Below are 72,089 nucleotides of genomic sequence, written 5' to 3' on the forward strand. Positions count from 1 at the left end.
ACACTTCACTACAGTAACATTCACCTGGAGCTGAACCACAACTTTCCAGCTTCTACCAACACGTACCACAGTAACACACCAGAGGGAGTGTTATACTGTGAGAGACGAGTACTGTCACTCGTAGAGTAACTCTCAGACAATCACATTACGGGGCAGAAATAACATGTAATACACCACACAGTGACTTTACTCTCAGATACAGTACTGTTTATTCTTTCATTTTTCAGACAATGGAGTCAGTAACAGAGTCATTTACAGAGTCAGTAATGGAGTCAGGAAAAGAGTCAGTAACCCCACTCTAAACGGTCCTGAGGGAGTCCAGCTGCTGCCCCCTGGTGAAGGTAAAGTGTGTGTCCTACATTTGAGAAAAGGTCAGTGACACTCAGACGTGCAGTTTGTGAGTTTGTTTGTTCCAGTGGTGGTTTAATCAGGAAGAAAACTCTCGTCTCTGAGACACTCTTCTATCAGGACAATGCTGTAACATTGGGAACAGTCTTTAGGGAGCAGTGAGGCCCTGGACAAGTTTATGACCAACTTCAGAAACGTTCAGACCCAGAGTTCTGTGTTTTTACCCAATTCCTGCAGTTCCTCATTGATCTGGAAATCAGTGTGTGTTTGTTCTGCTGTTTTCCAGGTGATGGAGACGTTAAAGGAGCAGAAGGTGACACTGATGAGGGCGCTGACTCTTTACCTACCCTCTGATGAAGACTGTTACTCTAACACACGGTGTTCCGGATTTAAGTTGGTCCATTACTGAGATCCACTCTCTCACTCAGACTTATCTCAGAGTGGTGTGTCCTTCTGTCTTCATGGTGTAATTGTGGTCAGGAACACTGATTACCCAGGGACTGGACCCCCCCAGACTCAGGGGTCTTTACACTACAGTCCCCTGAGACACAGTCACTGCTCCGAGACTAGCACCGACCGCCTGGAGCTCTGCTGAGTGAGGCCTCTCACATTAAAGGAGGAGAAGATTTACTCAGTCATTTACTTTACATTTTACATTTTTAATTCATTCACATCTTGGGTTGTGTCACGTGTTGCGCTCGTGCACTTTAGCCCTGTGTGAGTGGTTCTGTGGTGCACCTTGGTCCTGGAGGAACGTTTTATTTCACTGTGTTCTGTACACACTGTTTATAGATGAAACTACAGAAAAATACACTTCACACTCGTTTATAGAAACTGATTTTTAAACTGTTTTAAAAATGAAACTGAATTTATTTTCTAAAGTACTACATTATATTGATAATAATTCCATTTATAAAATCAATAAAAGGGAAATATCCAAGAAATTAAACACTGTTTATAGACACTGTGTCTGAACAATGTGCTGAGTTTATTTTTATTTTTCTGTGAGTTATTTCTAAATGTTTAATCTTTATTTCTTTAGTTTAAACACTGCTGTTGTTGTTGTGGCGGTGGTGGTGGTGGTGGATTCTCTCAGGCGACTCTTAAAGACATCACACACAGTTGTTCATTTCCAGTGGTTTGTGTTGGTGCTGTGGAGTCTTTAATTTATCCCTGTTTTTACTCTGTGTCTGTAAGTGTTTGACGTCCTTCTGTACTTTATTTCACGTCGTCAGACTCTCGCGCTGCTCTCTAAACCCATGCTTTGTTTCTTCTGTTGAGATCAGAGCCAGGGTTTTATGGATTAGGGCGTGGAGGACACAAGCACTGTGTTACTTTTTTAAATATACAGAAAAGTGTATAATAATAAAGTGTAGAATAATAAAGTGTAGAATAATAAAGTGTATAATAATAAAGTGTAGAATAATAAAGTGTATAATAATAAAGTGTATAATAATAAAGTGTATATAAGTGAGGAACAAGTTATTTTTTTCTGTAAATTCAGAGCCTTTTGTATTAAACTGTTCATAACGTAATGTTCAAAATGCTGTAATTCTTCACAACAGTGTGATATACTTTTACAATAAACTTTTTACTTTATTTAACCCTTTATTTAACTGTGTCCCAATGTCGTAGAAATCACATTTTAAATGTGTTGTTTTTTCTTTTTTTTAACAAATTACCATCAGTTTTTTCAGTAAAATCTTGGGAATCTTTTCTTGAACATTGTTTAAAATAAAGCTTCATGAAAATTAGAGCCTCACAGATTCCTGCTTTTATCACATTTTACACAGTGTCCATTGTTTCTGTAAATGGAGTCTGTGCATCATTTCTACACTAATGCAGTTGAAGGGGGAGAGTGTGTGGTGTTTTATACAGCGTCCAAACCACGCTCTTCTCTGACTGTGGGGTCAGTGTGAACGCTCAGTGAGCCTCTGTCTTCACTGTAGGTCACTGTAAGTCCACTGTAGTGTTATATTAGTATAATACAGTGTAGTGTACAGTGTACTGGTGTAGTACTGTTAGCACTGGGAGGTCATTTACTCTGTGTTGAGTCCGGTGTGGGTCAGAACACCACTTCAGACCAGAGTTAGATCAGGAGTTTACTGAGGGTCACAGACATGAGGGAGTGATGTACACTGTGCTCAGGGAGAAACAGATACAGATAATACTGTGAGTATTAACACGGGGGATGTGGCAGTGTGCATCATAACAGTAGAAAATACTAGTGATGTGTCGGTCTCGAACGAACCGGTTCAAAGAGCCGGCTCTTGTAAGTGAACGATGAGAGCCGGTTCCCGTCTAAGACCGAGCCATTTTTTTCTAAGGCTTGTCATTCAACCAATCAGAGAACAACAACCAAAGGCACCAATCAGCGGTGAAAAGGGAGAGCCGGAGGGAGAGAAATGACCGAAAGGAAAAGCAGTATTTTCAAAAACTGGGCCGATAATAACAGAGAGAAGAAACCGGATCAGCCCCTCCGAGCTGAGACACTTGGTTTTCCTGAATGCCAATCTGCCTTCCAAAAAATAGTTGAAGAAAATGTTAAATCAGTTAAATGTTTGTTGACAGTTGTGGTTGTTTTAATCACTACCGCTGAATGATGCTGTTTTGCACTTTGCAGAGTATTTGTTTATTTTATTTCCCAGAAATGGATGATTATTTAATTTAATAAGCTATTTTGTAATACCTACCTTTTGGGTTCCATTGGCTGTATTTCAGAGTTTACAAGTGATTTTTTATTAAGGTGTTTAAATAAAAATCCAGTTATTTATACAATTGAATGTGTGAGTGCAATCAGTGAGTTATTAAAAAGACAGCCATAAAAAAAAATCGGCCATTGCAACACTATTTATTATTTTTAATATTGAACAGTAATGTTTTGTCCATATAGTCATGTAAAATGTAGGTAATATTGTTCTGTACCATTGGAAATAAGTGGTAAAACAAAGAGCCATTTAGGATTCAAAAGAACCGGCTCTTTATGAAGAGCCGAGTCAAAAGAGCCGGCTCCCCAAAAAGAGCCGAAATTCCCATCACTAGAAAATACAGCCACCTGGCGGTCATCCTCTGTAACTGACTCCATAATGATTTACAAAGACGGCAGAAGCCGCTCGACTAACTTCACTTTAACCTCGAGTTCACTGTCCACCTATAAACACTAACATCACACAGATACTAGTGTGTACCACACGGGGGAAATGAACCTCCAAACCAGAGCGATACACAAATAACCAGGAGATAAACACACACTCCACAACCGAGTGAAAGAGAAAGTACACACAGTGGAGGCGCATGCGCAGTGAAACCGAGACCGGTCATAAACACGGACTAAGAGAGTTTCCCTCGCTCTAAAGCAGCGTTTCTCAAAGTGTGGGGCGCAAAGAATCTGAAGAAATGAGCATTTCTTTATTAACGCCTTTCTGTTTTTCCTATAAATCTTACTCTGTAAAAAGCACCCACTCACAATGGGTTCATTAATGGCCCTTAAACACAATAAAAAGTGTCTACACAGTAACAGACACAAACACAGCCTGCTGCGGCCATGGAAGTGAACAGAGATAACTTTAGATTCTACCGCACAAAACAAGCTTTGACATCCTTCTAAAACTCTCCATGAGCAGAGAGGGAGTAAAACGAGACGCTGGGGATGTGTTTGAAAGATGGAGAGAGTTTAGAGCCCAGCAGGACGACAGGACAGATCCAGTGTTGGCTCATTTTCTCCTGAACAGTTAAGAACTGAGCTCCAGTCACTAGTAGAAGGGCATTGTAAGTCATCATCAAGTGCTCACGTTCATACTCTGTGGTCTCTGTGCAGCTGGTTTATCAACACAGTGAGTATTTGAGACAGATAAAGTGATCCTGACGAGAGCAGGCTAACGCCGCCATGCTGCAACATGCTAATGCTAACTGATATCAGTCACAGCGGAGGAGCAGACGGACCACAGCTGCAGTACTGCATTTACTACATCAGCAGTAACCAGAGTGACAGAAATATATGACAGGAAGTTTGGGTTTGACTCTATGACTCACTTTAGAAATGTAATTAACAGTGTTTTGGTGAAAAAAAGCCTTTTCACAGGATACTGTCCGTTACCTGAAACAAGGACTGTCACTGAGCTTCAGCCCGCGGTGTAGAGGCTTGACCAATGGGAAAGCAGGATTTCTCTTACGTCATCCGTTGTTGGGTGGATTTCGGGAGTTTTTTTTAACGTACAGTGAGCGTTGAAAAACTCTGGACACTTTCTGTTGAAGACCATGGAGTGGGTTTCTTTAATTTTCTGATTAATTTAATTTTAAAGTGTACTTCACAGGAACTTAATTCTGGCCTTTTTCAGTTAAAATATTATACACAAGTTAATTAGATTTACTGAAAACTGGGAGGAATATGAATAAAGCCTTGAAATGTAACATTTTAAATAGGCTTTAATTTTGCACAGGCCCCATTCAGATTTATTTTCCCCCCCAATAATGTGTTACATTCATCAAATAAACTGTGTATAAAATCTCCATTTACACAAGACAGTGTATAAAACAGTGTAATAATACAATACATAATTCAAAGTGTAATTATGAGAAACGTATTAAAATAATTAGTGTTCGTAGTAAAAAGACACATCTGCTGAGGTCTTGTTGTACACTGACACCACAAGGGGGCGACACAGGAAAATAATTCACTCTCATAGACACAAAATATATGTCCAAAAGTTTACAGACACCCTTTATAATGGTTTCACTCGCTGTGGACACAGGGGTCTCACACAGGACTTTTATTATATATTTATCTAAAGTGTTCTGTGAAGAATTTATAAATCATTAGTAGAAGCTCTGAAAATTCATCGTCACCTCAAACACAACCTGTCTCTGTGTGTGTTAATACACACTGTGCTGTTCACACACTCTGTGTTCAGTCTGAAATGGGTTTTAATCAGGGTGTGTTCCTCTTTTCCACAGGAACAGTCTCTGCTCTTCTGGGGAGGACTTATACTACATGTCACTGTGAGGGTTTGATTGCAGACAGCCTCATAAATATTGATGGTGAAGTACTGGTGTTGGACCAGTTCTGGATCACAAACACCTCTCAGACTCGTTCCAGTGCAATTCAATGGAGCTCCATTCCTCCAGAGAACACAGTTCCACTGTTCCACAGCTCAGTGCTGGGGGTTTATTTTATACCCCTCTCTCCCACACTTGGCATTGGGCGTGGTGACCTTAGGCTCATGTGCAGCTGCTCCAGTGTATCCCATTTCATTTCTTCCCTGTAGAGACTGTACACTGTGTGTTAGGGCTGAAGGAGGGAGAACATCTAACTGCAGTGTTTTGGATTAAAGGAGCAGTCAGTCATTCTCTCAGTGTTCTCCTTCACATCATCAAACAGTCCTTACACTGACCCCTAGGGGCCCGGCTGTATCAGAGCCTCTGTACTACACCTCTTTCAGACACGGCCGTCCCCGTCCAGAGGACCCGCTCCATGGAGAATAAACTGCTTCATCCACTGACATAAACAATCACTGTCATAAACTCTTTACTGTTCTCTGTTGGTAAAAATGACCTGCTGCTGCTTTAAATCAGTCTGAGTGTCAGCTCTGTCTCCCCCTGGTGGCGGGGGGAGGACGAGTCGTTCAGCCCCTTACAGTAAGGATGGGTTTGTACAGATTTAGATGTTGTAAACTCTCAGCAGCTGCACTGGTCTCAGATCAGTCAGTCCTACAGTGAAGGCAGCAGCTCACTGAGCGTTCACACTGATCCCACAGTCAGAGAAGAGTGTGGTTTGGACACTGTAGAAAACACCACACACTCTCCCCCTTTAACTGTATGATCTGAGTGTGGAACCCAGATCCAGTGGAACACACACACACAGATTTAAAAAGAGGTTTATTAAAATAAAAATCTCAAACAGTACCTGGTAAATTCTACACTTGGCTTCAGTAAAAATATTCAAGCTTTAAAGGACCAGAATGAACCGGTGCGTAAAGACTGATTCAGCATCGGTGTCTAGCAGCAGGAAATACAGTACACATTATTCAGTTTCTTCAGTCTGTCAGTGCCAGTGCTGTTCATGTCTGAGCTTAAAGCCTTAGACGCAGCAGCATTAAAGCAACAATACACTCTCAGAGAACTGTCACTGTGGTGCTGCCGTCAAGAGAACACATTCAGTACCTTTAGTTAGGAACATGATTGTACCACAGTAAACACAGTGATTAAACACAGCAGTCAGGAGACACTCGTACAGTACGTGAACGCTGCTGATCCACTTCATAAAACAGTTCACACTGAACAGTTCAGTTCAACAGTGTCATCTCCTCAGTCCCTGAGAGTCACACACAGCTGAGTCTCAGAACAGCGACTGTTCACCTGTGATTCAAGATGAACAATAAATCTGTTCTAGGATCAGTTCAGTGTGTGTTCAGATGATTATAACCCAGTTCTGGTGAAGAGTGTGTGATCTCTCAGTGAACCATTAAAGTCTGGATTAAGAGTTGTTAATATAGACAAAGAAATAAACAAAGCACATTTAGAGATACATTACATGAGAAAATTATTAATTTCAGTGTAAAATCACAAAAGAAGACATATATATATTCTGAAATATGTAAAAAATAAAATAAAACTAGAAATGATCTAATGAACTGGAATCATATCCTGAACTCACTGTAGTCTGAGGGTCAGAGAACCAGACTCAGGACTGAAACAGCAGCTGTTTGATCTCCTGAACCAGAGGAAATGTGGGGGCTGGGGGAGGGAAGAACAGCACTGTCTCCTCCCTCAACATCCACGACTGAGGAGACTCTGAACAAGGCACCCAACTATTCCCCTGACCCTGAGATTACTGCTTTTCTGTGTGTGTGTGTGTGTCCAATGCCAGGTGTGAGGTAAATACAGAGGCACAGTTTGGTTGTGTTCTGTACAAAGACAGTAAAAGTTAAAGGAAAGTTAAATTCATGTCTGATTTAAATTTACAGAAGTGCAGTGGTGTGAAAGTGAACCCTATTCAGGGAACTGAATTCAAGAGGATAGTGAACGGTTTTGGACACAAACCTTTACAGGTTTTTACCAAACAACACAGTGCATTATGGGTATCTGCTATCCACTAGGATCAGCTAGTGTACATGGGTTGTACGCTAACTTTTGTGGTGCATTGTGGGATTGTTGGAGTACACTGAAATTCTGCACCAGGTTATTGGACACTCGTACAACATGGTGGAACCCAAACATAGTGCACTATATAGTGAATAGGGTGCAGTTTCAGACACACCGCTGATCTCAGTGCAGCAGACGTTTCACAGTGAGTCAGCTGTAAATATTCCCTCGTGTGTCATGTGGAGGAAACCCTCTGAAACACTGCAGTGAGGACGCTGTCAGTAAATCACTCAGCACTATGTACTTTTTGCGGGGGGGTTGGTTTCTGCTCCTTTAATGTCTCCATCACCTGGAAAACAGCAGAACAAACACACACTGATTTCCAGATCAATGAGGAACTGCAGGAATTGGGTAAAAACACAGAACTCTGGGTCTAAAGGTTTCTGAAGTTGGTCATAAACTTGTCCAGGGCCTCACTGCTCCCTAAAGACTATTCCCAATGTTACAGCATTGTCCTGATAGAAGGGTGTCTCAGAGATGAGAGTTTTCTTCCTGATTAAACCACCACTGGAACAAACAAACCCACAAACTGCACGTCTGAGTGTCACTGACCTTTTCTCAAATGTAGGACACACACTTTCCCTTCACCAGGGGGCAGCAGCTGGACTCCCTCAGGACCGTTTACAGTGGGGTTACTGTCTCCGTTACTGACTTTATTACAGACTCCATTACGGACTCTGTTACGGACTCCATTACTGACTCCATTACGGACTCCATTAAAGACACTGTTCCCGTCTCCATCGTCTGAAAAATAAAAGAATAAACAGAGTAAAGTGTCTGAGAGTAAAGTCACTGTGTGGTATTTTACATGTTATTTCTCTGTAATGTGATTGGCTGAGAGTTACTCTACGAGTGACAGTACTCGTCTCTCACAGTATAACACTCCCTCTGGTGTGTTACTGTGGTGCGTGTTGGTAGAAGCTGAAAAGGTGTGGTTCAGATCTCCAGATCTACAAAACTAACTCACCTGTAGGAACTGGAGAATATCCCTCAGGGTCATTTCTGATTGGATCTGATCCTCCATCACGTCTCCAGTCTGTTAAACACACACAAGATTAAAGTAAAACACAAGCTCACACTCTGGGTTTCTCTGTTCACTCTGTTACCACCACAACCCTGAAATAAACTAAGAGGAAGAAAGAGGAGACACACTGACCCCGAGAAGAGTTAAAGTGAGACGTCAGATGAATATTCCCCTGATAAAACAGTGCCCTACACAGAGCCAGTGTAAAGTCCTGTAGATTTACAGTGTTTCTCTCAGACCTGTGTTTACACTCATTTATTACAGAGGAGAAACCAGGTCTGACACAGTGTAAAAGAGAAATAATATCTACTGAATAATGAATATGAACTGTTAACACTGAACAGAACTCAGTAGAGTTTCCATGGTGATGAAACAGTACTGAGGTGGTTTGATTTCAGCTGAACTTCACACTGTTTAAAATGACACACTGGATAAATTAAAAACATTATCCATTCAGGCGTCTGTAACTGAGTAGATTTACATTAAAGTGCTTTAACTTGCCCTGTTCTTATTTCTAAAACCCCTCTCCTACAGCTCCTACATCATACTGTGGCAGTGCTGACTGTGGGAGGGGCTGTGGGGCTCACAGGGATCTCCCAGCATGCTCGGGGCCTCTGTGATGTTAGTCGAGGGGTGTTTAAGGGGTTGTTTTATTGAGTTATTGGTTTTATTGAGTCAGTCAACAGAGAAGGGGCTGAGTCTCTGTGGACTGAGGACTCTGAGCTCACTTTCTCTACGATTCACAGCCGTTTACGTGAAAACTGCATGTTTTAGTAGATTTTCAGTGTTTACTGTGTGTCTTTGAGCAGAGTCTGTGGATGTGGTCTGTACTCACCAGTCTTCCGTCTTCTCCTAAAGAGAATAAAGACGACTAAACCCAGTAAAACCAGTGAGATCACTCCTACAATCACTCCTCCTCTCTCTCCTGGACTCAGACTATTCCTGCAGTTGGAGCATCTTCCGTCTGTAAACAGAGCAGTGGTGAGAATCAGTCCCATCCCAGCACTAAATGTTTCCTGCACTATGAGTCTGTCTACAGGAGCTGACGACTCTTACTGAGTCACTGACTGACTGACCCCTGATCAGTGTTTAAATGAGCTTGAGTGAGAACATCATGGATCTTACAATAACGTCCTAATAAAGGCTCCAATAACTCAGTGTAGAGGAAATGGATCTGAGCTCAGACTCTAGAACTTCAGTGGTGTTCTTCTTCCTCTCACTCTATAAACAGCCTGGTTTACCTGTTTTTATTGTTCCAGGTGAGGATACAGTCGCCAAGCACAAGAACAACACTGAGACCTGCACCAGAATTAAACTGGAAAACTGCTTCAAGAGTTCATCAAGTGAACATTAACTAGATCTGAACCCATCAGCACGAGTCCTAACAGCCAGGATCAGCTGATTTTACTGCACTATTAACAGCCTTGACTTCAGAAGAGACACTGAAAGGAGTCTAAAACCTTTTGTACACAGTGGAACTGGAACTGTATCAGACAGAACACATATGTAATGTGGCGTTTTACCAATAATTATAGAAGTTAATATTGATTAAAGTGGAGAAACACAGTGAAGTTTTGATCTCGTCACCCGTTTCCTACAGGAATGAAGGTTATTGTTAGTGTGGTGTGGACACATCTGCCGTTGTGGCAGGGTTTACAGTTACAAACACAGATATATTTACCCCATGGTGTAATTACTGCTTCACTGAAGGAGACGTGAGAAACAGAACAGTCGTATCCTGCTGCATCTTCCTCCTGGACGTCCACACTCTTCCTCAGCTGGTAGGTTCCATCACCATTGGGTCTGACTCCTGAGGATGTTAGTAGATGATCAGGGAGTGAAGTGGTGAATATCCTCAGTCTCATCTTCAGGTCTTTGGGGTAGAAGCCCGTGGCCAGGCAGGTCAGGGTCAGTCTGCTGGACTCAGTCTGAGATTTCTTCACAAACACATACACATCTGGAACAGCTGCAGAGAGGAAAAGTTCAGATACACACTAACACTCAGACAGAATTCATTTTTAAATCTCATCTTCAGAAAGAAATGTGTTTCAGTGTGTATTTATTTCCTAGTGATATTTTTGTAAAGAGCTGTGTTTTCTAATTTCTAAACGATAAAGAAAGTCACAGGAAGTGGTTTGTTTGGTGGAAAACACAATCACAGACTCTGATTACGACAAGTTTCCAGATACTCACTGGGTGTGTGTTGAGGACTGTGCTGTAAATAAATCTCCATCCACTTCACACAGTCCTGACAACTCAGAACAGGATCTAGACCACTTCCAGAATTAAACTTCTCCACCGTCTCCTGGGCCTCCTTCACTGAGACTGACCACTGTCTCGAGGTCCAGTTATAAGACATTAAATCTTCTCCATCGTAGCCGTATTCATTAATGCAGTTTAAAGTTGACACTGAGCCGTCAGGAAGCTTTACCCCCTCACAGCCGTTTCTCCACTGAAGAACATGACGCTCTGAAACAGGAGAAGACCTGGAATCATCATCACACCCTCAACACTGTACAATCAGCTGCACACAGACACTGAACCCAGTCCCTGTTGAACACTGCACTCATTACCCATTCTTCACACATTAACGCACTCAGGCCTAAGGTAGACTCTGTTATGGTGAGGTTCAGGACCTTCACCATTTCTTTCTCAATTACAGCTTCTTTAAAAAGTAGGATTTACAAACTCTTCTCTTCATGAAGATTATGAAATCATAAATTTAATGATACATTAATATTCTCACCTGACGCTTTGTGTCTGAAGGCCTCCAACTGTAACTGAAGAACCTTGTTCACCCACTGTTCTTCATTCTTCAGCTTCTCAGTTCCTGTTCTCCACACACTCTCCTCTATCTCCTTCATCCAGCTCTGTTTAGGAGTCCTGATACCGTCCCGACTGCTGTAGGAGTCCGTCTGTGTGTCGTCCAGCAGAGTCACTGCACTGAACTGGTAGATGTTGTGTGAGGACTCTTCAGACTGGACGGTGAAGAGGTAAAACAGAGTGTGTTTATCTGTGGGGAACAGAGAATAAATAGATTAGATGTTAAAAGTATCTTCAGTCTGAGATTAGTTACAGCTGAACACACAGATGAGACTTTACTCCTGAGAGTTTCCCTGAACTCTCCCCGTGACTCTTTAGTTTTCTCCTACAACTATCTCTCGTCTCTTCTGCATGATCCACACTGTCCTCTCCAGATCAAACCATAACTGGTACACGTGTGCATGTCTGAAATAGTGTGGAAATTTGATCAAAATGCACATCAACATTTCAACAATTGGTACAACAATTGGACAGTAACTGGTTGCATATGTTTTTATTGTTTAAAGCGACACCTAGGGATGCAGTAACAACAAAAACCCATGAGAAATGAGCTTGTGCATTTATGTAACATATGGCAAAAGCCTTTTTTTTTTAGTTAAAGCTTTATTTGTCTGATTGGCTGCAGAGTTGTTTTTAGGGAGCCTGGAAACCACAGTGATGTAAGTTTCATTGTTTTATAGTAATTATCACACAAACACACACTGAGCTCCACACTCCTCATTGTCTCCTCGTCTACAGTGAGTATTAGAGGCCGACAGAGCACACACTCAGAAATGCTGCATATACATACATTGATCAACCATAATATTACCACCACCTCCTTGTTTCTACACTCACTGTCCATTCTCACACCTCCACTAAAATTTGACCAAGAAAATATGCCTGAATAAGTTGATTACAGCACAATCTAGAGACGCAGTTGATCCAACATCATCCCTTCAGAGTCCCATAATTAATACATACACACAGTAGCAAACTTTAGGGAAAGCATTTCTGAGTTATAGTTGTACATGTTTGATTTTTTTAATGCTGGCTGCACTTCTGCTGAGAAGAGACTGGACACCACACAGTGATGAAAGTTCCATTTTTATTTTTATATAATCTTAGAACTAATGTTTTTAAGATTCTGCTGATACCACGTATGTCCAAATCGGGTAGGAATCCAGTGACAAGTTCATGCTCAGATGTGTGTGTGCACCTGTACATTCAAACCCCAGAGTGAGCTCTGTATTGTCTCAGCGAACTCACTCCAACTTGACATTTCTGCAGAAAATCTCCCATTCAGCAGATACCCCTCCCTCTCCCATTTCACCTCTCTGCAGACCAAAAGGTGCCCCACTCAACAGATACCCCTCCCCCTCACACTCCATCTCCACAGAGCAAAAGGAAAGGTCATATGCTGATATATATATGGGTCATCTTTGAGCAAATAATATGCTTGAATCACTGCTTGTGCCTTTATGTTTTAATTATGTTTCAGACAGAAGGTGCCTCAATTGAAAAAAGGGGATTTGGCTGCTTTTAAATGCCATAGTTATTTTATAATTGCAGGTACCATTAAAGATGGGTGATGTACCATTAGAGGTGTTTCATTTCAACAGAAATGAAATCAGTTTGTAGCTGGACCCATTTGTTTCGCTCCAAACTGAAGTCTTTGATTCATGAATCTGTTCCTTTACACGACAATTTGGGGCGATACATCACTACTCCACGTCCTCTCCTTAGGGAAGACCATGGTTTGGTGACGAGGTACAGCAGCTCAGGAGTAGACCGGTCTCATTTTAAAAGAGGTTTATTCCCAATTTTGTGAAAGAACTGAATCTGACAGATGCACTACACTGACAAAAGGATTTACTCTCCTGCCTTTGCAAGCAAATGAACTTGAGTGACATCCAATTCTTAACCCATAGGGTGTAATATGACAACAGTCCACACTTTGCAGCTATAACAGCTTCAACTTTTCTGGGAAGACTTTCCACAAGGTTTAGGAGTGTGTTTATGAGAATACACAATATCTCAAATATTTACAATTGAGAAACTTTCATTGAACACAACAAAATCCATCACTATTCTATTCTGGACAAAATAGAGATAAAGAGATAATGGTTATGGATTGTAGTGATAGGGGCACCATCTCCAAGGAATATAACCTTCTAGTAGGTGAATCCTTACAGTCATCCATAAAAAGACTAGAGACAAGAGGACGTTTCCACTGAGGACTGGAGTATTCACTAGGGTGACCATATCTGAGTTTTCAAAAAAAGAGGACACATGGGGTAGGTTGGCAGCACAAATGCTTCCATGACCATGCCACTATGCTGCTGAAATTTAATACACAAACAGATATTCTTTAACAAGATAAAGAACAAAGGCCTTTGTTCTTTCCATTCAACATTTGGCCCTAAGCAAAAATTAATAAAACAATATTTTTGTCATTTCTTGACAGTTTATTATCATGGAAACCTGTTATTTTCTGTTCATACCACACTTCAAAACTGAAGTCCTGTATTAAAGCGACTGGTTTACACCAGAAAACTCATCATCATGACAGAAACTGATGATTTTACCTTTTAACTGTGTTTTTTTAAACATTACTAAAAATAAGCACCACATTTTATCAATCAGGAGTAATATAGACTTCATAAATGATCAGAGCATCACTAGGATCCAGACATTTATGTAAAAATACTTATATTTCATATTTTAAAAGGTCTGTCTGATAAAAACGTGCTGTATGTGAGAGCTGTAATTCAGTCTCCCCGCTGTCCTGACTTTAATGATCAGGAGCCTGTTTTCTTCTAAAGTATATTCATTCATTCATTATCTGTAACCCTTATCCAATTCAGGGTCGCTGTGGGTCCAGAGCCTACCTGGAATCATTGGGCACAAGGCGGAAATACACCCTGGAGGGGGCTTCTAAATTATATGTTAAAGAGAAAAACTTTGCAGATGTAACTTGATAAACTGTCAGAAAGTCAGTAACGGTCAGGTGTGTGTCCGTGTATTTGTGTTGTTATAGGGACAGAAGTGACGACTATCAGTTTTGTAAAATACAGAGCAGAAAGTGAAAGGCTCGTGTGACACAGAAACGCTTCCAAATACGAAGAAGAAGAGACTAAACTTTCTTAACAACTTTCAACACATTTCTGTTTGAGGCTCCTACAATGATGTGATGTGGAGCTTGGCTAAAAGTGATGTAAGAACAAGCAGGTGCACGTGGCGAAGTGTGTCCCATTTCTGCTTTGAGCTCTGACCCCCTGAACCCTTGATCCTGTCGCGCCCCTTTTGCTCACCTAAAACAACGTCATCATACGTCATCAAAGTGCACACTTCAAGAAAGTGATTAGGGCTAGTTGTAAGAATTGAGACAGGGGGAAGACTGTGGACGGCAAAATCAGGGACAGTTTTGGAGATTAGGAAATCCCAGCCGGACACATTTTTTAGGTCCCAAAAAGAGGACATGTCCAGCGAAAAGAGGACATCTGGTCACCCTAGTATTCACTCTCCTGCCTTTGCAAACATATGAACTTGAGTGACATCCCATTCTTAATATGACAAAGGCCCTCCCTTTGCAGATATAACAGCTTCAACTTTTCTGGGAAGACTTTCCATAAGGTTTAGGAGTGTGTTTATGGGGATTTTTGGTGCATTTGTGAGGTCAGACATTGATGTTGTACGAGGCCTGGCTCACAGTCTCTGCTGTAATTCATCCCAAAGGTGTTCTATCAGGTTCAGGTCAGGGCTCTGTGTAGGTCTGTCCAGTTCCTCCACACTAAACTCACTCATCCACATCTTTATGGACTTTGCTTTGTGCACTGGTGCCCAGTCATGCTGAAACAGGGAGGAGCCGTCTCCAAACTGTTCCCACAGGCTGGGAGCATGAAATTGTCCAAAATCATTTTGTACGCAGAAGCATTAAGAGTTCCATATGTAGTGCCATATGATGATCATATTCATAATCTTGAGATTTTCTGTCTTCTAAGCTTTTTAAAGGAACATTATGTAGTATTTCTACCTTAAAATTACAGCTTCTAAATGATTGTGATGTTCCACGAAGCTGTAAAAGAAAAAATAGAGTCTCTGTTGCAGCTACGGTGGGTCCTCTTCCGGTGTACTGCACTAAGCAACTTTTGAATCACAGGGTGGAGGACTCCTGCAAGAAACGCAACATAGCTTACAGGTGGATGGTTGCCTAGCTACAAGAAGAATCTAGCTCAGACCCTGACAGTGACCATCTGATGACATTTGTAGAAATGGATGATGAAGAATACACAATATCTCTTAGTAATTTTTCAAATATTTACAAATAAGAAACTTTAATTGAACTCAACAAAATCCATCACTTTTCTATTCTGGACAAAATAGAGATAGAGTTAATGGTTATGGATTGTAGTGATAGGGGCACCATCTCCAAGGAATATAACCTTCTAGTAGGTGAATCCTTACAGTCATCCATAAAGAGACTAAAGACAAGAGGATGTTTCCACTGGAGGAAGGCATTTACCAAAACTCAAATCACAAACAATTAATACACACCTTATACTGCATTATGATTGGTTCCTGTGTACGTTTATAACTCCAGAAACTTTTAACTCATAACAGTGCTGTATCTGATTTATGTACCAAATTCAGTAAAGACAAACCACACTTACACTCAGTAGTGGTAATAACATGGAAAGGCATCAGTACCTCATGTTCAGGTGACAGTGGCATATGCCAACGGTATCGATTTTTACTTTGGTGACAGTGGCATTTGCCGATGACACTGACATCTGGTTTTTACATTGGCGTATACTCCACTTCATTGTTGAACATCTGCCAGTAGTCTAAGTTTAGCTAGTACATGGATGTTTAGGCTATAACTAACACACATATGACACTAGCATGTAAACAGATCAAACAAGTAGTTAGCTAGCTAACATGCTAGCATCCCATAGTCACACACAGTCCACTATCACTGTGTTTATGGACAACTGAACTACATGCTTTTCCCTTTCTAACATCACGATATATGTCTGCGTCAGGCACAAAATCCAAGAACTGAAAAGTAATTTATAGGTGCCAGTATGACACGTCGTTTTAACATTAAATAACTTCTATCTTTAATTAAAAACTGAATATCTCCAACAGAGATTTGATTAGTGACAATTATATTTTGACTAGTCAGAATCACAATTTAAGATATCTGCATTTACAATCTGACTAAGAGCAGTAATTTAAGATATATATTGCATAGTCGAATATATCTAATGACATCAGTGAGTCATCTGATGAGTCATAAATCCTGAATTAGTATTAAAGATATCTCAAATTTAAATTCCACTAGTCAAAAATACATTTTCAGATATCTGAATTCAGTGTGTGTATTCATCCCCCATGTGCCGCAACAGTTGCCAGATGTGTTCATTTTAACCGAATGTGGGCTTATTTCTCTGTAAAGTCGCTTACATCGTAATAACACCAGCCGATGCCCCATCATTGAGAAATGTTTATAAGTTTATTTACATGTCAGGGACTGGGGGAAATACAGAAAAAAAATCTACAGTGCTGAAGTTGGCTTCTTATTCAGATATTCTCTTCCACCTTAAATGACGCATTCTGTTGCCAATAGATGGCATGACCATACCGTGGAAATATTACACGTTTGGCTTATTTCCGTGGGCATTATCTCCATGAAGCAAGCTCAAAAATCCAATAACATTTTAAAAACAAGCTCAAAAAAGCAACCCACGACTAAACATTTGTAAGTGACATTACTGCAAATGTAAAACCCAAGTCCACTATAATATGCAGACCTGGCAACTTTTACATGACGCTAAAATGGGCTGTGTATGTCAGCTACGTTTTGACTAGTCAGAATAATAATGTAAGATATCTACAATCACATTCTGACTAGTCAGAATTATCATTTGAGGTGTATCAGATGAGGTGTAAATTGTGTCACTGCGATGTATCACCTTACCACTAGGTGCTGGCACCTATAAATGACTTTCAGTTCTTGGATTTTTGTGCCTGATGCAGACATATATCGTGATATTAAAATGGGAAAAGCTTGTAGTTCAGTTGTCCATAAACAAAGTGACAGTGGACTGTGTGCGAACATGGGATGCTATGTTTGTAGCATGTTACTTGTTTGGTCCGTTTCCATGCTAGTAGCATACGTGTCTTAGTTATAGCCTAAACATCCATGTACTAGCTAAACTTAGGCTACTGGCAGATGTTCAACAATGAAGTGGAGTTTACGCCAATGTAAAAATGGATGTCAGTGTCATCGGCGTATGCCAATGTCACCCGTACGTAACGTGCCGAAGCCTTTTCATGTTATTACTGCCTCTCCTTACGCTGCACTGGTGGTTTTAGTGAAACTTTCAGTTCCTCTGAATATTTATGTGCATAATATGGCAACTGGAAGTTTATATTTCACAATAAAATAATCTGATGTTTAATACCTTAAGATTTTAAACATGCATATTATTATTATATAATTTAATTCATAACATGCTCTAAAGCTTTTCATAATTTTACATCAAACAAACATCACTATTCTCTCACTGTGTGAGACACATACTGAGGTGTAATTCATTCACATTGATAAATTATGTGCATTCTTTTAATAGCATTGTGATGGCCCACTAAGGTCCCCACATGTAAGAATAAGGCATGCAGTGTGTTTAGGGAGTGAAGTATGAATTTTAATTTGTTCAGCACAAGTTCAGAGTACATTGTTTATTGTTAGGTACATAGCAGTAATAGCCCTAGCTGTGATTTTAAGATTGCCCAGAATGTATACATTGGTTATATTTACTCATTTTAAAGTTAATGTTTTTCATTAAAAAATCATTTAAAGTGATTAGCTCATAAAAGGTTAAAATCCTGTTCAAATCCTATATTTCAGGTAAATGGTCAATAATTCAACATCTTTTAAACGTATCCTTTCTGAACTGGTTGTGCACGCTAATAAAGAAGAGTCAGACCATAAGATGGGACAGTTTTAACATTTTTATTGATCTCACCATAACATTTCTGCTGACTTCTTTGTTTAATTCCCAGGAGCCATGTCTGCAGCGTGGGTCAGTGGGTGTTGGTTTAGAGGGAGTGCAGGCTTACTGAGCATGTCTTTATAGAAAGCCTAGAATTCTGGGTAATCTGGACTCTAATACTTGGAACCTTTCTAGGGGGTAAACCATGTTTGTACAAAGAGCTAGTGGGTATTTTACAACATTTTTTCCATTTATATTTAATATTGAAATCTTGTGATGGTTAATGTAATGGGGAATGTACCTTGAATGTTAAATGGTTTGATCTATGGTGTTAAGAGAGGACTGATTGTGCTCTCAGTTTTTTCTGTTCTCTCAAGCTCACAGGTTAGAAGCTGAGCTTGTTGCATAAACTTTAAATTTGCAAGAGTCAATAAATGTCTAGACGTGACTCCTCAATGTGCCTCTTAGCCTTGTTTTTGGTCACACCCTGACAAGCATACTGCTAAACAATACGGTGTCAATACAAACCCATAGTGAAATTAACTTTCCAGATCCTCCTCTTTCTGTAAACATGTATAATATCTTCAAAGATACATTCATTTACTCATGTTTTATTTAATTTGGTGTATCTACTTTTAAATATACATTAAAAACATGAGAGGTTAAATCTCCTTCAAAATGGAATCTGAACCAAAAAACTGCTCTTTTCAGCAGTAAATTCTGCGGTGGTTGAAGTGAGGGGTTTATATATACGTTCAGCAATGTGTTATATTTAAATATGTATAATGTTTATACAAAATCTCATAAAGCATTGTTCAGAACATTAAACTGGATTTTTTTCCGTTATTTGGTAAGTTAAGGCTTTATGTTGTTTCAGCAATAACACCATACACCAGTAGGTGGCAGTAAAGCATCATGATTCACGAAATACAAAAACTTAACGCGTTAACATGTTCATAACTTGAGAAATTATAAGCTACGTATTAACACGGAGAATCCAACACGTTTAGAGACCAAAGGCGTTCCATAAAACTTTGTCGTGATAACGTGACCAAAAATGACACGTTTACACGCTTCTTAAGGTTTTCGCCAGTGGGAAGCCTCAAATCCGAGCGTATTTACATATTCATGATATGATTTACATCACACACTGTAACTGACACAAAACATAAATCCTTTGTGAACGTAGTCCCTACGTTTCATCTGAATTATTCATAACATAGTGAGCTGAGCGCTGACCTATGGCTAGTATATTTTAAACAGGATTAATTTAATCTGTCATAATCTGTCATATAACATCATATAACGACTCAATGAGGCTTCAAGTAATGAACCCTTTGGCTGAAAAACCCCATTGGTTCATGAAGCTTCGTTTTGTCATCACTACTAGCTGGTGCACATATGATCACTGCACTGAAATGCCGTCTGCGAACGAGTCCATCTGCTGCCAGGAGGCTAATGTGGACCACTTGCTCAGGGATCTTTCCTGCATAACCCTGACCAGCACTTATCAGATTAGATTAGATTCAACTTCATTGTCATTGTGCAGAGTTCAAGTACAGGGCCAATGAAATGTAGTTAGCATCTACAAATCTACAAAAGCATCTTAAATAAATTACTGGGGTTTAGTGACTGGACAGACGGACCCGTCACCACCACTAATTGACTTGTTCCAACAGTGGTCGCCTTGGATTACAGCCATGGCACCCTACGTCCCTCCGCCCGACCCATTCCATGTCACCCTGTTCTATGATGTAGGGGGAGATTTAACTTACTATGAAGCTTTTCAAACAGAATTAGAGGGCACACAGTGGTCGGTTGATACCACAGGGATTTATGTGGGTCCTGAAGGGGTGGCATCTCCTGTCTCACTAACACCACAACAACATTATTGGTACAAACTGTCTTCCATCCAGGACACGAGGCCAAGCAGTTGGGCCCTATGGTAAAAAGAGCAAATGAGGCCACGGATTGGTTCCGGACCCAGCTGCCTGGTGTCATGTTTTCGCAGTCTACACAGACATATCACATCACTGATAACTCATCCATCCAAGTCACATTGCACCATCGAATGCTGCCTAGACACCATGGTTGTGAGGACTCTGATTATCTACAGATGGAGGTATTATTGGCATCACTGCCTGACACATTGTGGTCCATAGGACCAGATGATGTAGGATATACTAATCAAACACCTGTCTCTTTTTGTATGAATATTACACAACCAATTTGGATTCCCCAATATAAACACAAAACCAGAGACTGTGTAAGACATGTTAGCATTTTTAGGACTGACTGGTTACAGCAGACAATAGATTCTTGACTTTGTCGAACGTACACAACCTCTTAGGGACATGGTGAAATATCTAGGGATGAGAAATTTGTCTGGTAAGCTCAATTGGACGGTGGAGTCAGAACAGGCGTTTATAGATGTTAAACAAGCCTTATCTGCTGCAGTTGACTTAGCCAGACCTGACTATTCACTACCTTTTTACATGGATGTTTCTGAAACAGACACTGTGATTAATGGTGTACTGTTTCAGAAAAAGGGGGAACGCAGAACTGCTAGCAGTAATTTCAGCATTAGAAGTGGCACATATAGGAAAACAACAAACACTGGAAAATCTAAAACAATGGTGGCACCCACACATGTCAGCATTAGTGGTTGATTACATCACTAAATGTCAGATTTGTAACACTCAGAACGTAGCAAAAGCATTTAAACTAGGTCCAGGAAGGTTTCCATTGCCAGATTCTCATGGACATGAGATTCAAATGGATTACACAGATATGATTGACCCCATTAGGAGATATAGATATCTCCTGGTCGTTGTAGATAGATTCTCGGGGTGGGTAGAGGCAGTCCCCACTCTGAGGGAAGATGTAAAATCAGTCTGTAAGTTTCTGATTAATTGTTGGATTCCGAACCATGGGTTTCCTAGGAAATTTTTTCCAGATAACGGGAGTCATTTCACGAGCAAAACACTGCAGTGGGTGGAGCAGTCGTTGGGGCTGCGCCATAGCTATGGTTGTGTGTATCATCCTGCCTCACAAGGTCAGGTGGAGAGGATGAATCAAACTTTGAAAACCATATTAGCAAAAAATCAAACTGGCCACGGGCATGAATTGGCTTGAGGTCCTTCCAATTGCTTTAATTAGTGTCTGTAGTTCAGTAAATAGAACTATAGGATTTACTCCTTTTGAATTAGTGAGAGGCATGCCATTTCCGGGCCCCAACAATGCGCTTGCGTCCCCACAGAAACCACGTCAAGCAGAGTACCGACAGCTATATGAAGAACTAAAAGCTGTTTGTAAAGATTTCTCTATACAGGTGCAGGAAAGGAGAGAAGGAGAAGAAACGGAGGAGAAGGATCCAGAAGTGACAGTCTCACCCTGGGTCCTCCTGAAGGTCATCAAGCGGAAGTGGTACGAACCTCGCTGGACAGGACCCTACCAGGTGACAGAGAGAACCAGTTGTGCAGTCCGGCTGAAGGGTAAAGGCTTATAGTGGTACCACCTCACACAGTGCAGAGCCGCACCGACACCTAACATCAAACATTCACTGAAGGAAAACAACACCTCAGAAGAGGCTGATCAAGCAGCCTCAACCAACATAGGGGCAGAATAATCCCCTGAGGCAGGGGCACGACAAGGAAAGTCTATCCTTGCCCCCAGCGCAGATCCCTACCAACGGATGAAGAATACACTTTAACACATACACATATAGGGCTCATTGTAATCTCTTAGTCCAGAGGGTGAGTGGTAGGACAGAGGTGTCCACTCCCAACAGGAGCGGTGTAATTGCCCGCTACCACCACAATCTGCCATCACGCTCTACCTAAGTCACTCACCAACCCGGGGGTAACCTAGGCAGACCAATCTAACATTAATTGCTTACCATTTATCTAAATGTATTGACCTGTCAGTTGGACAGGTCAAAAGGGGGAATTGTTGTAGAAAACAATTTTATTACTTTGTGTTAGTGGACAAATATCCTTAAATGATTAGTTAAAATTAAGCATTTATAATTGTGTGAAATCTTGTATCTTATATGTACTCATATGAATGATTAACCAGTATTTAACCATGTATTTAAACAGTTTAGAATCTGCACACTAACTGGCATGTTGACTCAGTATTAGCACCTTTCTAAATTCTTAGACCTCTAACATTGAACAGATCTGCACTTAAGAAACACATAAATTACAAGTGTTAGCCAAAAGGGGGAGTTGAACTTTAGGGCATCTCAGTGACCTTAAGTCCATTAGTGACTCCTCTGAATCTTGGTGACAGAAAAGGAGTGTGGGAAACAAAACCTACAGAGTCAGAAGGGCATGATGAGTGTTTTGGGGTCACAGGTGCATGGGAAACCTGCACGCGAGAAACATGAGTACTAACATGTCTTATTATGCATATTAATATATGTTAATCAGCCAGAAACGCCTTGCCAGCAGGGTATTCGTCATTTGGGGTATAAAACTGTGGAGTCAGATGCGATGAGTCAGAACTCTGCGTGGAAAGGGCACTTTGCGTTTCTTATGTATTAGTTCTCCTGGATCCAGTATTAAAATAAATACTTTGATTTGCTTTGAACTTCACTCGACTGGTCTTTGTAAAACTTCCGGAACGAGCACGCCTCCCTGAGGAGGAAGGTTCTATTTTGGAACTTTTTGATATTTTCTAAATTTTAATTACTTTGGGAACGGTCCAAAAAGAACGTTTTAATTCTTCACGGCTCAGCGGAGCGTTTCTAGACTCATGGTTTGTTGGTGGAGGCAAACAAAATATTCAAATGCCTGGTTCGTATCTTGGAAAGTCGGTTAGTATAGGTTCCATTGTATTTGTTTATTTTATTAATCAGAAATGGATGATTATTTAATTTAATAAGTTATTTTGTAATACCTACCTTTTGGGTTCCATTGGCTATATTTCAGAGTTTACAAGTGATATTTTATTAAGGTGTTTAAATAAAAATCCAGTTATTTATACAATTGAATGTGTGAGTCCAATCAGTGAGTTATTAAAAGACAGCCATAAAAACAATTGGCCATTGCAACACTATTTATTATTTTTAATATTGAATAATAATAATAATATATTGTCCATATAGTCATGTACAATGTAGGTAATATTGTTCTGTACCAGTGGAAAACAAAAGGTAAAACAAAGAGCCATTTAGGAGCCGAAAGAGCCGGCTCTTTATGAAGAGCCGAGCCAAAAGAGCCGGCTCCCCAAAAAGAGCCGAAATTCCCATCACTACAAAGAACACACAGAGGACTCTCACCTTGGGGAAAGTACAGAATTATTAAACCCTAAATCTTAAATTAATAAAATTAACCTTTTAAGATTAAAGGGCATAAGGGCAATCAAACACACATCAGACCTTTACACGTAAATATTTAATGCTCATGTTTCAAACCAAAAACAGAATAAATACCTTTCCATACCTCAGTAGTGTTTATGGTTCAGAGTTTATATCGCTCTGAGAGTCTATGGTGTTGATACTGATCCTAAAACTGATTCAAGTTTATTTAGTACAATTATATTTCATTCAAGCTTTAGATTTGAACAGGGATCTTATGAATTAATGTCTTTATAAATGTGGAGGCAGTGTGTACACACTCTGAACCTTCAACACCTGCTAAAGAAGTCAAATGATTATATTTCTGCACCCTGCCACATGTAAACATTTCTGCTGTTCTCCAAAGCGTCACATTGTAAAAAGGCTTTGACCTACACTTCATTTAAAGGAAAAGGCTTAAAAAAAAAAAAAAGGCTTGTGGCAGCCTTGACCTGGAAGTGAGAGAAGTGAGGTTGAGGTTAGAGAAGTGAGGTTGAGGTTAGAGAAGTGAGGTTGATGTCAGTGGGTGACTGGTTCAGTTTCCAGGCCAACAACAACAGAGCTGAGTATTTAAATAAAGTGCAAGTTAAAGCCCTTTTAGAAAGTGAGGCTGCTTTGGAGAACAGCAGAAATGTTTACGTGGGGCGTGGCGTTGAAATCTACTTTGACTTCTTTAGCAGGAGCTGAGACTAAAGGTGTGAACACACTTCATACAGATTTTTACCTGAAAACCTACAGGATTCTGCTCAAGTGTTTCATAGAATCCCTACAATCTACATTAGTGTCAGACGACAAGCTCATAGCTTACAGCATAGGCATCTAATTCAGTGTAACAGTTAATGTTTAGTTTAAGAGACAGTGTTTCTACTATCATTATACAACAAAGTTAAGCCTGGGTCCAGTCATTAACTCATAGAATGCAAAGCCAGTTCCAGAAGAACCCTGAGAGAATGCAGGCACTTTTCTTGTCTGATGTAGTGGGACCTACGAGACAGTGTGAACTCCCCACAGCAGGTGATTAACAGGGGGTTCAGAGACCATGTGAACTAAATATTTTAGGACTGAAACAGCATGGAGCGTGTCTCTCCCTGTGAAGGACTGACACCCCCTCCAGGGTGTGTTCCTGCCTTTTCCAGTTCAGGGTCGCACTGGTCGCACACCCTGGAGGGGGCGCAGTCTTTCACAGGGTGTTTCAGCCCTAAAATATTTACAGTTCACTTTCAGTTTCATTCAGTTGCAGGAGTACCCTGTGACACACTGCTGAACCCCTTCCTTTACTCCACTTTTCTCCTGTTGTAGTTTAAGTTGTACTGGTCTGAAATGACTGTTGATCCTGTGGTCACTGACCATTGCTGACTCCACCTGAAAAACAACACAGCTCCTGTTAGATTTGTTTTAAATGAAATGTAATTTCAAATTAAAATCAGACAAATGTAAAGGTTTCTGCTGAAATCCATTCCTCAGATTCCTCTGATGTTGACAGTGAGTTTAAACAAATCCACTGCAGACAATAAAGCTGTAAAATACAGTGGTCTGTAGTAGTCCCCCCCGGTCCCGGTCTAATGACCTGCTGTTGTTCAGTGAGATACTGAGTAAACTCGCCCTCTACAGAGAACAGAGGTAAATGTGGTTATTTTACTGTAAATGTTCCTTCATCGTTGTTTTGAAGAGACCTGCAGCTTTAGATTTTTAATAATTACAAGGTTCAGAACCAGCGGTGTAAGTGTAGTGGACGTTTATTGGCTACGTAATGGTCATGTGACTACTACACAGAGCAGGTAGAGTTTCTGCAGGGGGCGCTGTATTCAGTGTGGAGAGTTAAGACAGAGGAAGAGGGAGTGATGTGGAGATGAGGAAAAATGCAGGACCCAAGGGCATGCCCAGCTTATGGTGTGAAATGCAGAGCATGTGGCTAAAATAATCACTTTGTAAAAATGTGTAACGCACAAGCCGTAGAGACTGTGTAGGTTGTGGGTTCATTATTTGGGAGCAGTCTCGAATGTGCACAGATAAATGCACTCAACACATTAATGATGAAGATACATTACTCAGAGGAGCAGCAGGTAACTTTAAGGTGGATACTGGTGCTGATGGAAATGTTTTATCTCTAGATTTGTTCAAAAATCTTCCAGGAGAGGTGCACTGGACTCTGACAAAGTTAGTTGACTGGTTAGTTATAGAGGTGTAAAATTACTCCAGCAGGGTGTAAACCCCCCAATGCAAAGACTCTGCAAGACTACTCTCTCTCAGCAAGGAATGGCGGATGGTGTTTGACCTTGGAAGGCAGCTACATTTTCCCAGTGAGATCACTGAAACATCCCTTGACCAGACCTCGTAATGTGGTCCTCCTGGTTGAGCTGATTATCCTGTAGAAGGAGGGCTTTGAAGCGGCGCATAAGCGAACCAAGTACTCCGACCTGGCAGCCGAGTGCAGGGAGGCAGGCTGGAAAGCTCTAGTACGTCCAGTGGAAGTGGGGTGGCAGGGCAACACCAGGAGATGTACGGGGGTTACAGGAGCAAAACAATCAATGACTGGTGGTCCCCAGCTGACGACCCAACTAGACCCACATAGGTGTGGACAATGGATCCCCCTGGATATCCCTCCAGGGAACACACCTGAAGTAAAGGCACTGTTGTAGGTGAGTCAGGCAGCAATGCCCTGCAGGTTTACACCATCCTGTACAATGTTATGGATCACACAGAAACAAGGCTGTTGTTATTCAGAACTGCATCTGTAACACTGGGTAAAGCAGCAGGCCAAGAGATCAACCTTATAATGTGCACTGAACACAGCGGGATTGCTCCTGACTTGGCTAGTGACTGGTCCGAATATCTCACCAGCCGAGATACTGAAGGAAGGACTTCTCCGAAGAAATATCATCTAGTGCTCTGCTGAAGCCAACACAGCTCACATTAGTCCAGGAAAGACTACTGCAATTGTTCTGCTAGCTGCATGGTGGTGCAGCAGGTAGTGTCCCTGTCACAGCTCAAGGGACCTGGAGTTTGTGGGTTCGACTGTGAGGAGTTTGGTGTGTTCTCCCCATGTCTGTGTGGGTTTCCTCCCTTGGTCCAAAAACACAGGTTGGTAGGTGGATTGGCGACTAAAAACGTGTCTGTAGATGTGAGTGAATATGTGAGTGTGTGTGTTGCCCTGTGAAGGACTGGCGCCTCCTCCAGGGTGTGTTCCTGCCTACTGCCCAATGATCCCAGGTAGGCTCTGGACCCACAGCGACCCTGAACTGGATAAGGGTTACAGATAATGAATGAGTGAACTGTGTGTCTTTGAGCAGAGTCTGTGGATGTGGTCTGTACTCACCAGTCTTATATTTTTTCCAAAGAAAAATAAAGACGACTGCACCCAGTAAAACCAGTGAGATCACAACTACAATCGCTACAGTCACTCTTCTGTCCCTGCAGTTGGAGCAGCTTCCGTCTGTAAACAGAGCAGTGGTGAAAATCAGTCCCATCCCAGCACTAAATGTTTCCTGCACTATGAGTCTGTCTACAGGAGCTGACGACTCTTACTGAGTCACTGACTGACTGACCCCTGATCAGTGTTTAAATGAGCTTGAATGAGAACATCATGGATCTTACAATAACCTCCTAATAAAGGCTCCAATAACTCAGTGTAGAGAAAATGGATTACATCAGGCTTTAGGGCATTTCATAGTACAAAGTCTGCTCTTCTAAAAGTCACTACTGACCTTTTACTTATCTCTGATTCTGGACACTGTTCTGTACTGGTCCTGCTGGACTTGAGTGCTGCATTTGACAGTGTTGACCATGTTATACTCACTGAGAACCTGGAACACACTGTTGGAATTAATGGCTTGGCTCTTGATTGGTTCATTTCCAACATTAAAAATAGAACCTTCTCAGTCAATACTGATAAGCACTCCTCTGCTTCAGCGACTATGACCTCTGGAGTGCCACAAGGTCCTGTACTAGGTCCTGCTCTATTCTCCTTCTACATGCTAACACTTGGTCAAATTATTCATGGAGATCTCATTTCACTGTTGCGCTGATGATTTTCTGTTCTATCTACCTCTGATGTAGGAAGGCCAGGAAGTCTTTGCTCTTTAGACAGACTCAATGTGTGTATCATGGATGTTAAGGATTGGATGGCCCATGGTTGTATTGCTTGGTCCCATCACTTTATTTAAGAGCTTAGAGGTAAATTGTGGCTCCTTAACTCCCTTTTTAAAGCTTCAAGTTAAGAATCTAGGGATGATTTTTGATTCTCATCTAAAATTTGACAAGCAAATAAATGAAGTGTTTGGGTCTTGTTTTTTCCAGAAATGTGCAATTATTTGTCATCTTACAATGTACAATGAAATGTGTCTTCCGTGTTTAACCCATCTGTGGCAGTGAACACACACACTAGTTCACCAGGGGCTGTGAACACACACCCAGAGCGGTGGACAGCGATCCCCGGAGCCCAGAGAGCATTTGGGGGTTCAGTTCAAGGGCACTTCAGCCATGGATGTTCTTGCCGGTCTTGGGGATTGAACCGGCAATTTTATGGTAGTAAACCAGGTCTCTAACCATTAGACCAAGGCTGATTGCACTGTACTTCATGGGATTAATGGAGCATATCTTTCACAACTACAACTAGTTCAAAACAGCGCTGCCAGATCATTGACTGTCAGAAAGAATAGACGTCACATCACCACAGTCTTGGCTTCTTTACAGTGGCTCCCAGTGCATTACAGAATTCAGCAGAAGATTTTATTTAAGGTTTTCAAAGCTTTGAATGGTTGTGCACCTGTTTCACTGTCACTTTTGTCTCGTCACTCGTCACAAGCTTTAAAAGGACTGTGCCTTTGCTGTTTCTGCATCAAACTCTGGAACAAACTCCCAAGTGACATTAACTACAAAGCACTTTTCTCTCCACAAAAGGCATATTCTGTATCATAATCACTACGTATTGACTACAGTGTTAGTTTACATTTACTCATTACATTGTTAGTTTGCATTTTTCCATCACTGTTTATAGGACATTTAAAGCCAAAGTGCTTTACAAGAAGGTAGACTCCTCCAGTCAGCACTTACACAGCACAATCAGACGTACATTAAAACAGTCACCAACCCTTCAATCCACCTCTCAACAGATGCTGAAAGCCAGGTGAAAGAAATACATTTTGAGTTTGGATTTAAAAACAGTTAGATTTATGGAAGTCTAACTGAAACGTCAATGTTTATATCCTGTTTGGGACGAGGCGACTTGACCTGACCCTCTTTTTGCATCTGCACCTGTAACACTGATGTAGTGTTTAATACTGATTAAAGTGGAGAAACACAGTGAAGTTTTGATCTCGTCACCCGTTTCCTACAGGAATGAAGGTTATTGTTAGTGTGGTGTGGACACATCTGCCGTTGTGGCAGGGTTTACAGTTACAAACACTGATATATTTACCCCATGGTGTAATTACTGCTTCACTGAAGGAGACGTGAGAAACAGAACAGTCGTATCCTGCTGCATCTTCCTCCTGGACGTCCACACTCTTCCTCAGCTGGTAGGTTCCATCACCATTGGGTCTGACTCCTGAGGATGTTAGTAGATGATCAGGGAGTGAAGTGGTGAATCTCCTCAGTCTCATCTTCAGGTCTTTGGGGTAGAAGCCCGTGGCCAGGCAAGTCAGGGTCAGTCTGCTGGACTCAGTCTGAGATTTCTTCACAAACACATACACATCTGGAACAGCTGCAGAGAGGAACAGTGCAGATACAACAATTTAATTTCAGTCAAATAGATTTTAAAGGAACTTGCTCTGAAATAAATATATTGCCTGTTTAACAGCGTGGTTAAATGATTCGTTAAATGTTTAACAGCGTAAATGTTAGTGGTGACTGGTGTGAAATGCTCTGTTCTAGAGAAACTGATCAGCTCAGCTTTGTTCACCGCGGTGGGGACAGGAAACAATGGGTTTAATGCTTTAAGGTGTTTAATATTTCTCAAAACTGATATGTGGAGGAACAAAGAGTTGAACTGGACACAGGGCAGAGACTAATGCCGTCAATAAAAATAGAGCACGGAACGAGACAAAAGCTCTTCTGGGATGCTGTCGGGAGGTGGTGTTGTGTGGTAAAACTTGGTGCCTGTAAATGACATTACTACATAAAGGATATTACTGTGTTTGGTGAAGTGTCAGTGCATTACTTTAATGTGGAGCCCTCCTTAGTTCCCATGGCAACAGTAAACAGGGAAACTGTGCTACACACTCCCTGACTATGACAGGGTTTAGGGCAATTGTTAAAATATTAAATACAGGATTTTGAGACAGAAGTTGCTCTACGTTGTGGTGATGTGAGCTGTTTCTGGGGCTGCATATCCATCATGTGTCTTATACACAGCTGTGAAGTTGTGTTTGGAATAATAAATGTGTGAAAGGTGGGTTTATTTGGGCAGGTCATTTGGAACATTGTTGAGGAACTTTCACAATCTGTTTCTACAGCCCCTTCACATCTGATCACTCTCACACACCGAACTAAGGAGGGCTTTAAAATCTGCTGAAACTGACTTTAATGCTGTGTTTATCTTCACTGTGTGTGTGTGAAGACAGAGAACCCAACACACAGCTGTGGTGTGTACAACACTGATATGGACTCTACTGCTCCTGCTGTTATTAATGAGAGTGAAATCACAGACTCTGATTACGACAAGTTTCCAGATACTCACTGGGTGTGTGTTGAGGACTGTACGGTAAATAAACCTTCATCCACTTCACACAGTCCTGACAACTCAGAGCAGGATCTTGACCACTTCCAGAATTAAACTTCTCCACCGTCTCCTGGGCCTCCTTCACTGAGACTGACCACTGTCTCGAGGTCCAGTTATAAGACATTAAATCTTCTCCATCGTAGCCGTATTCATTAATGCAGTTTAAAGTTGACACTGAGCCGTCAGGAAGCTTTTCCCCCTCACAGCCGTTTCTCCACTGAAGAACATGACGCTCTGAAACAGGAGAAGACCTGGAATCATCATCACACCCTCAACACTGTACAATCAGCTGCACACAGACACTAAACCCAGTCCCTGTTGAACACCGCACTCATTACCCATTCTTCACACATTAATGCACTCAGGCCTAAGGTAGACTCTGTTATGGTGAGGTTCAGGACCTTCACCATTTCTTTCTCAATTACAGCTTCTTTAAAAAGTAGGATTTACAAACTCTTCTCTTCATGAAGATTATGAAATCATAAATTAAGAGATACATTAATATTCTCACCTGATGCTTTGTGTCTGAAGACTTTGTTCACCCACTGTCCTTCAAACTTCAGCTTCTCAGTTCCTGTTCTCCAGTCACTCTCCCCTATCTCCTTCACCCAGCTCTGTTTAGGAGTCCTGATACCGTCCCGACTGCTGTAGGAGTCCGTCTGCGTGTCGTCCAGCAGAGTCTCTTCACTGAACTGGTAGGTGTTGTGTGAGGACTCTTCAGACTGGACGGTGAAGAGGTAAAACAGAGTGTGTTTATCTGTGGGGAACAGAGAATAAATAGATTAGATGTTAAAAGTATCTTCACTCTGAGGTCAGTTACAGCTGAAGGCAGATGAGACTTTACTCTCCAGTTTCCCTGAACTCTCCCTGTGACTCTTTAGTTTTCTCCTAAAACCATCTCTCATCTCTTCTGCATGATCCAGATTGTCCTTTCCACAGCTGTGGGGGGATTCCTCTACAGTGTAGTGCTGATGATCCACAGGACTCTGCTGTGAGGCTTGTAGTGTCTGCTTAAATGGGTACTGAGTCGGGAGGAAGGGTGGAACTCCTGTGTGTTTTTTGCATGTGGGATGAACATTATAAATCGAGGGACTTCCGTTGTGGGTAAGAGGAGCAGTGTAGTCACACGTGGGATTTTTAAATATAATGAAATGGATTACTGCGATACATGAGGGAACAGGGAGATTAATAAATGAGGGATCTCTATGATAATTATTACCCTAAGTTCTAAAAAAGGCTATTGTTTATCCCAGCAAACTTTCAGTACCAACCAATGAGCCATGAGAGACATGAGACCATGTGACCTTACGTATCCGGAGACGTGCTCTCCATTATCTGAAATTCCCATCTGGCTTCTCTGGAGATGTCTCTGAACAAAGAGAGGTCCTTCGGCATAATAAGGTAACTTTGGCATATTAATACTTTCGCAAGGCACTGTAGTGGGCATTAAGACATGGGAGGCTGTAGACTGCGGTGTAGTGTATAGTGTGTGTGTGGTAATGCTTTTGGTTATATGAAACTACGTATTGCTGTGTAGATTTATTTTTATCACTGAAAGCACCAAAAGTTACAAGGTGACCGGAAGTCACTCATTTTCACTGAGAGTCAGCAACATTGGGTGACGTTGAGTGACGTGAAGTGGGTGAATTCAGCCACAGATACAGACTTCTGCATTGATGAAGTCACTGAGAGTAGACTGTCCACTTGGATCAAATAACCATCAAAGTCTGAAAGTAGATTGGAGGCTTACTTTCCAAGAGCCAGGGTGTGTATAAGGGTGTCCACAAGTTCACCTGGCATCAGGATACCCTAGGCCACATTTCGATGATCAACTTTATAGACGTATCATCTGACATGCGGCCATATGTTCTAGACACTCGGGTGAAGAGAGCTGCTGAGCTGTCAACTGATCACCACCTAGTGGTGAGTTGGATCAGATGGCGGGGGAGGATGCCGGACAGACTTGGCAGGCCCAAATGTGTGTTGAGGGTTTGCTGGGAACCTTTGGCAGAAAAAGCTGTCAGAAAGATCTTTAACTCCCACATCTGGCAGAGCTTCAACTGCATCCCGGGGGAGACCGCTAACGATGAGTCTGAATGGGCCATGTTCCGGTCCTCCATTGTTGAGGCGGAGCTGTGGCTGCAAGGTTGTCGGTGCCTGTCGTGATGGCAATCCCTGCACTCGGTGGTGGAGGGAAGCATGGAAAACGACTTTCAGTCAGCTCCAAGAACCATCAGGCAAATCAGGAGGGGAAACAGTTTTCCACCAACACTGTATATGGTGGGGGAAGGGGGTTGTTGACCTCAATCTGGGACGTCATTAGGCGGTGGAAGGAATATTTTGAGGATCTTCTCAATCCCACCAGCACATCTTCCACAGAGGAAGTAGAGTTTGGGGATCACGGGGGGGCTCGTCTATCACTGGGGCTGAGGTGGCTGAGGTAGTAGGAAAACTCCTTGGCGGTAGGGCCCATTGGGCACAAGGCAGGAATACACCCTGGAGGGGATGCCAGTCCTTCACAGGGAACACACACACTCACACATTCACTCACACACTCACACCTACTGACACTTTTGAGTCACCAATCTACCTACCAATATGTGTATTTGGACTGTGGGAGGAAACCGGAGCACATGGAGGAAACCCACACGGAGACGGTGAGAACACAACACACTCCTCACAGACAGTCACCCGGAGGAAACCCACGCGGACACAGGGAGAACACACCACACTCCTCATAGACAGTCACCCGGAGGAAACTCACGCGGACACAGGGAGAACACACCACACTCCTCACAGACAGTCACCCGGAGGAAACCCACGCAGACACAGGGAGAACACACTGCACTCCTCACAGACAGTCACCTGGAGGAAACCCACGCAGACACAGGGAGAACACACCACACTCCTCACAGACAGTCACCCGGAGGAAACCCACGCGGACACAGGGAGAACACACCACACTCCTCACAGACAGTCATGGAGCAGGACTTGAACCCACAACCTCCAGGACCCTGGAGCTATGTGACTGTGACACTACCTGCTACACCACCGTGCCACCTTTCATTAATATGAAAAAATATAAAAATACAATGAATAGAAAAAATCTCTGTCTCTTTCTCTTTCTCTGCTGCAGTAATAGTGGGGGGGGGGGTTACCTTTGGAGTGGCTAGGCTAACAGTTCAGTCTCCCATGAGGCCTGTGGAAGTTTGGTTGGCTCCGTTGGTAGAGCTACTAGATAACTGGTTGTTGTGGAGTTTCAGAAAGTACAAGACTTGGTTTTACTGACTAAACGAGTCCGACATTCACTAGTTCCACGAGGCTTAGTGCTATCCTGGACTAGGTTAGCAAGCACATAAATGAGAGTCACTTATACACTTTCGACAATAAAGTGCCAGTAATAACAGAATAATACAATCTCTCCACTCATTTTACAACAGCACATTTACAGTTTAGTGTGATAGAGATGACAACACAACTGCATGGACTACAGTTATTCCGTTGAGCACCAAAACAACAGAAACTTTTTTCACACACTCTCATCTCGTCTCTTTTTTTTCCTTCTCCCCCCACCTTTTTTCCTTAGACTCAGGGAATAAATGATATACAACCAGAGACCAAACAGAGGTTATCAATTAATGAAAGAGCACAGTAGGCATTCAAATAAACAAACTTATTATTATTAAAATTATTATTAGTGCTAATTAGTTAGAAGGGTTACATATAAATAATTCAAATATAGTTCCCACTCTATATCTGTGTCTGTAAATGACTATCATGGTAAAAACTGTCTGTCTGAACAGTGTGGTGTTTTTCAAATTGGAGAAAGCAGTCTTGTGTAAAGTGATGGGAGCGTAGAGGAGAAAGAGGAGCTGTTCCAGAGTGTATCCACTGCTGTAACCTGCCTTTGTCACCAAAAGGGAATCTGAGAAGCAATGAATCACAGTGATTTTACACTCGTATCCATTCTAATAAAGTTACACAGGGCAAGTCACTGTTTGTGATTTTATTAATGAAATTCAAAAAGATCAAAAGATAAAGATTTCATCATCCGTCTGAATAATGTCAGCAAACCTGGTCCAGTCCACTCTCTTAACAAAACGGTTCAATGTGTGACTAATAAAGGTTCTGTAACAACAGCAGAGCCCTTTTTGGAGTGATACAGATCCATTTCTGAAAGTTCTTTAAAGACCCACCTGCAGCACTCTTACGTTTATAGAGATGAACCCTTAAACGTGAACGTGTAAAGAGCCATGTAGGAGCTCAGAGTGAAGTCTGACTAGTTGCAGTTTTATTTATGATCATTACCTTTATTACACAAACACTGAATAACAGCTGTAAGGTGTAGCACCTAGTGCCGGGCGATATGAGCGCAAACCAATATCACGATTAAACATTCAACCTCCATTACAATTAATAAAGGTTTATTTAGTGTTTATTTTCCTCACAGTTCACTGACGAGGCCTGTGCTGTAAATATGCTCCAGATAGGCTGATGAAAAAGAGACGAACTGCTCGATCTAATCTGTGATGGACAAATGCAAAATGTGATTGACAGTCAATAGCAGTTGCTGATGAGAAAATGAGTGACAGGTTTCTCCCCTAAAATTCCAGCCCCTCTTTGTCTATGGCCAACAGCACTGTAGCATTCCTCATTTCAAACCCACGCACAGGAAATCCTCTAAAGCACAGAAAGAGCCAGATGGAAAAGTATGGACATCCCTTTGGGCCTTATGCCTACACTGACGTCTTTGTTAGAAAAATTTTGGATGTTTAAAAAGAAGGCAAAATGCCCCCACCCACCCAAACACACACTTCTGCAACTTGTGAAAGCTCCTCGACCACATTCCAAATGACCTGCTCACATTACCACAACGTAGAGCTCACAACGTAGAGCTTTATGATCACAACGTATGATCACAGCGTACAGCCCATATACGACCACGACGTACAGCCCATATACGACCACGACGTACAGCCCATATACGACCACGACGTACAGCCCATGTACGACCAAGACGTACAGCCCATATACGACCACGACGTACAGCCCATATACGACCACGACGTACAGCCCATATACGACCACGACGTACAGCCCCTATACGACCACGACGTACAGCCCCTATACGACCACGACGTACAGCCCATATACGACCACGACGTACAGCCCATATACGACCACGACGTACAGCCCATATACGACCACGACGTACAGCCCCTATACGACCACGAGGTACAGCCCCTATACGACCACGACGTACAGCCCATATACGACCACGACGTACAGCCCATATACGACCACGACGTACAGCCCATATACGACCACGACGTACAGCCCATATACGACCACGACGTACAGCCCATATACGACCACGAGGTACAGCCCATATACGACCACGACGTACAGCCCCTATACGACCACGACGTACAGCCCCTATACGACCACGACGTACAGCCCATATACGACCACGACGTACAGCCCATATACGACCACGACGTACAGCCCATATACGACCACGACGTACAGCCCATATACGACCACGACGTACAGCCCATATACGACCACGACGTACAGCCCATATACGACCACGAGGTACAGCCCATATACGACCAAGACTTACAGCCCATATACGACCACGACGTACAGCCCATATACGACCACGACGTACAGCCCCTATACGACCACGACGTACAGCCCCTATACGACCACGACGTACAGCCCATATACGACCACGACGTACAGCCCATATACGACCACGAGGTACAGCCCATATACGACCACGACGTACAGCCCATATACGACCACGACGTACAGCCCATATACGACCACGACGTACAGCCCATATACGACCACGACGTACAGCCCCTATACGACCAAGACGTACAGCCCATATACGACCAAGACGTACAGCCCATATACGACCACGACGTACAGCCCATATACGACCACGACGTACAGCCCATATACGACCAAGACGTACAGCCCATATACGACCAAGACGTACAGCCCATATACGACCACGACGTACAGCCCATATACGACCACGACGTACAGCCCATATACGACCACGAGGTACAGCCCCTATACGACCACGACGTACAGCCCATATACGACCACGACGTACAGCCCATATACGACCACGACGTACAGCCCATATACGACCACGACGTACAGCCCATATACGACCAAGACGTACAGCCCATATACGACCACGAGGTACAGCCCCTATACGACCACGACGTACAGCCCATATACGACCACGACGTACAGCCCATATACGACCACGACGTACAGCCCATATACGACCACGACGTACAGCCCATATACGACCACGACGTACAGCCCATATACGACCACGACGTACAGCCCATATACCAAAAGTGATGTGTCAATGTAGGCATAAAAATTCAAAGGGTGTTCCATAGAAAAGAGCTTGCCCCTCAAAGGTAAAAAACATTGAAAAATAAAGACACATTGAGAGGTAGATTATGATCAGTGTGCACACGAATCCCCGCTCTGCGCTCGTAAGAGTTATTTTCACCCATGAAATATTCAAACGTGCAGGTTTATATTTCCCACTTGATGTTTTTATTCTTAGTTCTTACACTGAAGTCTCACCATAGGTTTGGGCTCCACTTTCACCTTCCCCCCACATCCTCAGTCCTCACTGATACACAACCTAAGACTCAAAGTGGGTGCCTTATTGATTAAAGAGGAGCGGGTCTTACCTGCTACCACAGCTGTGAACATGAGGATGAGGAGGGAAAAGCTCCACCTCCTGGAGAAGAACACCTTCATTCCTGTAAGGGCCAGAGCCAGCAATCATCAAATTGGAGCCCTAGGCAAGGTATTGGCTGCTCACAGTGAAACCCAGCCAATAAAAGACAAAACATAAGGGTAAGGGTACATCACAGCTATCATTTATGCACCTACATATATTCAGTGAGCACTCATCTCATGCTATTATCTGTACATATCTAATGCAATTATTCATTCATTGTCTGTAAGCGCTTCTCCAGTTCAGGGTCGTGGTGGATTCAGAGTCTACCCGGAGACACTGGGCACCAGTCCTTCACACACACACACACACACACCTAAGGACACTTCTGAGTCGCCCAACATTGCCCTAAATGTTGAAGCACTGTATTGTGACACATTAAAGCATGAGAAGTGCAAAACTCATTAAAATACACCGAACTGTGTTTGTGAAAGTTTTCACAGATCGAGCACTGTTTAATCAAACAAAATGTCATGGATTTTTGATGTCAATTGTAAAGAAAAGTCGCGTTTATTTTACACTTTGTTTCACTTTCCCTGCTCGCGGAATACACGGACAGACAAAATAAGAACTCTTTCAGCCTGGTTGGTTTGAGTCTGGATTCATTCATCTGAAAGCTGTGGTGCTGAAGTTCTCAGATTTAGGAAATTAAACGGTGGTGTGAAATATTAGCGGATTACGGCGTGGACGGTGACATCATCTGAATTCACAAATCTGAAACAGCAAAACACACCGCGGTCAGGTTCTCTTCCTCCTGAGGAGCCATGCTGAAGACGGGGTTCACTGTAACTGTTGTGTCTCACTCACCTCCGCCCGCTCCCCTTCTCTTCTCTCCAGAAGTTAGTGAAAGACGGCGATGTGAGGAAGAGTCTGGAGGAGCCCCCCCTCACTTTCTGCACTTTGTCTCTTTCCTGAAAGTGCAGCACACCACCAGACCTGAGTGTGTTAACCGGGCTCTAGCAGAGGTTCTCCCTCCTGGACCGAACAGAACTGAACAGAACCGGGCTGGTTTAAAGGTCCTTCACTCTCCACCTGTTACACTTTGAGAATTAGATCCTCTTCAACTCAGTGAAAATGAGTCAGGAGCTCTGCTGGATCTTCACTCTCCTCCAGTTCTCCTTCTCTCTCTCCTCGGGAGTGACATGACTCACTTTTCTTCCTTTCATCTGGAGGAAGGGTTTTCTCTGTTTTACCCGGTCAGAGATGAACAAAGTCCCCTTAAACATTTATCGCTGTTCCTCAGACTCCTCTCTCTGAGCTGAGGGGTGTTTCAGCCCTCTTTCAACACGCTGTAGGTCCCTCTCCTCCCCTCCTCCCCTCCCCTCCTCTCCGCTACAGAACAGACCCAGTGTGGGTCTTATTTCTCTCCGTGTGTCTCTACACAGCTCGGACACAGCGCTCCGCTCCCCCTTTCTCTCTCTCTCTGACCGTTACCTCAGATCCACGGAAATTCTCGAACTGAACTGAACTGTACCGAACCGAACCGAGACGTTCTCTCTCTCTCTCTCTCTCTCTCTCTCTCTCTCTCTCTCTCCATGCAGCGCACAACTACACGGTGGCAGCGTAATGTCCCTTTTCTGTTGTATGATTGGCTACAGCGCTTAGATGGGTTTGCCCAATAGCTGAAAAGTTGGTGTTGCGTGGCCATGCCCTTCAGAGAGCACGAGGAGCAGCTTGTACTCTCCACTACAGCAGCGCATGCGCAGTCAAAACAAACGACCACAAGCTAGATCAGGACAGGGACTCAGAAGTGTGATTTTAACGGTACTGGTGCATTGTTTTGTGTTTTGTTCTATTTTGCTTTTTACCGTTTGTGCAGAGTCACTGCTTTTTTCCTACTGAAACAAATTAAAGTTTAAATGATACCTTTTCATGTTGCTGCTGGGGTCTAAGTATTATAAATATTCCTCAAATGTAATTTTCTACATGATGTTCTGACTTACTGCATGTTCTGAAAGTCATAGACAGATTTTCCTTAAAGTAATGTCAGTGGTGAATGGTGATAGTTGTGTTATCCTAAGTTTGCTGTTTGGAGGGCCCTCCATTATGATATAAAAGACATTTTTATCTTTTGCAGCTCAGTCACAACACGACTGGATCCTGGCCACTAGAAGTTTATCAAAAACAAGGTGTAGGAGTACAGTCCCTATCAAGATTTTTTTTTAATTCCTCACACAGTCATTGTATATTAACCATTCTTTATTAATGTCGTATCAGACAGAACAGTCCAGTCCAGATGAAGGCTGATGGCTGCTCTGTTCTCAAGCTGTTGGTAAGTTGTAAATGAACAGAAAACTGGCACAAGATCTTTATGTAATTCAAACATTTGTGGTACACATGATATAGTCTTTCACATACTTTCATCAAAAGCAAACACTAGGCCATGGTAATTATATTCAGGTTGTTTTATGTGGTGTATGTTTCTGTACACACTACACACGGTACTCAGATTTGATTTTATTCAAGTGATAACTTTAAATTATGACTTTGTTAAGGGCATATAACTAGTAAGGTTTAGAAATGCATTCTAAACTTTGACATTCCTCTGCTAGAGTGACTTCCCACAGGTGCTGGTTGCTTTTAGCGAACATGTCATCTTCATGATATATACACCTCTTACTCAAATTAAATGTTTACGTGTAGCTCACTCCTCAGACACTGTACGTTGAACTCTGCTGTTCTGTGTTAAATTTGGAGAAATCACTTGTTATCGTAGTTGAGCTATTTAAATTGTTCTTGTTTAATTGGTTTATTGAAAACAGATAACTGTTTGTACATTTTGGCAGTAAACCTACTTTGCAATGGGGTTGTGTAATTTCAGTTGCAACTGTATTCCTTTTTAAAAGGATGAACTGAAATGTGCCAGGAGAGTAAAGAGGGCATGACTGGTGATCCTGCAAGGTTTGACGGTGTAGTTGAAATTATAATGGCCCGTGTCGTTGTGTAGCTAGTCCGATTTAAAAAATATTAATGGTGCCTGTTAAGATCAGTGTAGATGACAGGGTCGCTTCTTAATTTGTGTTAGTTCATGGTAAAGGAGAGTTAATGGGTACAATGCCATTCACCAAGGGTTGGTTTGACTGTTCTTACAGCTGAACTGGGCATTTCTACATTCATTTTGCTCACTGTGCTGGAGCCTTCACAGATGAGAAAACTGGGGCTTTTCTTTGGAATGTAGGTTACATTTATATTATATATATTTGTTTTGTTTCAGTAAAATCTGTAAAACCATATCCACATGCTTCTGTGATGTCTTTCAGAGCTGCCCCTTATTGTCCTGGAGGGCAATATAGTCCTGGATGTGGATGACCACTAGTGTCACTACTGTGTCGCCTCTTATTGGACATCATTCCAGGCCTCAGCACAATTTCATTGGATTGACAGTAAGCATAAGGAGTATTAAGTTCGGATGTTTTTTATTTCTTATAACACAGAGTTGTGATGTAATGAATAAGTCTCATATTTGAAGCGTACAGGTGTAGTGATTGGAAACTTTACAGTGCAGTATACCAAGAGATTTGTAGGTTGTATTGATTTAGTTATGCAGGAACTGCTGAGAGACATATAAAATGGCTTAAAAAATAATAATAATAAATATTGGTAGTGAGGATGATTCTAAGGGCCTGTGGGTAAGAGGGGCCCTAACAATACTTTAAAACATATTTATTTATAAACGTTAAACTGTCATCATTCATAGTAGTTTCAATAGATGTTTAAAGAGTTACAACATCTAATTTTAATGTTTTCCTTTTAATATCCAGAGCATCTGATTGGATTCTCCCCCTCTGATTGCAAGAAATGGTTCAGTCCACCCTCATCGGGTGTGAGCTGAGCAGGTGTGTGCAAGTTCGTCATACCCCTATTGGTTTCTGAAGAAATTCAACCGGCCACAGACTCTGATGATGCAGTTTTACTCAGCGATCATTGAGTCCATCCTCACATCATCCATAACCATCTGGTTTGGTTCCATCACCTCACAGGAATGAACCAGACTCCAGCGTATAATCAGGACAACAGAGAGGGTCATTGGTTGTAGTCTGCCAACCCTTTAGGACATATACAACAGCAGGGTGATGAAGCATGCTGGCGAAATTACTGGACATCACCTCTTCCAGCCACTTCCCTCAGGCAGAAGACTCGGGGTCATTAAAACCAGGACAAACAAACACGCCAACAGCTTCTTCCCCAGAACTGTAGCACTCCTCAACAACAATTTTAAACTTTAAACTCAAACCTGAAAACTCAGAACTTACACCTTACATGTGTTATATCTGCTCTGTATTATATGCATATTTGCACAACTGTAAAGTATTTAAAAACTTTATTCCTGTTTTATAATTCTGTAATATCCTGTACATAGACAATCTGTGTATGTACTAATACCACTCATCTTTAGCTCCTTGATCATGACACTTTCTACCCACTTTATTTAAACTATATTCTGGACCCACTGAGTTTGATCCTTGTTAGTAATCTCTGTGCCTGTCTGGCTTGTTTTGTATGTTACATGTTATACAAGTGTGCCATTACTAAGACAAATTCCTTGGTGAAATAAAGTGAATCTGAATCTGGTGTATGTGGGTTTTTGCTGGTTTAGCTGGTAACCAACAGGATGTCAGTGCTGACTGTCCAGCGTGACATAGCATCAACATAGCATTTGCTGATTTCACTAACGGAAAGCCACTCTTGTCTGTGCTGTTATTGATTAAAATAGCCAACCGGTTATCTGATTATCCATTTCTATAGATGATAATGATATTTTATATCATGTCTGTATATTAAAGTTCTTTTTCTATTTAAGTCATAAAGTCTGGAAATTACATGAGAGAGTCCTGCTACGGGTGACTGTCTGTGAGGAGTGTGGTGTGTTCTCCCTGTGTCCGTGTGGGTTTCCTCCGGGTGACTGTCTGTGAGGAATGTGGTGTGTTCTCCCCGTGTCCGTGTGGGTTTCCTCCGGGTGACTGTCTGTGAGGAGTGTGGTGTGTTCTCCCCGTGTCCGTGTGGGTTTCCTCCGGGTGACTGTCTGTGAGGAGTGTGGTGTGTTCTCCCCGTGTCCGTGTGGGTTTCCTCCGGGTGACTGTCTGTGAGGAGTGTGGTGTGTTCTCCCCGTGTCCGTGTGGGTTTCCTCCGGGTGACTGTCTGTGAGGAGTGTGGTGTGTTCTCCCCGTGTCCGTGTGGGTTTCCTCCGGGTGACTGTCTGTGAGGAGTGTGGTGTGTTCTCCCCGTGTCCGTGTGGGTTTCCTCCGGGTGACTGTCTGTGAGGAGTTGTGTGTTCTCCCTGTGTCCGTGTGGTTTTCCGCCGCGTGACTGTCTGTGAGGAGTGTGGTGTGTATACAATGGGATAGTTTCAAGTTAAACCAAAACTAAACCAAATAAATGCTTATTTTTAATTAAATTTTGTCAGCATCAGCAGCACCATTTGTATCAGCTCCCAACGCTTTTATGATCAGTGAAGAACACACTCAAAGTGCCCTGGAGCTTTTTTTTAATCACAATCAGGAGCAGAAAAGCATTCTCAAAATGGAGTACAGTGGGAAAACCAGCAGAGGAGAGAATTCTGTGAGGGAATGAAAGTAAAAATACACAGAAAACAGAAACAATTGGCATCTGAGCCAAAAAACCATACCTAGACATTTCTGCAGAACTTTTCAAAAGCCACCTGTAGCAAACACTGAAATATTCAGATTGAACCAAAAAAGTAGTACAAGTACACACAAAAACATTACCAGAAATGAAATATGCCAATTTACAAATAATTTCCAGAATTGTTGGTTTAATGCTACCTTGCAGTGTATTCTGAGTCTTGATGATGCCAAAGGTACACTGCAATCCCACAGCAAAACTAACACGAATAATATGCTACCCAAAAAAAAAAAACCTTGACCAACATTATGTTCAGCAAGAAGAAATGAATCTGTAATTCCATCAGTAAAATTGGGCCACCAGAATGACCCACTCTACTTAATATATCCACTGATTGACTTTACATGATGGTTACATGATTTAGGCATTAAAACTAATGTCACAGTGAAAACAAGGATGTATGTAAGGTTTGCTCACAAGTATTTCTGAGTGAGTTAAAAAGTGATTCAAAGTTTTGTTTCTCAAAAGATCAAAAGTAAAATGTCTCTTGAGCACCTGCAAGACATGATTGATCAAGAGTCACCCAAACAATGTGAACACTGTTTGAGCTCTAGGACACAATATTCTGAATGGGGCACATCTCCAGATATTCTACATGTACAGAGAAGTCTTTACTATGAAGGCATATGTCATTCTGGGCAGACTTTGTTCATGTGGGCATTATTGATCAGTTTTTATTTATAACCAGCACAAAATCAGCACATGATTCTATGGTACATCCAGATAACAGCAGAGATTACGAAGCTTCAGGTGTTATTTATTTTTTTGGAATATTTTGTAATATTTCAAAAATTGGAACCATTATCTTTTTCCATGAAAGACATGAAGAACCAGAGCTGTGCTCCACTGTGGAGAAGTTTGGACATTTTCTACCTGCTGTCTCCGATTCCTGAATCCCACTGCACTGACCAGGATGAAACAGACCTGTTTTGTTGTTTCTTGTGTTTGGATTTTGAACCCAGCATCAAGTTATAGCTCGATTTCAGCGTCTAATTTCTTTTGGTGAAATGAAAGTACAATTTGACCCTGTAACTGCATTGTTCAGAAAGGACTCTTATTGTCCTGGAGCACATACTGTTATAATCCTGGACGTGGGAGCACTAGCTTTTTGAAATCTGTCACTGGATTGTTCAGAAGGGACTCTTATTGTCCTGGAGCACATACTGTTATAATCCTTAACGTGGGAGCACTAGCTTTTTGAAATCTGTCACTGGATTGTTCAGAAGGGACTCTTATTGTCCTGGAGCACATACTGTTATAATCCTTAACGTGGGAGCACTAGCTTTTTGAAATCTGTCACTGGATTGTTCAGATAGGACTCTTATTGTCCTGGAGCACATACTGTTATAATCCTGGACATGGGAGGACTAGCTTTTTGAAATCTGTCGCTGGATTGTTCAGAAGGGACTCTTATTGTCCTGAAGCACATACTGTTATAATCCTTAACGTGGGAGCACTAGCTTTTTGAAATCTGTCACTGGATTGTTCAGATAGGACTCTTATTGTCCTGGAGCACATACTGTTATAATCCTGGACATGGGAGGACTAGCTTTTTGAAATCTGTCACTGGATTGTTCAGAAGGGACTCTTATTGTCCTGGAGCACATACTGCTATAATCCTGGACGTGGGAGCACTAGCTTTTTGAAATCTGTCACTGGATTGTTCAGAAGGGACTCTTATTGTCCTGGAGCACATACTGTTATAATCCTGGACGTGGGAGCACTAGCTTTTTGAAATCTGTCACTGGATTGTTCAGAGAGGACTCTTATTGTCCTGGAGCACATACTGTTATAATCCTGGACGTTGGAGCACTAGCTTTTTTAAATGTGTTACTGGATTGTTCAGAGAGGACTCTTATTGTCCTGGAGCACATACTGTTATAATCCTGGACGTTGGAGCACTAGCTTTTTTAAATGTGTTACTGGATTGTTCAGAGAGGACTCTTATTGTCCTGGAGCACATACTGTTATAATCCTGGATGTGGGAGCACTAGCTTTTTGAAATCTGTCACTGGATTGTTCAGAGAGGACTCTTATTGTCCTGGAGCACATACTGTTATAATCCTGGACGTGGGAGCACTAGCTTTTTGAAATCTGTCACTGGATTGTTCAGAGAGGACTCTTATTGTCCTGGAGCACATACTGTTATAATCCTGGACGTGGGAGCACTAGCTTTTTGAAATCTGTCACTGGATTGTTCAGAGGGGACTCTTATTGTCCTGGTGCACATACTGTTATAATCCTGGACGTGGGAGCACTAGCTTTTTGAAATCTGTCACTGAATTGTTCAGATAGGACTCTTATTGTCCTGGAGCACATACTGTTATAATCCTGGACGTGGGAGCACTAGCTTTTTGAAATCTGTCACTGGATTGTTCAGAGAGGACTCTTATTGTCCTGGAGCACATACTGTTATAATCCTGGATGTGGGAGCACTAGCTTTTTGAAATCTGTCACTGGATTGTTCAGAGAGGACTCTTATTGTCCTGGAGCACATACTGTTATAATCCTGGACGTGGGAGCACTAGCTTTTTTAAATGTGTTACTGGATTGTTCAGAGAGGACTCTTATTGTCCTGGAGCACATACTGTTATAATCCTGGACGTGGGAGCACTAGCTTTTTGAAATCTGTCACTGGATTGTTCAGAGGGGACTCTTATTGTCCTGGTGCACATACTGTTATAATCCTGGACGTGGGAGCACTAGCTTTTTGAAATCTGTCACTGGATTGTTCAGAGAGGACTCTTATTGTCCTGGAGCACATACTGTTATAATCCTGGACGTGGGAGCACTAGCTTTTTTAAATCTGTCACTGGATTGTTCAGAGAGGACTCTTATTGTCCTGGAGCACATACTGTTATAATCCTGGACGTTGGAGCACTAGCTTTTTTAAATGTGTTACTGGATTGTTCAGAGAGGACTCTTATTGTCCTGGAGCACATACTGTTATAATCCTGGACGTTGGAGCACTAGCTTTTTTAAATGTGTTACTGGATTGTTCAGAGAGGACTCTTATTGTCCTGGAGCACATACTGTTATAATCCTGGATGTGGGAGCACTAGCTTTTTGAAATCTGTCACTGGATTGTTCAGAGAGGACTCTTATTGTCCTGGAGCACATACTGTTATAATCCTGGACGTGGGAGCACTAGCTTTTTGAAATCTGTCACTGGATTGTTCAGAGAGGACTCTTATTGTCCTGGAGCACATACTGTTATAATCCTGGACGTGGGAGCACTAGCTTTTTGAAATCTGTCACTGGATTGTTCAGAGGGGACTCTTATTGTCCTGGTGCACATACTGTTATAATCCTGGACGTGGGAGCACTAGCTTTTTGAAATCTGTCACTGAATTGTTCAGATAGGACTCTTATTGTCCTGGAGCACATACTGTTATAATCCTGGACGTGGGAGCACTAGCTTTTTGAAATCTGTCACTGGATTGTTCAGAGAGGACTCTTATTGTCCTGGAGCACATACTGTTATAATCCTGGATGTGGGAGCACTAGCTTTTTGAAATCTGTCACTGGATTGTTCAGAGAGGACTCTTATTGTCCTGGAGCACATACTGTTATAATCCTGGACGTGGGAGCACTAGCTTTTTTAAATGTGTTACTGGATTGTTCAGAGAGGACTCTTATTGTCCTGGAGCACATACTGTTATAATCCTGGACGTGGGAGCACTAGCTTTTTGAAATCTGTCACTGGATTGTTCAGAGGGGACTCTTATTGTCCTGGTGCACATACTGTTATAATCCTGGACGTGGGAGCACTAGCTTTTTGAAATCTGTCACTGAATTGTTCAGATAGGACTCTTATTGTCCTGGAGCACATACTGTTATAATCCTGGACGTGGGAGCACTAGCTTTTTGAAATCTGTCACTGGATTGTTCAGAGAGGACTCTTATTGTCCTGGAGCACATACTGTTATAATCCTGGACGTGGGAGCACTAGCTTTTTGAAATCTGTCACTGGATTGTTCAGAGGGGACTCTTATTGTCCTGGAGCACATACTGTTATAATCCTGGATGTGGGAGCACTAGCTTTTTGAAATCTGTCACTGGATTGTTCAGAGAGGACTCTTATTGTCCTGGAGCACATACTGTTATAATCCTGGACGTGGGAGCACTAGCTTTTTGAAATCTGTCACTGGATTGTTCAGAGAGGACTCTTATTGTCCTGGAGCACATACTGTTATAATCCTGGACGTGGGAGCACTAGCTTTTTGAAATCTGTCACTGGATTGTTCAGAGGGGACTCTTATTGTCCTGGTGCACATACTGTTATAATCCTGGACGTGGGAGCACTAGCTTTTTGAAATCTGTCACTGAATTGTTCAGATAGGACTCTTATTGTCCTGGAGCACATACTGTTATAATCCTGGACGTGGGAGCACTAGCTTTTTGAAATCTGTCACTGGATTGTTCAGAGAGGACTCTTATTGTCCTGGAGCACATACTGTTATAATCCTGGATGTGGGAGCACTAGCTTTTTGAAATCTGTCACTGGATTGTTCAGAGAGGACTCTTATTGTCCTGGAGCACATACTGTTATAATCCTGGACGTGGGAGCACTAGCTTTTTTAAATGTTTTACTGGATTGTTCAGAGAGGACTCTTATTGTCCTGGAGCACATACTGTTATAATCCTGGACGTGGGAGCACTAGCTTTTTGAAATCTGTCACTGGATTGTTCAGAGGGGACTCTTATTGTCCTGGTGCACATACTGTTATAATCCTGGACGTGGGAGCACTAGCTTTTTGAAATCTGTCACTGAATTGTTCAGATAGGACTCTTATTGTCCTGGAGCACATACTGTTATAATCCTGGACGTGGGAGCACTAGCTTTTTGAAATCTGTCACTGGATTGTTCAGAGAGGACTCTTATTGTCCTGGAGCACATACTGTTATAATCCTGGACGTGGGAGCACTAGCTTTTTGAAATCTGTCACTGGATTGTTCAGAGGGGACTCTTATTGTCCTGGAGCACATACTGTTATAATCCTGGACGTGGGAGCACTAGCTTTTTTAAATGTGTTACTGGATTGTTCAGAGAGGACTCTTATTGTCCTGGAGCACATACTGTTATAATCCTGGACGTGGGAGCACTAGCTTTTTGAAATCTGTCACTGGATTGTTCAGAGGGGACTCTTATTGTCCTGGTGCACATACTGTTATAATCCAGGACGTGGGAGCACTAGCTTTTTGAAATCTGTCACTGGATTGTTCAGATAGGACTATTATTGTCCTGGAGCACATACTGTTATAATCCTGGATGTGGGAGCACTAGCTTTTTGAAATCTGTCACTGGATTGTTCAGAAGGGACTCTTATTGTCCTGGAGCACATACTGTTATAATCCTGGATGGGGGAGGACTAGCTTTTTGAAATCTGTCACTGGATTGTTCAGAGGGGACTCTTATTGTCCTGGAGCACATACTGTTATAATCCTGGACGTTGGAGGACTAGGTTTTTGAAATCTGTCACTGGATTGTTCAGATAGGACTCTTATTGTCCTGGAGCACATACTGTTATAATCCTGGACGTGGGAGCACTAGCTTTTTGAAATCTGTCACTGGATTGTTCAGAGAGGACTCTTATTGTCCTGGAGCACATACTGTTATAATCCTGGACGTGGGAGCACTAGCTTTTTGAAATCTATCACTGGATTGTTCAGAGAGGACTCTTATTGTCCTGGAGCACATACTGTTACAATCCTGGACGTGGGAGCACTAGCTTTTTGAAATCTGTCACTGGATTGTTCAGAGAGGACTCTTATTGTCCTGGAGCACATACTGTTATAATCCTGGACGTGGGAGCACTAGCTTTTTTAAATCTGTCACTGGATTGTTCAGAGGGGACTCTTATTGTCCTGGAGCACATACTTTTATAATCCTGGACGTGGGAGCACTAGCTTTTTTAAATCTGTCACTGGATTGTTCAGAGAGGACTCTTATTGTCCTGGAGCACATACTGTTATAATCCTGGACGTTGGAGCACTAGCTTTTTTAAATGTGTTACTGGATTGTTCAGAGAGGACTCTTATTGTCCTGGAGCACATACTGTTATAATCCTGGACGTGGGAGCACTAGCTTTTTTAAATCTGTCACTGGATTGTTCAGAAGGGACTCTTATTGTCCTGGAGCACATACTGTTATAATCCTGGACGTGGGAGCACTAGCTTTTTTAAATCTGTCACTGGATTGTTCAGAGAGGACTCTTATTGTCCTGGAGCACATACTGTTATAATCCTGGACATGGGAGCACTAGCTTTTTGAAATCTGTCACTGGATTGTTCAGAGAGGACTCTTATTGTCCTGGAGCACATACTGTTATAATCCTGGACGTGGGAGCACTAGCTTTTTTAAATCTGTCACTGGATTGTTCAGAAGGGACTCTTATTGTCCTGGAGCACATACTGTTATAATCCTGGACGTGGGAGCACTAGCTTTTTTAAATGTGTTACTGGATTGTTCAGAGAGGACTCTTATTGTCCTGGAGCACATACTGTTATAATCCTGGACGTGGGAGCACTAGCTTTTTGAAATCTGTCACTGGATTGTTCAGAAGGGACTCTTATTGTCCTGGAGCACATACTGTTATAATCCTGGACGTGGGAGCACTAGCTTTTTTAAATGTGTTACTGGATTGTTCAGAGAGGACTCTTATTGTCCTGGAGCACATACTGTTATAATCCTGGATGGGGGAGGACTAGCTTTTTGAAATCTGTCACTGGATTGTTCAGAGGGGACTCTTATTGTCCTGGAGCACATACTGTTATAATCCTGGACGTTGGAGGACTAGGTTTTTGAAATCTGTCACTGGATTGTTCAGATAGGACTCTTATTGTCCTGGAGCACATACTGTTATAATCCTGGACGTGGGAGCACTAGCTATTTGAAATCTGTCACTGGATTGTTCAGAGAGGACTCTTATTGTCCTGGAGCACATACTGTTACAATCCTGGACGTGGGAGCACTAGCTTTTTGAAATCTGTCACTGGATTGTTCAGAGAGGACTCTTATTGTCCTGGAGCACATACTGTTATAATCCTGGACGTGGGAGCACTAGCTTTTTGAAATCTGTCACTGGATTGTTCAGATAGGACTATTATTGTCCTGGAGCACATACTGTTATAATCCTGGATGTGGGAGCACTAGCTTTTTGAAATCTGTCACTGGATTGTTCAGAAGGGACTCTTATTGTCCTGGAGCACATACTGTTATAATCCTGGATGGGGGAGGACTAGCTTTTTGAAATCTGTCACTGGATTGTTCAGAGGGGACTCTTATTGTCCTGGAGCACATACTGTTATAATCCTGGACGTTGGAGCACTAGCTTTTTTAAATGTGTTACTGGATTGTTCAGAGAGGACTCTTATTGTCCTGGAGCACATACTGTTATAATCCTGGATGTGGGAGCACTAGCTTTTTGAAATCTGTCACTGGATTGTTCAGAGAGGACTCTTATTGTCCTGGAGCACATACTGTTATAATCCTGGACGTGGGAGCACTAGCTTTTTGAAATCTGTCACTGGATTGTTCAGAGAGGACTCTTATTGTCCTGGAGCACATACTGTTATAATCCTGGACGTGGGAGCACTAGCTTTTTGAAATCTGTCACTGGATTGTTCAGAGGGGACTCTTATTGTCCTGGTGCACATACTGTTATAATCCTGGACGTGGGAGCACTAGCTTTTTGAAATCTGTCACTGAATTGTTCAGATAGGACTCTTATTGTCCTGGAGCACATACTGTTATAATCCTGGACGTGGGAGCACTAGCTTTTTGAAATCTGTCACTGGATTGTTCAGAGAGGACTCTTATTGTCCTGGAGCACATACTGTTATAATCCTGGATGTGGGAGCACTAGCTTTTTGAAATCTGTCACTGGATTGTTCAGAGAGGACTCTTATTGTCCTGGAGCACATACTGTTATAATCCTGGACGTGGGAGCACTAGCTTTTTTAAATGTGTTACTGGATTGTTCAGAGAGGACTCTTATTGTCCTGGAGCACATACTGTTATAATCCTGGACGTGGGAGCACTAGCTTTTTGAAATCTGTCACTGGATTGTTCAGAGAGGACTCTTATTGTCCTGGTGCACATACTGTTATAATCCTGGACGTTGGAGCACTAGCTTTTTGAAATCTGTCACTGGATTGTTCAGAGGGGACTCTTATTGTCCTGGAGCACATACTGTTATAATCCTGGATGTGGGAGCACTAGCTTTTTGAAATCTGTCACTGGATTGTTCAGAGAGGACTCTTATTGTCCTGGAGCACATACTGTTATAATCCTGGACGTGGGAGCACTAGCTTTTTGAAATCTGTCACTGGATTGTTCAGAGAGGACTCTTATTGTCCTGGAGCACATACTGTTATAATCCTGGACGTGGGAGCACTAGCTTTTTGAAATCTGTCACTGGATTGTTCAGAGGGGACTCTTATTGTCCTGGTGCACATACTGTTATAATCCTGGACGTGGGAGCACTAGCTTTTTGAAATCTGTCACTGAATTGTTCAGATAGGACTCTTATTGTCCTGGAGCACATACTGTTATAATCCTGGACGTGGGAGCACTAGCTTTTTGAAATCTGTCACTGGATTGTTCAGAGAGGACTCTTATTGTCCTGGAGCACATACTGTTATAATCCTGGACGTGGGAGCACTAGCTTTTTGAAATCTGTCACTGAATTGTTCAGAGAGGACTCTTATTGTCCTGGAGCACATAATGTTATAATCCTGGACGTGGGAGCACTAGCTTTTTGAAATCTGTCACTGGATTGTTCAGAGGGGACTCTTATTGTCCTGGTGCACATACTGTTATAATCCTGGACGTGGGAGCACTAGCTTTTTTAAATCTGTCACTGGATTGTTCAGAGGGGACTCTTATTGTCCTGGAGCACATACTTTTATAATCCTGGACGTGGGAGCACTAGCTTTTTTAAATCTGTCACTGGATTGTTCAGAGAGGACTCTTATTGTCCTGGAGCACATACTGTTATAATCCTGGACGTTGGAGCACTAGCTTTTTTAAATGTGTTACTGGATTGTTCAGAGAGGACTCTTATTGTCCTGGAGCACATACTGTTATAATCCTGGACGTGGGAGCACTAGCTTTTTTAAATCTGTCACTGGATTGTTCAGAGAGGACTCTTATTGTCCTGGAGCACATACTGTTATAATCCTGGACGTGGGAGCACTAGCTTTTTTAAATGTGTTACTGGATTGTTCAGAGAGGACTCTTATTGTCCTGGAGCACATACGGTTATAATCCTGGACGTGGGAGCACTAGCTTTTTGAAATCTGTCACTGGATTGTTCAGATAGGACTATTATTGTCCTGGAGCACATACTGTTATAATCCTGGATGTGGGAGCACTAGCTTTTTGAAATCTGTCACTGGATTGTTCAGAAGGGACTCTTATTGTCCTGGAGCACATACTGTTATAATCCTGGATGGGGGAGGACTAGCTTTTTGAAATCTGTCACTGGATTGTTCAGAGGGGACTCTTATTGTCCTGGAGCACATACTGTTATAATCCTGGACGTTGGAGGACTAGGTTTTTGAAATCTGTCACTGGATTGTTCAGATAGGACTCTTATTGTCCTGGAGCACATACTGTTATAATCCTGGACGTGGGAGCACTAGCTTTTTGAAATCTGTCACTGAATTGTTCAGATAGGACTCTTATTGTCCTGGAGCACATACTGTTATAATCCTGGACGTGGGAGCACTAGCTTTTTGAAATCTGTCACTGGATTGTTCAGAGAGGACTCTTATTGTCCTGGAGCACATACTGTTATAATCCTGGACGTGGGAGCACTAGCTTTTTTAAATGTGTTACTGGATTGTTCAGAGAGGACTCTTATTGTCCTGGAGCACATACTGTTATAATCCTGGACGTGGGAGCACTAGCTTTTTGAAATCTGTCACTGGATTGTTCAGAGGGGACTCTTATTGTCCTGGTGCACATACTGTTATAATCCTGGACGTGGGAGCACTAGCTTTTTGAAATCTGTCACTGGATTGTTCAGATAGGACTATTATTGTCCTGGAGCACATACTGTTATAATCCTGGATGTGGGAGCACTAGCTTTTTGAAATCTGTCACTGGATTGTTCAGAAGGGACTCTTATTGTCCTGGAGCACATACTGTTATAATCCTGGATGGGGGAGGACTAGCTTTTTGAAATCTGTCACTGGATTGTTCAGAGGGGACTCTTATTGTCCTGGAGCACATACTGTTATAATCCTGGACGTTGGAGGACTAGGTTTTTGAAATCTGTCACTGGATTGTTCAGATAGGACTCTTATTGTCCTGGAGCACATACTGTTATAATCCTGGACGTGGGAGCACTAGCTTTTTGAAATCTGTCACTGGATTGTTCAGAGAGGACTCTTATTGTCCTGGAGCACATACTGTTATAATCCTGGACGTGGGAGCACTAGCTTTTTGAAATCTATCACTGGATTGTTCAGAGAGGACTCTTATTGTCCTGGAGCACATACTGTTACAATCCTGGACGTGGGAGCACTAGCTTTTTGAAATCTGTCACTGGATTGTTCAGAGAGGACTCTTATTGTCCTGGAGCACATACTGTTATAATCCTGGACGTGGGAGCACTAGCTTTTTTAAATCTGTCACTGGATTGTTCAGAGGGGACTCTTATTGTCCTGGAGCACATACTTTTATAATCCTGGACGTGGGAGCACTAGCTTTTTTAAATCTGTCACTGGATTGTTCAGAGAGGACTCTTATTGTCCTGGAGCACATACTGTTATAATCCTGGACGTTGGAGCACTAGCTTTTTTAAATGTGTTACTGGATTGTTCAGAGAGGACTCTTATTGTCCTGGAGCACATACTGTTATAATCCTGGACGTGGGAGCACTAGCTTTTTTAAATCTGTCACTGGATTGTTCAGAAGGGACTCTTATTGTCCTGGAGCACATACTGTTATAATCCTGGACGTGGGAGCACTAGCTTTTTTAAATCTGTCACTGGATTGTTCAGAGAGGACTCTTATTGTCCTGGAGCACATACTGTTATAATCCTGGACATGGGAGCACTAGCTTTTTGAAATCTGTCACTGGATTGTTCAGAGAGGACTCTTATTGTCCTGGAGCACATACTGTTATAATCCTGGACGTGGGAGCACTAGCTTTTTTAAATCTGTCACTGGATTGTTCAGAAGGGACTCTTATTGTCCTGGAGCACATACTGTTATAATCCTGGACGTGGGAGCACTAGCTTTTTTAAATGTGTTACTGGATTGTTCAGAGAGGACTCTTATTGTCCTGGAGCACATACTGTTATAATCCTGGACGTGGGAGCACTAGCTTTTTGAAATCTGTCACTGGATTGTTCAGAAGGGACTCTTATTGTCCTGGAGCACATACTGTTATAATCCTGGACGTGGGAGCACTAGCTTTTTTAAATGTGTTACTGGATTGTTCAGAGAGGACTCTTATTGTCCTGGAGCACATACTGTTATAATCCTGGATGGGGGAGGACTAGCTTTTTGAAATCTGTCACTGGATTGTTCAGAGGGGACTCTTATTGTCCTGGAGCACATACTGTTATAATCCTGGACGTTGGAGGACTAGGTTTTTGAAATCTGTCACTGGATTGTTCAGATAGGACTCTTATTGTCCTGGAGCACATACTGTTATAATCCTGGACGTGGGAGCACTAGCTATTTGAAATCTGTCACTGGATTGTTCAGAGAGGACTCTTATTGTCCTGGAGCACATACTGTTACAATCCTGGACGTGGGAGCACTAGCTTTTTGAAATCTGTCACTGGATTGTTCAGAGAGGACTCTTATTGTCCTGGAGCACATACTGTTATAATCCTGGACGTGGGAGCACTAGCTTTTTTAAATGTGTTACTGGATTGTTCAGAGAGGACTCTTATTGTCCTGGAGCACATACTGTTATAATCCTGGACGTGGGAGCACTAGCTTTTTGAAATCTGTCACTGGATTGTTCAGAGGGGACTCTTATTGTCCTGGTGCACATACTGTTATAATCCTGGACGTGGGAGCACTAGCTTTTTGAAATCTGTCACTGGATTGTTCAGATAGGACTATTATTGTCCTGGAGCACATACTGTTATAATCCTGGATGTGGGAGCACTAGCTTTTTGAAATCTGTCACTGGATTGTTCAGAAGGGACTCTTATTGTCCTGGAGCACATACTGTTATAATCCTGGATGGGGGAGGACTAGCTTTTTGAAATCTGTCACTGGATTGTTCAGAGGGGACTCTTATTGTCCTGGAGCACATACTGTTATAATCCTGGACGTTGGAGCACTAGCTTTTTTAAATGTGTTACTGGATTGTTCAGAGAGGACTCTTATTGTCCTGGAGCACATACTGTTATAATCCTGGATGTGGGAGCACTAGCTTTTTGAAATCTGTCACTGGATTGTTCAGAGAGGACTCTTATTGTCCTGGAGCACATACTGTTATAATCCTGGACGTGGGAGCACTAGCTTTTTGAAATCTGTCACTGGATTGTTCAGAGAGGACTCTTATTGTCCTGGAGCACATACTGTTATAATCCTGGACGTGGGAGCACTAGCTTTTTGAAATCTGTCACTGGATTGTTCAGAGGGGACTCTTATTGTCCTGGTGCACATACTGTTATAATCCTGGACGTGGGAGCACTAGCTTTTTGAAATCTGTCACTGAATTGTTCAGATAGGACTCTTATTGTCCTGGAGCACATACTGTTATAATCCTGGACGTGGGAGCACTAGCTTTTTGAAATCTGTCACTGGATTGTTCAGAGAGGACTCTTATTGTCCTGGAGCACATACTGTTATAATCCTGGATGTGGGAGCACTAGCTTTTTGAAATCTGTCACTGGATTGTTCAGAGAGGACTCTTATTGTCCTGGAGCACATACTGTTATAATCCTGGACGTGGGAGCACTAGCTTTTTTAAATGTGTTACTGGATTGTTCAGAGAGGACTCTTATTGTCCTGGAGCACATACTGTTATAATCCTGGACGTGGGAGCACTAGCTTTTTGAAATCTGTCACTGGATTGTTCAGAGAGGACTCTTATTGTCCTGGAGCACATACTGTTATAATCCTGGACGTTGGAGCACTAGCTTTTTGAAATCTGTCACTGGATTGTTCAGAGGGGACTCTTATTGTCCTGGAGCACATACTGTTATAATCCTGGATGTGGGAGCACTAGCTTTTTGAAATCTGTCACTGGATTGTTCAGAGAGGACTCTTATTGTCCTGGAGCACATACTGTTATAATCCTGGACGTGGGAGCACTAGCTTTTTGAAATCTGTCACTGGATTGTTCAGAGAGGACTCTTATTGTCCTGGAGCACATACTGTTATAATCCTGGACGTGGGAGCACTAGCTTTTTGAAATCTGTCACTGGATTGTTCAGAGGGGACTCTTATTGTCCTGGTGCACATACTGTTATAATCCTGGACGTGGGAGCACTAGCTTTTTGAAATCTGTCACTGAATTGTTCAGATAGGACTCTTATTGTCCTGGAGCACATACTGTTATAATCCTGGACGTGGGAGCACTAGCTTTTTGAAATCTGTCACTGGATTGTTCAGAGAGGACTCTTATTGTCCTGGAGCACATACTGTTATAATCCTGGACGTGGGAGCACTAGCTTTTTGAAATCTGTCACTGAATTGTTCAGAGAGGACTCTTATTGTCCTGGAGCACATAATGTTATAATCCTGGACGTGGGAGCACTAGCTTTTTGAAATCTGTCACTGGATTGTTCAGAGGGGACTCTTATTGTCCTGGTGCACATACTGTTATAATCCTGGACGTGGGAGCACTAGCTTTTTTAAATCTGTCACTGGATTGTTCAGAGGGGACTCTTATTGTCCTGGAGCACATACTTTTATAATCCTGGACGTGGGAGCACTAGCTTTTTTAAATCTGTCACTGGATTGTTCAGAGAGGACTCTTATTGTCCTGGAGCACATACTGTTATAATCCTGGACGTTGGAGCACTAGCTTTTTTAAATGTGTTACTGGATTGTTCAGAGAGGACTCTTATTGTCCTGGAGCACATACTGTTATAATCCTGGACGTGGGAGCACTAGCTTTTTTAAATGTGTTACTGGATTGTTCAGAGAGGACTCTTATTGTCCTGGAGCACATACTGTTATAATCCTGGACGTGGGAGCACTAGCTTTTTGAAATCTGTCACTGGATTGTTCAGAGGGGACTCTTATTGTCCTGGTGCACATACTGTTATAATCCTGGACGTGGGAGCACTAGCTTTTTGAAATCTGTCACTGAATTGTTCAGATAGGACTCTTATTGTCCTGGAGCACATACTGTTATAATCCTGGACGTGGGAGCACTAGCTTTTTGAAATCTGTCACTGGATTGTTCAGAGAGGACTCTTATTGTCCTGGAGCACATACTGTTATAATCCTGGACGTGGGAGCACTAGCTTTTTGAAATCTGTCACTGGATTGTTCAGAGTGGACTCTTATTGTCCTGGTGCACATACTGTTATAATCCTGGACGTGGGAGCACTAGCTTTTTGAAATCTGTCACTGAATTGTTCAGATAGGACTCTTATTGTCCTGGAGCACATACTGTTATAATCCTGGACGTGGGAGCACTAGCTTTTTGAAATCTGTCACTGGATTGTTCAGAGAGGACTCTTATTGTCCTGGAGCACATACTGTTATAATCCTGGACGTGGGAGCACTAGCTTTTTGAAATCTGTCACTGGATTGTTCAGAGGGGACTCTTATTGTCCTGGTGCACATACTGTTATAATCCTGGACGTGGGAGCACTAGCTTTTTGAAATCTGTCACTGAATTGTTCAGATAGGACTCTTATTGTCCTGGAGCACATACTGTTATAATCCTGGACGTGGGAGCACTAGCTTTTTGAAATCTGTCACTGGATTGTTCAGAGAGGACTCTTATTGTCCTGGAGCACATACTGTTATAATCCTGGACGTGGGAGCACTAGCTTTTTTAAATGTGTTACTGGATTGTTCAGAGAGGACTCTTATTGTCCTGGAGCACATACGGTTATAATCCTGGACGTGGGAGCACTAGCTTTTTGAAATCTGTCACTGGATTGTTCAGAGGGGACTCTTATTGTCCTGGTGCACATACTGTTATAATCCTGGACGTGGGAGCACTAGCTTTTTGAAATCTGTCACTGGATTGTTCAGATAGGACTATTATTGTCCTGGAGCACATACTGTTATAATCCTGGATGTGGGAGCACTAGCTTTTTGAAATCTGTCACTGGATTGTTCAGAAGGGACTCTTATTGTCCTGGAGCACATACTGTTATAATCCTGGATGGGGGAGGACTAGCTTTTTGAAATCTGTCACTGGATTGTTCAGAGGGGACTCTTATTGTCCTGGAGCACATACTGTTATAATCCTGGACGTTGGAGGACTAGGTTTTTGAAATCTGTCACTGGATTGTTCAGATAGGACTCTTATTGTCCTGGAGCACATGCTGTTATAATCCTGGACGTGGGAGCACTAGCTTTTTGAAATCTGTCACTGGATTGTTCAGAGAGGACTCTTATTGTCCTGGAGCACATACTGTTATAATCCTGGACGTGGGAGCACTAGCTTTTTGAAATCTGTCACTGGATTGTTCAGAGAGGACTCTTATTGTCCTGGAGCACATACTGTTACAATCCTGGACGTGGGAGCACTAGCTTTTTGAAATCTGTCACTGGATTGTTCAGAGAGGACTCTTATTGTCCTGGAGCACATACTGTTATAATCCTGGACGTGGGAGCACTAGCTTTTTTAAATCTGTCACTGGATTGTTCAGAGGGGACTCTTATTGTCCTGGAGCACATACTTTTATAATCCTGGACGTGGGAGCACTAGCTTTTTTAAATCTGTCACTGGATTGTTCAGAGAGGACTCTTATTGTCCTGGAGCACATACTGTTATAATCCTGGACGTTGGAGCACTAGCTTTTTTAAATGTGTTACTGGATTGTTCAGAGAGGACTCTTATTGTCCTGGAGCACATACTGTTATAATCCTGGACGTGGGAGCACTAGCTTTTTTAAATCTGTCACTGGATTGTTCAGAAGGGACTCTTATTGTCCTGGAGCACATACTGTTATAATCCTGGACGTGGGAGCACTAGCTTTTTTAAATCTGTCACTGGATTGTTCAGAGAGGACTCTTATTGTCCTGGAGCACATACTGTTATAATCCTGGACATGGGAGCACTAGCTTTTTGAAATCTGTCACTGGATTGTTCAGAGAGGACTCTTATTGTCCTGGAGCACATACTGTTATAATCCTGGACGTGGGAGCACTAGCTTTTTTAAATCTGTCACTGGATTGTTCAGAAGAGACTCTTATTGTCCTGGAGCACATACTGTTATAATCCTGGACGTGGGAGCACTAGCTTTTTTAAATGTGTTACTGGATTGTTCAGAGAGGACTCTTATTGTCCTGGAGCACATACTGTTATAATCCTGGACGTGGGAGCACTAGCTTTTTGAAATCTGTCACTGGATTGTTCAGAAGGGACTCTTATTGTCCTGGAGCACATACTGTTATAATCCTGGACGTGGGAGCACTAGCTTTTTTAAATGTGTTACTGGATTGTTCAGAGAGGACTCTTATTGTCCTGGAGCACATACTGTTATAATCCTGGATGGGGTAGGACTAGCTTTTTGAAATCTGTCACTGGATTGTTCAGAGGGGACTCTTATTGTCCTGGAGCACATACTGTTATAATCCTGGACGTTGGAGGACTAGGTTTTTGAAATCTGTCACTGGATTGTTCAGATAGGACTCTTATTGTCCTGGAGCACATACTGTTATAATCCTGGACGTGGGAGCACTAGCTTTTTGAAATCTGTCACTGGATTGTTCAGAGAGGACTCTTATTGTCCTGGAGCACATACTGTTATAATCCTGGACGTGGGAGCACTAGCTTTTTTAAATGTGTTACTGGATTGTTCAGAGAGGACTCTTATTGTCCTGGAGCACATACTGTTATAATCCTGGACGTGGGAGCACTAGCTTTTTGAAATCTGTCACTGGATTGTTCAGAGGGGACTCTTATTGTCCTGGTGCACATACTGTTATAATCCAGGACGTGGGAGCACTAGCTTTTTGAAATCTGTCACTGGATTGTTCAGATAGGACTAATATTGTCCTGGAGCACATACTGTTATAATCCTGGATGTGGGAGCACTAGCTTTTTGAAATCTGTCACTGGATTGTTCAGAAGGGACTCTTATTGTCCTGGAGCACATACTGTTATAATCCTGGATGGGGGAGGACTAGCTTTTTGAAATCTGTCACTGGATTGTTCAGAGGGGACTCTTATTGTCCCGGAGCACATACTGTTATAATCCTGGACGTGGGAGCACTAGCTTTTTGAAATCTGTCACTGGATTGTTCAGAGAGGACTCTTATTGTCCTGGAGCACATACTGTTATAATCCTGGACGTGGGAGCACTAGCTTTTTTAAATGGGTTACTGGATTGTTCAGAGAGGACTCTTATTGTCCTGGAGCACATACTGTTATAATCCTGGACGTGGGAGCACTAGCTTTTTGAAATCTGTCACTGGATTGTTCAGAGGGGACTCTTATTGTCCTGGTGCACATACTGTTATAATCCTGGACGTGGGAGCACTAGCTTTTTGAAATCTGTCACTGGATTGTTCAGATAGGACTATTATTGTCCTGGAGCACATACTGTTATAATCCTGGATGTGGGAGCACTAGCTTTTTGAAATCTGTCACTGGATTGTTCAGAAGGGACTCTTATTGTCCTGGAGCACATACTGTTATAATCCTGGATGGGGGAGGACTAGCTTTTTGAAATCTGTCACTGGATTGTTCAGAGGGGACTCTTATTGTCCTGGAGCACATACTGTTATAATCCTGGACGTTGGAGGACTAGGTTTTTGAAATCTGTCACTGGATTGTTCAGATAGGACTCTTATTGTCCTGGAGCACATACTGTTATAATCCTGGACGTGGGAGCACTAGCTTTTTGAAATCTGTCACTGGATTGTTCAGAGAGGACTCTTATTGTCCTGGAGCACATACTGTTATAATCCTGGACGTGGGAGCACTAGCTTTTTGAAATCTGTCACTGGATTGTTCAGAGAGGACTCTTATTGTCCTGGAGCACATACTGTTACAATCCTGGACGTGGGAGCACTAGCTTTTTGAAATCTGTTACTGGATTGTTCAGAGAGGACTCTTATTGTCCTGGAGCACATACTGTTATAATCCTGGACGTGGGAGCACTAGCTTTTTTAAATCTGTCACTGGATTGTTCAGAGGGGACTCTTATTGTCCTGGAGCACATACTTTTATAATCCTGGACGTGGGAGCACTAGCTTTTTTAAATCTGTCACTGGATTGTTCAGAGAGGACTCTTATTGTCCTGGAGCACATACTGTTATAATCCTGGACGTTGGAGCACTAGCTTTTTTAAATGTGTTACTGGATTGTTCAGAGAGGACTCTTATTGTCCTGGAGCACATACTGTTATAATCCTGGACGTGGGAGCACTAGCTTTTTTAAATCTGTCACTGGATTGTTCAGAAGGGACTCTTATTGTCCTGGAGCACATACTGTTATAATCCTGGACGTGGGAGCACTAGCTTTTTGAAATCTGTCACTGTATTGTTCAGAGGGGACTCTTATTGTCCTGGAGCACATAATGTTATAATCCTGGACGTGGGAGCACTAGCTTTTTTAAATCTGTCACTGCATTGTTCAGAAGGGACTCTTATTGTCCTGGAGCACATACTGTTATAATCCTGGACGTTGGAGGACTAGGTTTTTGAAATCTGTCACTGGATTGTTCAGATAGGACTCTTATTGTCCTGGAGCACATACTGTTATAATCCTGGACATGGGAGGACTAACTTTTTGAAATCTGTCACTGGATTGTTCAGATAGGACTCTTATTGTCCTGGAGCACATACTGCTATAATCCTGGACGTGGGAGTACTAGCTTTTTGAAATCTGTCACTGGATTGTTCAAATAGGACTCTTATTGTCCTGGAGCACATACTGCTATAATCCTGGACGTGGGAGCACTAGCTTTTTTAAATCTGTCACTGGATTGTTCAGAAGGGACTCTTATTGTCCTGGAGCACATACTGTTATAATCCTGGACGTGGGAGGACTAGCTTTTTTAAATCTGTCACTGGATTGTTCAGAGAGGACTCTTATTGTCCTGGAGCACATACTCCTATAATCCTGGACGTGGGAGGACTAGCTTTTTGAAATCCAGGTCCGTAACCAAGAATATACAGTTAGAATGACAAATCCACTTGACTTGGCTTATCACAGTCCTATCACAGGATGTGAAGGTAGTGAGGGTGCTTTTGGATGGGACTGTGAAAGTGCTTTTTAAACAGACAGTGATCATTGTATTTAGTGGTGGGTGGTTTTTGAGCTGTGACCTGTCAATACAGTTAACAGTTATGTTACAGCTTAAAACATGGTTAGTAATATGCTGATGTCTCAGTAGGTAGCTAATTAATTTCCATTCCACCTTAAATAATGAATCAGTTACATTCTAGTACCTGACATTACTACTGCAACATTTAAGGCAGATTTAGAAGCATTAAAAACCCTGAAAATAAGAATCTGAATTCAGGTCCATATCACAAAAGAGTGAGGAGAGGGTGATGATTGTAACAATGTTTGTAGAACTCTTCTGAAGGTGAATGAGTGGGTGGCTCACTAGACACACGTCCACCTAAAAACAGGCTGAAAAAAGGACTATGAGAGCAAACGCCGTTTGCCCACCCACCGAAAATCCACTCCTCCTTCTCAATGGAATATCACAGGACCTTGTGATAAAAGCTGTTAACACGTAGGTATTTGGTGTATTAACATGTTAAGTTTGTGTAGTCATCCATTCATTTGTTGTCTGTAACTCTTTAACAAGTTCAGAGTCACATGCTTTACTGCCACCTACTGGTGTGGCATTATTCCTCAAAAAACATACAGACTCAAAATTCCAAAATAATTTTAAAAAATCCATAAATGTTTTATAAGAACAAATGCGTTTGGAATGTTAAACAGTTTAATACAATAATAATAATGGATTGGGCTTTAAATCAAAGTTTATATTCAGAACCTATAATCAATGTAATTGTCTATTTCGTTTATATGTCTATATTTTTTTTGTTCATTTTATGGTTAATTCTGTTAATACGTCCTCACTGTGTGTTTGTGTAATGTCTCTTTTAAAACCACACCACCACAATGTAGTCACGGCTCAAAGACAGACAGTCTCCATCAACATTAGAAAATATCCCAGCTTTAAAACTGGAGAGCAAGCCTCGTCAGTGAACTATGAGGGAAAAAAACATAGTTCATTAACTTTAATGAAGTTAAAATGTTCAATGTGTTTGTTTCAAAACCCCTGAAATGACCTTTTCACCTCATTCGGTGGTCAAAGACTTAATACCTACATCTGTAGCAGGAATGAATCTGTCAGTTTCTCTGTAAAACAGAGCATCCTCCACATGCTGAGAATTTAAATAAATCAAGTTTAGTCCTGAGGAAATGAGGCAGATTTTAAGTGACTGCCTTCTGCTTTGATTCTGAACAACTTTGTCCAGTGGGAGGGAGATGGACACTGTCTTTATTAAATACTATTTATTCTCTGTTCCCCACAGATAAACACACTCTGTTTTACCTCTTCACCGTCCAGTCTGAAGACTCCTCACACAACACCTACCAGTTCAGTGAAGAGACTCTGCTGGACGACACACAGACGGACTCCTACAGCAGTCGGGATGGTATCAGGACTCCTAAACAGAGCTGGGTGAAGGAGATAGAGGAGAGTGAGTGGAGAACAGGAACTGAGAAGCTGAAGTATGAAGGACGGTGGGTGAACAAGGTTCTTCAGTTACAGTTGGAGGCCTTCAGACACAAAGCGTCAGGTGAGAATATTAATGTATCACTTAATTTATGATTTCATAATCTTCATGAAGAGAAGAGTTTGTAAATCCTACTTTTTAAAGAAGCTGTAATTGAGAAAGAAATGGTGAAGGTCCTGAACCTCACCATAACAGAGTCTACCTTAGGCCTGAGTGCATTAATGTGTGAAGAATGGGTAATGAGTGCGGTGTTCAACAGGGACTGGGTTCAGTGTCTGTGTGCAGCTGATTGTACAGTGTTGAGGGTGTGATGATGATTCCAGGTCTTCTCCTGTTTCAGAGCGTCATGTTCTTCAGTGGAGAAACGGCTGTGATGGGGAAAAGCTTCCTGACGGCTCAGTGTCAACTTTAAACTGCATTAATGAATACGGCTACGATGGAGAAGATTTAATGTCTTATAACTGGACCTCGAGACAGTGGTCAGTCTCAGTGAAGGAGGCCCAGGAGACGTTTAATAAAAATGTATTTATTTTAAGGCTTTTAACACATTTTAACTAGGGGTGCCAATAATTATGGAGGGTCGCTGTATCTGAACACACACTGAACTGATCCTAGAACAGAGTTAAAGTGAGAGTCTACTACATTTTAAGTGAGTCTCCAGAGCTGTGAAAGCATTAATAAACTGTGAAACACTGTGTTAATATAAAGACATTAGAGGGTGGGGGACTCTGATGTTGATGAAGAATCCCCTCAGTATTTTCAGTGTATTTCAGAAGAGTGTAAGTGCAGCTGAGTTTATTTACAGAGCCCTGCTGCTGATACAGTACCTTCACCTGCACACGTTCTCTCCTGCAGCAGCCTCTGTCTCTGTTTCTTAAGATTACAGCTCTTAAGCGGGCGGCACGGTGGCTTGGTGGTGAGCACGTTCGCCTCCCAGCGCTGGGATCTTGGGTTCAAGTCCCATCCGGGTGGAGTTTCCATGTTCTCCCCGTGTCTGCGTGGGTTTCCTCCGGGGTCTCCGGTTTCCTCCCACAGTCCAAAAACATGGAGGGTAGGTGAATTGGCTTCTGTCTAATAACTGTCCTGCTGAATGAGTGTGTATGTGAATGAATGTGTGTGCGCCCAGATATGGATTGGCACTCTGTCCTGGGTGAAATCCTAGTGCCCGATGCAGTCCTCCAGGTGGACAGTCGTTCCTGGTTGAGAGTACGCTGTGCGTGTTTGGCTGCCACTTCTTGCCAGTGTGTGTGTGAATTGAGCGTTCTGAGCAGTGTAGATTGTAAAGCGTCCTTGGGTGTCTAGAAAGGCGCTTTATAAGTGTAAAGATAACTAACTAACTAACAGCTGAAAACCATCAGCTTTCCTCACACACTGTGTCCCTCTTCAGACTCCAGGGCTGTATTTACTATGTACTGTTTGGGATTTCTAAAAGTGTCACATAAAGCTTTACACAATCTTTACTGTTTATACTTAAATAAAGCTCTTTTAAGTGTCTGTGTCTGTGGTGTTTTCTACAGCGTCCAAACCACACTCTTCTCTGACTGTGGGGTCAGTGTGAACGCTCAGTGAGCTGCTGTCTTCACTGTAGGACTGACTGATCTGAGACCAGTGCAGCTGCTGAGAGTTTACAACATCTAAATCTGTACAAACCCATTCTTACTGTAAGAGCACGAGCGGCTCGTCCTCCCCCCGCCACCAGGGGGAGACAGAGCTGACACTCAGACTGATTTAAAGCAGCAGCAGGTCATTTTTACCAACAGAGAACAGTAAAGAGTTTATGACAGTGATTGTTTATTATTTTTACCTTTTTCTCTGAAGCTCAAACTCACAGGAGGTGAAGACTCACACTGCTCTGTCGTCTCTGGATGAAGCAGTTAATTCTCCATGGAGCGGGTCCTCTGGACGGGGACGGCCGTGTCTGAAAGAGGTGTAGTACAGAGGCTCTGATACAGCCGGGCCCCTAGGGGTCAGTGTAAGGACTGTTTGATGATGTGAAGGAGAACACTGAGAGAATGACTGACTGCTCCTTTAATCCAAAACACTGCAGTTAGATGTTCTCCCTCCTTCAGCCCTAACACACAGTGTACAGTCTCTACAGGGAAGAAATGAAATGGGATACTGTGGAGCAGCTGCACATGAGCCTAAGGTCATCCCGCTCAATGCCAAGTGTGGGAGAGAGGGGTATAAAATAAACCCCCAGCACTGAGCTGTGGAACAGTGGAGCCGTGTTCTCTGGAGGAATGGAGCTCCATTGAATTGCACTGGAACGAGTCTGAGAGGTGTTTGTGATCCAGAACTGATCCAACACCAGTACTTCACCTCATCAATATTTATGTGGCTGTCTGCAATCAAACCCTCACAGAGACGTGTAGTATAAGTCCTCCCCAGAAGAGCAGAGACTGTTCCTGTGGAAAAGAGGAACACACCCTGATTAAAACCCATTTCAGACTGAACACAGAGTGTGTGAACAGCACAGTGTGTATTAACACACACAGAGACAGGTTGTGTTTGAGGTGACGATGACTCCCTGAATTTTCAGAGCTTCTACGAATGATTTATAAATTCTTCACAGAACACTTTAGATAAATATATAATAAAAGTCCTGTGTGAGACCCCTGTGTCCACAGCGAGTGAAACCATTATAAAGGGTGTCTGTAAACTTTTGGACATATATTTTGTGTCTATGAGAGTGAATTATTTTCCTGTGTCGCCCCCTTGTGGTGTCAGTGTACAACAAGACCTCAGCAGATGTGTCTTTTTACTACGAACACTAATTATTTTAATACGTTTCTCATAATTACACTTTGAATTGTGTATTGTATTATTACACTGTTTTATACACTGTCTTGTGTAAATGGAGATTTTGTACACAGTTTATTTGATGAATGTAACACATTATTGGGGGAAAAATAAATCTGAATGGGGCCTGTGCAAAATTAACGCCCATTTAAAATGTTACATTTCAAGGCTTTATTCATATTCCTCCCAGTTTTCAGTAAATCTAATTAACTTGTGTATAATATTTTAGCTGAAAAAGGCCAGAATTAAGTTCCTGTGAAGTACACTTTAAAATTAAATTAATCAGAAAATTAAAGAAACCCACTCCATGGTCTTCAACAGAAAGTGTCCAGAGTTTTTCAACGCTCACTGTACGTTAAAAAAAACACTCCTGAAATCTACCCAACAACGGATGACGTAAGAGAAATCCTGCTTTCCCATTGGTCAAGCCTCTACACCGCGGGCTGAAGCTCAGTGACAGTCCTTGTTTCAGGTAACGGACAGTATCCTGTGAAAAGGCTTTTTCTTCACCAAAACACTGTTAATTACATTTCTAAAGTGAGTCATAGAGTCAAACCCAAACTTCCTGTCATATATTTCTGTCACTCTGGTTACTGCTGATGTAGTAAATGCAGTACTGCAGCTGTGGTCCGTCTGCTCCTCCGCTGTGACTGATATCAGTTAGCATTAGCATGTTGTAGCATGGCGGCGTTAGCCTGCTCTCGTCAGGATCACTTTATCTGTCTCAAATACTCACTGTGTTGATAAACCAGCTGCACAGAGACCACAGAGTATGAACCTGAGCACTTGATGATGACTTACAATGCCCTTCTACTAGTGACTGGAGCTCAGTTCTTAACTGTTCAGGAGAAAATGAGCCAACACTGGATCTGTCCTGTCGTCCTGCTGGGCTCTAAACTCTCTCCATCTTTCAAACACATCACCAGCATCTCGTTTTACTCCCTCTCTGCTCATGGAGAGTTTTAGAAGGATGTCAAAGCTTGTTTTTGTGCGGTAGAATCTAAAGTTATCTCTGTTCACTTCCATGGCCGCAGCAGGCTGTGTTTGTGTCTGTTACTGTGTAGACACTTTTTATTGTGTTTAAGGGCCATTAATGAACCCATTGTGAGTGGGTGCTTTTTACAGAGTAAGATTTATAAGAAAAACAGAAAGGCGTTAATAAAGACAGGCTCGTTAATAAAGAAATGCTCATTTCTTCAGATTCTTTGCGCCCCACACTTTGAGAAACGCTGCTTTAGAGCGAGGGAAACTCTCTTAGTCCGTGTTTATGACCGGTCTCGGTTTCACTGCGCATGCGCCTCCACTGTGTGTACTTTCTCTTTCACTCGGTTGTGGAGTGTGTGTTTATCTCCTGGTTATTTGTGTATCGCTCTGGTTTGGAGGTTCATTTCCCCCGTGTGGTACACACTAGTATCTGTGTGATGTTAGTGTTTATAGGTGGACAGTGAACTCGAGGTTAAAGTGAAGTTAGTCGAGCGGCTTCTGCCGTCTTTGTAAATCATTATGGAGTCAGTTACAGAGGATGACCGCCAGGTGGCTGTATTTTCTAGTGTTATGATGCACACTGCCACATCCCCCGTGTTAATACTCACAGTATTATCTGTATCTGTTTCTCCCTGAGCACAGTTTACATCACTCCCTCATGTCTGTGACCCTCAGTAAACTCCTGATCTAACTCTGGTCTGAAGTGGTGTTCTGACCCACACCGGACTCAACACAGAGTAAATGACCTCCCAGTGCTAACAGTACGACACCAGTACACTGTACACTACACTGTATTATACTAATATAACACTACAGTGGACTTACAGTGACCTACAGTGAAGACAGAGGCTCACTGAGCGTTCACACTGACCCCACAGTCAGAGAAGAGCGTGGTTTGGACGCTGTATAAAACACCACACACTCTCCCCCTTCAACTGCATTAGTGTAGAAATGATGCACAGACTCCATTTACAGAAACAAGGGACACTGTGTAAAATGTGATAAAAGCAGGAAGCTGTGAGGCTCTAATTTTCATGAAGCTTTATTTTAAACAATGTTCAAGAAAAGATTCCCAAGATTTTACTGAAAAAACTGATGGTAATTTGTTAAAAAAAAGAAAAAACAACACACATTTAAAATGTGATTTCTACGACATTGGGACACAGTTAAATAAAGGGTTAAATAAAGTAAAAAGTTTATTGTAAAAGTATATCACACTGTTTTGAAGAATTACAGCATTTTGAACATTACGTTATGAACAGTTTAATACAAAAGGCTCTGAATTTACAGAAAAAAATAACTTATTCCTCACTTATATACACTTTATTATTATACACTTTATTATTATACACTATCATACAATTTATTATATATTTATTATTATATACATATATTTTATTACACATTTTATAATTTATCATTACATACTTTTATTATACACTATGATTCTACACTTTATTTTTATACACGTTATTATTATACACTTTATTATTCTACACTTTATTATTATACACTTTTCTGTATATTTAAAAAAGTAACACAGTGCTTGTGTCCTCCACGCCCTAATCCATAAAACCCTGGCTCTGATCTCAACAGAAGAAACAAAGCATGGGTTTAGAGAGCAGCGCGAGAGTCTGACGACGTGAAATAAAGTACAGAAGGACGTCAAACACTTACAGACACAGAGTAAAAACAGGGATAAATTAAAGACTCCACAGCACCAACACAAACCACTGGAAATGAACAACTGTGTGTGATGTCTTTAAGAGTCGCCTGAGAGAATCCACCACCACCACCACCGCCACAACAACAGCAGCAGAAACAGAGACACAGACTGACAGAGCCTGAGCACTTCTGTAAAGAGGAATAGAGTAAAACTGCAGTGTCCAGATGTGAGTCTGACTGACACCTGTCCACACACAAACTCAGATTTCAGCCTCAGGGTCATCTACTAATCACTGACTAGTAGGGGGTGGATATTCAAACAGTCACTTAGTTTACATCATATATTTGTAGAAATTATATTTATAGAGATCAGTTTTTACTTTGACATTGAAGAGTTTGTTTTAAAATCTGGTGAAAAGCCGTATTTATATTGAACAAGTTTTCATTTCTAAACTCAATAAAAGGAGAGAAACACTGAGACTAATTGTGAAGATACTGTGTTACACACAGGAAACAGCTCTCTGTTCTTCCACTAGGGGGCGGAGTAACACAATAAACACAGGGTCTGCCCAACCGTGACCGACAAACCCGAGGGTTCCTCATTCACAAAGTAAAAGTGCTTCAGTGGAATGGAGATCTCCTGAGAGCAGTGACTGTGTAAAGACCCCTGAGTCTGGAGGGTCCTCTCAGCTCAAGACACTTCACACTATACATTCAGCAAAACACACTACCACATATATAACACAGTACACAGACACGTTTAGAGTAACAGTCCATCAGAGGGTAGGTCAGGAGTCAGAGCCCTCATCAGTGTCACCTCCTGCTCCTTTAACATCTCCATCACCTGGAAAACAGCAGAACAAACACACACTGATTTCCAGATCAATGAGGAACAGCAGGAATTGGGTAAAAACACAGAACTCTGGGTCTAAACGTTTCTGAAGTTGGTCATAAACTTGTCCAGGGCCTCACTGCTCCCTAAAGACTGTTCCCAATGTTACAGCATTGTCCTGATAGAAGAGTGTCTCAGAGACTAGAGTTTTCTTCCTGATTAAACCACCACTGGAACAAACAAACCCACAAACTGCACGTCTGAGTGTCACTGACCTTTTCTCAAATGTAGGACACACACTTTACCTTCACCAGGGGGCAGCAGCAGGACTCCCTCAGGACCGTTTACAGTGGGGTTACAGACTCCGTTACTGACTTTGTTACTGACTCCATTGCCGACTAAGTTTTGGTCTCGGTTACGGTTTTCGTTCCTGTCTCCATCGTCTGAAAAATAAAAGAATAAACAGAGTAAAGTGTCTGAGAGTAAAGTCACTGTGTGGTATATTACATGTTATTTCTGCCCAGCAATGTGATTGGCTGAGAGTTACTCTACGAGTGACAGTACTCGTCTCTCACAGTATAACACTCCCGCTGCTGTGTTACTGTGGTACGTGTTGGTAGAAGCTGAAAAGTTGTGGTTCAACTCCAGGTGAATGTTACTGTAGTAAAGTGTCTCCAGAAAGTTAAAGTCTTTCTGAGGTTCATCACAAACTAAGACTGGACAGAAAGGCTTCCATCGAGAGGCTCGGGAGGTGGAATTGTTTACAGATAATGTTGTTCTTCTGGCTTCTTCCTTTGAAGGCCCCAGTGTTCATTTGAGCAGTGTGAAGCAGTCAGTATGTGGCTCAGCACCTCCAAGTCTGAGGCCATGGTTAACTCCCAGAAACATGGCATGCTCACTTCAGGTAAGGGGTGAGAACCTAACCCAAATGAAGGAGTTCAAGTATCTCGGGTTCTTGTTCACGAGTGATGGGAAGTGTAATAGTGAGATTGACCGTAGGTTAGGTGCAGTGTCTGCAGTGATGCGGTCACTTTACTGGACTGTTGTGGTGAAGAGAGAGCTGAGCCATAAAGCAAAGCTCTCAATTTACTGGTCAGTCTATGTACCCACTCTCACCTATGGTTATGAGCTCTGGGTAATGACTGAAAGAACGAGATCATGGATACAAGTGGCTGAAATTAGCTTTCTCTGACGGGTTGCTGGGCGTACTCTCCGTGATCTGGCGAGGAGCTCAGTGGCTGAGGAGGAGCTCAGTAGAGTCGCTGCTCCTTCATGTTGAGAGGAGTAAGTTAAGGTGGTTTGGGCATTTGATAAGGATGCCTCCTAGATGCCTCCCACTGAAGGTATACTGGCACTTCAAAGTGAAATAGACCCAGGATATGCTGGAGCGATTATATCTCCAGGTAGGTTTGGGAATACATGGGGATCCCCAAGAAGGAGCCAGTGGAAGTTGCGGGGGGACAGTTACACCTGTGTTTCTTCTTCAGCGCTGAGTGTGGGAAGGTCTGTGGAGCTCACGGTGAATTTTCAGTGTTTACTGTGTGTCTTTGAGCAGAGTCAGTGGGTGTGGTCTGTACTCACCAGTCTTCCATTTTTTCCAAAGGAAAATAACTGCACCCAGTAAAACCAGTGAGATCACAACTACAATCGCTACAGTCACTCTTCTGTCCCTGCAGTTGGAGCAGCTTCCGTCTGTAAACAGAGCAGTGGTGAAAATCAATCCCATCCCAGCACTAAATGTTTCCTGCACTATGAGTCTGTCTACAGGAGCTGACGACTCTTACTGAGTCACTGACTGACTGACCCCTGATCAGTGTTTAAATGAGCTGGAGTGAGAACATCATGGATCTTACAATAACGTCCTAATAAAGGCTCCAATAACTCAGTGTAGAGAAAATGGATCTGAGCTCAGACTCTAGAACTTCAGTGGTGTTCTTCTTCCTCTCACTCTATAAACAGCCTGGTTTACCTGTTTTTATTGTTCCAGGTGAGGATACAGTCGCCAAGCACAAGAACAACACTGAGACCTGCACCAGAATTAAACTGGAAAACTGCTTCAAGAGTTCATCAAGTGAACATTAACTAGATCTGAACCCATCAGCACGAGTCCTAACAGCCAGGATCAGCTGATTT

The 72,089-nt window shown here is 42.3% G+C and overlaps 2 protein-coding genes and 1 long non-coding RNA gene across 3 annotated transcripts; 1 reads left to right on the forward strand and 2 right to left on the reverse strand.

Annotated features, from left to right (window-relative positions):
• Window positions 1-10,667: 10,667 nt before the first annotated feature.
• Window positions 10,668-13,070, reverse strand: LOC136694896 (HLA class I histocompatibility antigen, alpha chain E-like). Its single transcript, XM_066668724.1, has 3 exons — window positions 13,043-13,070; window positions 11,259-11,525; window positions 10,668-10,981 (listed from the first exon to the last, which is right to left on the reverse strand). Exons 1-3 carry the CDS (start codon window positions 13,068-13,070, stop codon window positions 10,668-10,670), a joined length of 609 nt encoding a protein of 202 aa, XP_066524821.1.
• A 1,424-nt stretch (window positions 13,071-14,494) lies between these two features.
• LOC136694897 (BOLA class I histocompatibility antigen, alpha chain BL3-6-like) lies at window positions 14,495-37,223 on the reverse strand. The gene is made up of 6 exons (XM_066668725.1): window positions 37,106-37,223; window positions 30,886-31,131; window positions 30,351-30,608; window positions 29,923-29,943; window positions 29,073-29,357; window positions 14,495-14,628 (listed from the first exon to the last, which is right to left on the reverse strand). The coding sequence occupies exons 1-6, from the start codon at window positions 37,173-37,175 to the stop codon at window positions 14,495-14,497; spliced, it is 1,014 nt and encodes a 337-aa protein (XP_066524822.1). The 5' UTR covers window positions 37,176-37,223.
• A 1,737-nt stretch (window positions 37,224-38,960) lies between these two features.
• On the forward strand, window positions 38,961-41,850 carry LOC136695591 (uncharacterized). The gene is made up of 4 exons (XR_010802316.1): window positions 38,961-39,284; window positions 39,373-39,427; window positions 40,416-40,538; window positions 40,917-41,850. It is a non-coding gene; the product is annotated as an uncharacterized lncRNA (long non-coding RNA).
• The last annotated feature ends 30,239 nt before the right edge of the window (window positions 41,851-72,089 follow it).

The sequence above is a fragment of the Hoplias malabaricus genome, chromosome 4, assembly GCF_029633855.1.
Source record: "Hoplias malabaricus isolate fHopMal1 chromosome 4, fHopMal1.hap1, whole genome shotgun sequence".
NCBI classification, from domain to species: domain Eukaryota; kingdom Metazoa; phylum Chordata; class Actinopteri; order Characiformes; family Erythrinidae; genus Hoplias; species Hoplias malabaricus.

Coding starts and splice junctions, on each gene's coding strand:
- LOC136694896 (XM_066668724.1), bottom strand. CDS start 13,070: ATGGTCTTCCCTAAGGAGAGGACGTGGA. Junction 11,526..13,042: donor CCCTAAGGAGAGGACGTGGA/GTAGTGATGTAT, acceptor TGTTCCCCACAG/ATAAACACACTCTGTTTTAC. Junction 10,982..11,258: donor CTTCAGACACAAAGCGTCAG/GTGAGAATATTA, acceptor CTCCTGTTTCAG/AGCGTCATGTTCTTCAGTGG.
- LOC136694897 (XM_066668725.1), bottom strand. CDS start 37,175: ATGAAGGTGTTCTTCTCCAGGAGGTGGAGCTTTTCCCTCCTCATCCTC. Junction 29,944..30,350: donor GAAGGTTTATTTACCGTACA/GTCCTCAACACA, acceptor CACAACGTAGAG/CAACTTCTGTCTCAAAATCC. Junction 14,629..29,072: donor AGCAGTAATTACACCATGGG/GTAAATATATCA, acceptor ACGTTGTTTTAG/GTGAGCAAAAGGGGCGCGAC.